The sequence below is a fragment of the Chamaea fasciata genome, unplaced genomic scaffold (assembly GCF_029207755.1).
Source record: "Chamaea fasciata isolate MVZ Bird 193981 ecotype frontalis unplaced genomic scaffold, bChaFas1.0.hap1 SCAF_3, whole genome shotgun sequence".
Taxonomy (NCBI): Eukaryota; Metazoa; Chordata; class Aves; order Passeriformes; family Sylviidae; genus Chamaea; species Chamaea fasciata.
Genome location: NW_027094088.1, coordinates 78,953,192 through 79,025,280, shown reverse-complemented (window position 1 = coordinate 79,025,280; position 72,089 = coordinate 78,953,192). Strand labels below are relative to the sequence as shown.

General features: G+C 40.5%; 1 long non-coding RNA gene across 3 annotated transcripts; it reads left to right on the top strand.

Moving 5' to 3' along the window:
- Positions 1 to 31,565: 31,565 nt before the first annotated feature.
- LOC136287148 (uncharacterized) lies at positions 31,566 to 63,227 on the top strand. 3 transcript variants are annotated; one of them, XR_010720081.1, is made up of 4 exons: positions 31,566 to 31,764; positions 33,479 to 33,598; positions 58,808 to 60,125; positions 60,230 to 63,227. It is a non-coding gene; the product is annotated as an uncharacterized lncRNA (long non-coding RNA). The 3 variants fall into 3 exon arrangements; XR_010720082.1 differs by having other exon boundaries at positions 31,569 to 31,742; positions 58,808 to 63,227; XR_010720080.1 differs by having other exon boundaries at positions 31,570 to 31,764; positions 58,808 to 63,227.
- The last annotated feature ends 8,862 nt before the right edge of the window (positions 63,228 to 72,089 follow it).

Below are 72,089 nucleotides of genomic sequence, written 5' to 3'. Positions count from 1 at the left end.
GTACAAAGTCAGCTTTTACTGACTATACTTGGTTTAGTGCCATAGTATAATCAGTTTATTTGGCTAAAATTAACAGTAAAGCGTAACTAAGCTTTACGCAAGAAAAACCCTCAAACCCACTCCACTTGGTTACCTAAAAGAAGCAACAAAGTTGGTGTATTAAGGCAAACAAACTAGTTCATAATTTTAAATTAAATCAGCTAGTTTTCCCTCTGTTTACATAGGTAATTCTCTGTGCTGTCTCTAGGAGAAAATAATTGTAACTATTTTATTGTGCAACAGAAGCGTTCATTATTTTGAACTACTGCAGCAGCGTGCCCAAAAATACTTAAGGAAAATTTCAGTCTGAGTCTTTGTTAGTGGTTGGGAACAGCATTTTCTCTTAGTGTTTAATCTCTTCTATGTTATTCCACATAAACAGCATGTTACTGGAAGATAATATGTTTTATTTAATTGCTATATAATTGCTACTTATCTTACTGGCTTTTCTCATCCTTAAGTGATGAGAAGAAGAAAAGATTCAGGTGAGATGAAAGCATTGAAGTGACAAGAGGGAAGAAGAGCAACCTGCTATTTAATGTTCTTCTCATAGCTGTATGACCCAGCCATTTATTGCTATCACTTGCAATCACTTCATTAATTAATGAGGCATAGGGAAAATAATGCTTTTCTGTCATATTTTTATAGCCTTGGCAAATTAAGTGTCAAATCCATTTTTAAACAGGAAATATATCTTCATGTTCCTTAACAAGAGGCTGCCTCTGGCTCTTAGAGAATACAAGGCTGCAGAGCTATTTGATTATTTTTACCAGAACTGTTCTTAGTATTGCCATCTTTCAGAGCCTTTCTTACAATTATATCATATTTCTTACAATATCTTAAAATCACACTCTACAGAATCAGGAAAAACAACACATACTTACTTTGTTCTTTTTAAAATGAAATTCCATGTGAACTATTGTAACAAAATAGAAGTTGTAAAACTGCATTCCAGTATCTGGAATTGAATCTGGATATGATAAGTACAGAACTCTGGGTAAGAAAGAGGCACTCTGTTTGAAGTGGATATTTCTCAGACATTTCTTCAACTGCTTGGAATGTTTCACTTGATAAAGTAAGAAAATCAAATAGGCATACAAATTATTTTACTGATTTTATTCACAATAAAACAGATACATTTTTTAAAATTTAATTTTAAAATGTAGGAAGATGTGACTACCTTAGCTACAGTGCCAATATGTTAATTTTAATAGATGTAATTATGCATCAGGTCTTCTCTTACGATGGTGCATAAGTCTTTCCTTCTATGAAATTTGCATAGATGCAGGTATTTTTCAAATCTTTTATTGTAGAATTTTGTTTCCATCTTGTCTTGTTCTTAAAAGTTAGCAGGTTTTGTGCGTGTCTTGCTCTCAGCAGCTCAGTTTTTCTCATGCAGGGAGAGGTCAAACTGCACTTTCTGTAGTGTTTTAACTTTACAGTTAAGTAGAACTTATCATCTCCTAGAAAGAGATCATCTTGTTCTTCCCTCCTCCCCTGTCACTACTATAGGCTGCTACAAGCAATTACCTGGTGCAATAGAAAGCATTTTTAAATTTTTCTTCTGCTTTAGTTTTCTAGCAAATCAGCCACCTGAGCTGACTTAGAATGTGACCATCTAACCACTAGGTTTAACAGACAGGAAGTGGTGGGAACAAAACCTCTGGGCTGGGTAATTGTTGGGCAGGGTGATGTCCCCTGACACCAGCTAATACTCAGGCTGCTATAAATGCGATATGAAACCTCATGCTTGATCCCTCCAAAATGCAGTGTACCCCATATTAAGTTATCCCTAAATGCAAGGATTCAGTCAATTAAAATAAAAAATATTTGAAGTTTAAGAAGTCTATTGTTCTACTGCTTGCTGATATTTACTCTCATACTGTGAAGAAGCAATTATCTCTGTCTAAATACAAATAAATTAAAGAAAAAAATTCTATTCAGAGCAGTAAGACTTATGATTGGTCCTACTAATGGGCAACACAATTGTGATGCTCTTCCCTAAGATATATAAGATGTGTTCAGTGTTTGAAGGTGGAAGTCTCTATTTGTAAACAACAGAAAGAGGCAGGCAGCGCAGTTAATCCTGTAATCATGTTAATATTCATTAAAACCCAAATAAGCCATTTCAACTGTGCAAGTAATTTGTTAACTTTAAGAGAAAGTAAACTAATATTGATAACTTCTTAGGAGGGAACTCATAGCATTGCAAATTTTTACCAGGTACACAAGCACATATTCCCTGTCCTTATATTCTTGACGGGAGCGGGTAACAGACCTCCTGATACCAGAGAGACTGGATCCTGCTGTTATGGAAGTGTTCATACAAGGTAGCTTCTGCTGAAGGCCCTCCTATGATCTAACCTCCTTTTCCTGGTTGTGCTCTCTTGGATATTCACCAAAACTCAATGGAGCTCACCCAGGCTCTCAGGGCAACAGAGGGAAAGACCTGAGCATTTCAGAACTTGCAGGCTCCCTCTCTGTGCTCAAGAGCAGAGAGCAGAGTAAGACAAGGCCATCCTGGTTTTTGGTCCTCATTTTGACATGCTATGTAGGGAAGGTATGGGACAAGGCTGCCACTCCTTGTCAGCACTGGGAACGTGCAGCTAAATAGGCAGACAAGATTTCTTCATGCACCTCATGTGACATGAAGCAATTGCGCTGCCAGAGGTAATGAGCATGCATTGTTTGTAAACACAGGGCCTTTGCAGATCAGAGAAATTGTGGTCTGAAGCTTGGCGTGAATCCTCTGGTGCTCCTTAATCTCCAATTGCTGTCTGAGTCTCAGGGTGTACTCCCATCAGCATCCTTTGCAATCCCTAAGCTAGGCTCTCTTGGGGACCAGGAATGGATGATCAGGATGTTCTCTATTCCTTCTCGAAAAAGCAGTGCTGGGCCAGTTTTCAGAGCCACCAGTGATCACATCTGCGTGCATCCCTCCAGGCAATAGCAGTTGACTCATCCTCCTCCAGAGGAACTTCTAGGTGGAAGCCTGTGGTGGTGTTGTGCAAGACACAAAAAGGTCTGGCCACTACCTGTTCTCGGATGAGGCAAGCAACCCACTGCCCACGGGCAGCCTGGTGCTGTGTAGGGGAACTTAGGATGCCAGATGGGTCTGAAGAAGCTGCTGAGTGGCCCTGGTAGCTGCATGCACAGTGAAAACCATTAATATTTGCTGTAATGCAGGTGACTATTCCCACAGGAGTTGTCACAGTTGCCAGAATTACCATGTGACCCTGGCTGGTGCCAGTTGCCCTGTTAAGTGATATCTTTCATTTCTCTTGAAGATTCTGCAGTTTATTGGCAGATTTGAGCAGTTTCTATGGACTGCAAGTGGAAGTTTGTGACACAGCTTGATTGTAGGGTATGTCTTATTACATGCAAGTAAGGGATAAACTAAGATAGGTTTAGCATAATTAATACATATTATACTAGGAGCGTCACAGAGTTTGAAAACCTTACCCAGCCTACCAGACTGGTTGTAGGCAGAAGCAGACTAAGGGGTTATCCCCATCCTCTCCTTTGGGGAATCATGTGGATCCAGCTCCATGTGTCCCTCTCCTGCTGTCGCCCTACTTTGAGTTACCACAGACCTTGCTAGCATCTGCAGTAACTTGATCTTACTTTATACCTACATTTCTGCAACAAAGGCACGATTGCCTTGCAGGCACTGGGAGGGAACATCAGGTAAAGAGGGAGCCCGTGGCTCTTGCCCATGTTTCTCCACACCCTGCATGGGACGGGGCTGAGGGCCTGTGCAAATCCAGGGATTGCTGAAGGTTGCAGCAGAAGAGCTGGTGAAGGAGAAATGTACTGCACGATACTGCATGACAAAACAAGAGACTGCAACCTTGTTTGAACTAGTAAGCAATCGGTTTTGCAATGCTGAACAGATAGTTACACCTGACCTATAGCCAGTCTGGAGATGCTTGATACAGGAGCGGATGAATTTTCCCCACTTTCTGATTTCGAATGGGATGACCATTACGATCGTTCCTCTGTAAACACAAGAGGGCACTCCCGCCTCACTCCTCAATGCTGTGTAGCACACGGAAGTTTTTAATGTAACAACAGATCTGCAGCTAATCCGTTGTACATGCTTTGATACCACAACACTATGCATTTATAAGCATTTATAGTTCATGCACTTACAGGTCATATTTAAGAAATGTGGTCTTGGTTTGATGCTTTCCCTAAATTAGAATGTATGGAGAAGGGATTGAATGTAATCCTTATCTCAATGCAGTAAAAACAAAATTCATATGTCCTTTTAACCGTAATCAAACTGAAACTGGGGGACTGTAGACTACTTGTTGGGATTTTAAGTACATTATCTCATGGAAACAGAGATTACTTGTTTTGTCTACAGTGAAAAAATCTCCAAGAGAAGCTACAGGGAGGGGTAATGAGATTTAAAGTTGTTCCACTTGCCAACACTCGTGTCTTGAAGTAGAATGTCAATGACCCATTCATATAAGCTTTTCTTGCCCACTCATTTTTGTCTGCCTAGTGTGCTAGGCTATCAATGCTTTGCACACTCTAGTCACTTACACAAGAAAAAATGTATTTTAAGTTTATTCAAGGGCCTCTTGGCTGTAGGGGTCAGAGGCTCACTTGATCACTCAGAAAAATTTTTACAACTTTTAATATTGTTCAACACAGTAAAAGAAAAGCTTGGCTTGTAAAGGAGAACTTTCTGTCCATTTTGAAATACAAATGAAATCCACAAATAATTACCCTTTAATGTAAATATGTAAATATATATTTTTACAAACCCCAAAGTCCACTGTACTAGTTATCTCAGTTTAACTGCTCGCAGTTCCTTCATTTGGACAGAGTTATTTAGTATTTTCTAAAGCTTTTCCATGGAGAAACAAATTTTAACTCCACATTTAGCCTCTTCACGTTCTTTTTACAGGGTGTATCTCCATGCTATTTTCTGTAAATGGGATGCACTTTTCATTGTCCCTTGATGGTCCCCTCACTGTGAGGGGAGCCTCTGCTTCTCATATAAGACAGAAAATGTCTGGCAGTGGAATAAGGAGTGAGGTGGGAGGAGAGAGGCCTGGCAGTGCCCTGTGGGAAATGGCAGATTTGTATACATGAGCCTTGTCCAGATACCAGCTTGTTGATCTTTCCCTGCGCTTCTTACCCCTTCTTCTTACCTTCTTGCCTCTTTTGGTCATTATGAGCTTCACCACCAATTTCTTAAACAACTCTTCCTTTGGCCAGGAGGTCTGATGTCTCTCTTTCAGAACATTTTTGATTTGAGATGCTGAAAGGAAGAAACAGAAGAAGGATCAGCACTATCCCCTACAGCACTCTGGGGAAAAAATTGAGGTACTAGAAGTGTAAAGTACTAGAATAAGAATTATGTAGAGTGCTGGCATTAAAGGCATGTGAGTATGGGCTATGGAGATTTGCATTGCATTTTATCTTCATGACACTACTTCTTTATTTTATGGCCCAGCAGACCCATAAGCTCATGCCTGACTGCTTCATAAAGTAGACTGTTAAGTATGGTTTGAAAAGATTAAAAGCAGACAAAGTGTTTGTAAAGTAACTTCATAGAAAAATAATTGAGTCTAACTGAATTGTCAGTTACCATTTGCTTCTTCAAAGAAATCTGGTTTAAAAAAATGTACATTTTGCCTGAATTAAATGAAGCTGTGACAGATCCTTTTAGGTTAATGTGCTCATTTCATTTTCAAGCATGATCTTCTCCTCAGAAATAGTAAATGATTTGTAAGTATGGATGTTTCTGAAATGACGGCCATAAAAGTTGACTTTTAGCTATGTTAATGAACTATATTGAAGAGGCTGGTAGCTCTACAGAAGGCCTCTTCTGCCAGCACCAGGAAATTGCTCCCCCAAGGAGGGTTAATAGTGATTATTAAAACAGAACAAATCGATTTGAAATGCTGGTGACTCTCTCATAGGTTTTTTTTGTTTCCTCTAAATGATCCTATTCATATGCATGGCAAAGTTGGGACAGGAGGAGGAACTTGACAAAAGTAGTATAATTTGAAAATATATAGTTACTATGAATTTGGCTATGAGACATTATTGTAATTAATTATGCAATTTGTTATTGATAATTATTTATTTTCTATCTCTATTTATTTTTTGATTGAATTATGAGGCCTGTACATCCCTTCCTCCATTGCAGACAAACCCATTTCCCAGTCCTTTCTCCTGTCTTACAGCGACATGAGATGCTCTGGCCAGAAATGTGTTGGTGCAGTGGTTGATTGATGGCTCTTACAACCACAAATGCTGTGTAGAAGCTTTTCTACCCTGTCTTTGAGCTGTATATGGAAAACTTTGCATTTTGTGCAGGCAGCTCCTGGTGCACAGGGCATGCTGCAATGCACAGAGAGAATTCTGTGGCACTGGAGACAGCATGGGGATGTGCTGAGGCTAGTGCTGTCTGGGGAGAGACAGTCTTGCCAATGTAGGCTCAGTATCCTCCATTTGTCAACTATGCTTTAGCAATAAAGAGTTAAACTTCTCAGTATGATAAGACTTAATTTTTGGATGTGTTTAAACAGTGCAGGAAACAATTGCCAAGGAGAGAACTTGTGAAAGGCCTTACGCCAAAAATGTTTGTTTAAATCACATTCACAAGTACAATGACAAAAATGGTTTGCTGATAGCATTGGCAGATGGTAATTTAAAAACATCCTGAAGGTAGATTCTAAGAGGGATAAGTCAATATGTCCTGAATCTTATCCATGCTTGAAAACATGAGTCAAATTTAATTACAGACTCTTGGGTGACTGCCTGGTCGGAGAAACCTACCACAGTTAGTGATGGAGCAACTGCCCTCATGGAAACCATCCAGCAGGAAAAAGAAGACTGAGATGGATTGTTTTGAAACAATCTACAAATAATGTGGAGTATTAGTGTACTTGACTGGCTGTACAGAAATGCAAGGAGTGATGCAAGGAGGAAAATCAGCAAGAAGAATTATGTGGTAGATCATGAAGCAATGTCTGTAGACATAATCTGGCACAACAGTCCTTGTTAATGAAATAAAAACTTGCTTCATGTATTTGTGTGGTATGAGAATGGGACAGAAAGATAAGACACAGAAGTGTTCCAGTTTGCAATTATAATAACTCAGCATCCACTGACATTAGAAGTCCTTCAACTGACTTTACCAGACCTTTAGTCAAGACTTATATCACTGAGAAATACCAGAATCGTGACAACAGAATAATTTTGGTGAGTATCTTAAAAATAAGACACAATGCTCTAGCCATTTGCAGCCAGTGATCACCAGCAAAGGAAAGTCTCTGAAAAGCTCCTGAAATTCCAAACAAAGCATCCCCAAAATGCTGCTGAGCAGAAATTTCTCTTGAAAAGTAGGACTGTGCAATGTCATGGGTGCCAAAGCATTAATTTCAGAAACAAAAATATGAAAGCGCTTGCGTTGCTAAGTTGTATATTGCTGCAGTGACCACAAAGCTGTGCATTGTCTCAGTGTCTCTTTGTGAAGCTGCAGTTTAAGAGCGAGGCTACAGTTTAAAATAATCTGGCCGCAACATCAAGGATGTACAATTTTGAGGCCTCTATACTGTTATTCTAATGAGAGATCAAATTGTTTAGTGGGATATTTAAACTTTGACTTCTAGTATTCATGGGCACGATCCATGGTACATCCAGCATCCTCATGCAGTGCTCCAGAGATAAAGCAAACCGAGACCCCCAACACTGCAGTTTGGGCTATGATGGCTAGTGAGCAGGTAATAGCGGCTCAGAGTTATTTATTAACATGCCTAGACATGAGACAATTATTAATCCGAGTGGGTAATTTCTGTTTTGGCAAAACAATGGTAACCAGGGCACTATGAGAAGGAAAGGGTTGAGTCATCTGGGGGCAGAAACAGTCACAAGTTTGCAAACATTTTGCCATTTTAACTGAACATTTTTAATGACTTTTTGAATGCCTGAATCAAAACAGAAAACCTGTATTTTCCAACCCCTAATGCCAAAGAACTTAGTAGTGTAGTGTTATTCAAAACGCCCCCTCCACCTCCTCTTTACTTCCTTAGATCTGTTCAAGGCACTGAGGATTCCCATAGGAATTCAAAAGTTCAGAGGTGCTGTGTTTGTGTTCACGGAGTGTGAAGGCAATGAAGATGAGCCCATTCTGTGGTCCTGCAGGAGCTTATTCATTTCCTGAGCACTGACTAGGAGACCAGAAACCTGCCCTTTCTCTCTGTCTGTAAATTGAAACACTATTCAAAGAACTCAAATAGTGAATTTTTAGAAGGTAGAATTGCAAGTACATGAACAAAATTATTTTTAATAGTTCTCCCATCTCTCATAAATTCATTGTCATTAATCTCAGTGAATCTGTGCTGATTAACACTGAATGCAAATCTGATTCTCTTTCATTCTGCCTCTCAGGAAGGAATTCCCTGTGGAGACACACTGGCCTGCCCTAGAAGCCTCTGTGTGGCAGCAGACAAGTGGTGATCCCATTGCAATTGTTCCCTAAATGGTGGGAGTTGCTGGGTAAGATATCAGCAGGCATGGAGCAAGTTACTTCCAGAGAAGAAGTTAAATGCATGTGACTTGATCTGTTCACTAGAGAAGGAGCATTGGTTTTTTTCCCCAGAGGAAGTGGGATAAAAAAAAACGGGATTCAGAATGTACAGATCTAGGAATGAGAGCCTTGTCCTTGCAGCACAGGATTGCTGTCCTCGGATAGCAGACCATGATCTTTGTATTGAATTTGCAAGGCAGAACGACTGTGGTTTGTTAGGCTTGCTCTGTCTGAACTTTTCTTGACATGTTTGTAGCTTGGTTTCACTTGGTCTAGCTGTGACAGCAGTTTCTCTGACTGACCAGGTGTCTGTGGTTAATTTCTTTCGCTTTTGTGTGTCTTTCTGTTGTACAACCATGGTTCTGTATAGATATTTTAGCGGACAGTTTTTCTATATGTGGAATGAGATATTTATGGCTTTAACACAGTGATGTAGTGTAGAGAAATACAGCCCTGGAGTGATAGCATCAGCCTTGAGAAATGGAAAAATGGGACACAGCACAGAAGAATGCAGGCAAGGGATGATAAGAGATAGGGCCCAGTCCTGGCACTGGAGACCCACGGCTATGAACAGTTTTACGGCTGCCAGGTAAGGAAATGCAGATCTGGACAAAACTGGTTGCAGGGGTAACAAAGAACATAAATAAGTAGATTTTTTTTTGCTGTGAAATGTATGTCTGAGGTGCAGGGAGTCTCTCACTGTACTCTGGACATCATCAGTGCAGAGCCACCCTAGAAATGATAGGACAGCTACACAGCCCACCTCCATGGACCTTCAGTCAGAAAAGTGGAGTAAACAGACCTCTGCAAGGAGGCAGCCCAGTTTTCCTGGGACTCACAGGTGGTACAGTCTTAGAGGAAAAATCTCAATGTCTCAAGGTCACTTCACACTTTACTGCAAAGATGCAAAAATAAGGGCACACTACCAGTAGCCCTGGCATAACAGAGTGGATGTAGCATAGGATTTATGCTTCTGTCACCAGAAGAACACAGCTGAGAAGCATGAAAGTTGAGAAGAATTCACTTAGTATCTCACACTTATTCTGTGTAAGCTAAGTGTATGCATAGGTTTTCAAGCTATAAGGTATTAAGTTTCTTATATGTTTCTATAGACTGCTTACAAAAATACTCTGCAAACATCTCCTCTTAACAGTCCTTTAACATATGTTTCAAAGGTGTTTCTGTAAATGAATATTCTGTTATTGCTCTTCCTGATTTTCCTCAGTGAAGGGGAAAGATGATGAAGTGTGCTTTATCTCTGACAACAGATTTACTCTACGCATCTAAAAATGTCCAGTACCCATGAGCTATTGCTGCTGGCTGGTTTGTTAGTCTGTGTGATTTACAGCAGACCCACTGTACTAGAATAACAAATGTGTGTTGTCCCTTTCAAGACATGTTCTCACACTGTTGATGAACAGTCTCACTGGATTGGACCATCATCCAAGAAAAAGGCATGATACATACAACAAACCTCAGATCTTGATTTCTCATTTAATTGTGTTTCATGTTGGTCTAAGACTGTCCTCTCACTGTAGTATTACCCTTAAATGGATGTCAGGTAAAGGCTGGTATATAATTTGTGTAGGTGATTTTCTTTTCACAGATATGTTATTGTCTTGCCTAGTAGTGCAGCTGTAGAAAAAGGGAAACAGGTGACCTCATCCCTGATAAGTAACAGCTGTGTTAATTAACCAATGCAGCCTCATTCCTGATGAGTTACAGTTATATCCAATAAGGATAAGTGAGATAAAAGAAGGGGTTATCTGGTAAGGGGTGGAAAATTATGATGGAGGAGGGAATCTTGAGGACCATGAAGCAGGATTCTGGGGAGGGGATGATTGCTGCAAGGTCAGTCAGGGTCTGCAGTTAGAGTCTGTTGTTGGAGCCTGCAGTCATAGTCTAGCTAGGTAAAATCCTGCATTCAGAGCCTGCAAGCCAATACCTGCAGTCATAGTTTAGCAGGAAATAACCAACAGTTGGAAGCTGCATGGGAAACCTTCAGGAGGAGCTTGCTGCAGCCAGAGTCAGTCGGAGTTAACATAGCTAAGCCATGAAGAGGAATAAATCAGGACCTGTTTTATGCTGTGTTTAACAAGAAGTCTGTGCCTCAGCTCATTTTTACCCTCTAATAAGAGGGCTGCTACAACATGGAGCAATTTGTATTTGTTTCCACCAGGCAGACAAACTTACTCTTGTGCTTGCCTCAATACAAGGGAGGGCCTGTGGTACTGTAATTCAGAGACTTCTTCCAAAGGATGAGAAATAGCTGTTGATGGAAAGCTCCATGGCTCAGGAATCAAGCTCTCTACCCGTAGTCCCTAAATGAGACCAATGCAGCTCTTTAGTGCTTAGAGCTGTTGGGGGTTTTGGTGTACATTAGTCCTGCAGTTTCATGGACTAAAGGCAGTCTAATTACAGAATGCTATCGTCCCAGCAATCAGTACATGTTCCCATCACTGCTCTTGTATTGGCTCAAGCTGTGCTTCAGGTGGTCATTCCTCAACTTAGACTTCAGTAAGATTAGTTCCCAGTCAGATCAGCAAGCAAACCAAGCTCAGCCCCAGGTGGTGAAGGCTGAACCTGATGTGGCAGAGGTTCATGGGTGACACAAGGGCACCCATTTGATTACCTAGTTGTGGTCATGGTGCTACATCAACAGACAGATGTGTCTCTTACATCTGTATTTTCAAGGCTGACAGAAAATGACAAAGGCTAGACTCAAAGGATGAGATTCTTCATCACAGCCAGTGGGATGGTTGAAGCCTTATTTTTCTGCAAATTTCTACCTCACAAAGCCTGTTCCCTCTCTTTACAGTAACTCAAGATCCCCTATGTTTGCTCCCAAAATTTCACTTTTAACACTTTGTGAATGCAATGGCACTCTTTTGGTTACTTAGTTGAGAGAATTTATAGAATGCTAAATATTAATGCATTAAATGATCTCTGAGTAGCTGGTGAGAGCATGGAAGATGGCAGTGAATTGCTCTGCTAAGACTGCTTCCACTCTAGCCCACTGAAAGAACCTGCAGCATCTCATGCAGTATTTTGAAATCTCTCTCTGAGAAAGATTTTGAAGGGTGGTAGAATGGTAGGCACCAACAAATATCATCTTAAAAGGAGAAGGTTGGATGAAATGTCACAAATACAGCTCAGCTCCATTTTTGTAATATGATACTCTTATTCAAATCAGCTTGAAAGCTTTCCAGCAAAGTCATGAGTTAGCCTAAATTGATTGCATTTTTACTATACATGTTTTACAGTAGCTGACATTGATTTGATATTATGGTTCTATTTTAGTGCTTTGTAAAATGAATGCCTTAACTCATTTTTCTCATCCCCACACTAATACAGTGTCCCTATCTATAATCTGTAGAGGCAGCAGAGACATACTATATACAATTCTAAAAATGCACCCATCAAATTACTATGCAGTTCTCGTCCATCATAAAAATATGACGTGAGGTAGGTCGTATAATAGGTCTTCCACACCAGATTTATGGGTTTGCATTCTTGTTACATTTCTCTTTCTGTACTGTTTGTATCCCCTCAATCTTTTGTAAATACTTAGATAAAAGTTATGCAGATGTCAACTGCCTTTTGATACCATGGGTCTCAAGACTGAAGTCATTACAGAAAGAAGTTTATTTCAGAAAGCACCATGGGCTCTAGAGTTATACTTGGAATTCTTGTTCTAGGATGGAACATTTATCTTCTCACATAGATGTGGGAGGGGGGCAAATTAGAACAGGTCTATTCCCAAATAGAGGGACAACATAAATTAGCTGCAACTAATCCCAATCTGCAGGCATCAAGGGAAAAGTCTGGGAAAAGGATGTTTTATCTTTTGTGAATAATGACCAGGATGGCAAACACTTAAGCAAACCAGACATACATAGGGCCCTAAGGGGTTGCACCCATGAATACTGAGGGAGCTGACTGATTTGTGCACAGAGAAAGAATTACTGTAATTAACTTTGTAACTTTAATTTTTAATGGACAAAACGGATGATACTCATAAAATTTAGATCAGTGTAATTCCAGTTCATTTCCCTTGCCTATACAAAGCACATCCAATCCACTCGTTGTGGTTTTCCTGGAACACCAGGCTTTCAGCTTGTTATGTTAAGGTACAGTGAAAGAGGAATCACCTTACCTGAATATGGAAATTTACAGCAATTTGGAAAGTGCATCAGATTACCCTGCCTTGGGGCCAGCAATATCCATCAGAGGGGTAGGGCAGGTGCCTGGGAAAGGTATCAGTGTGAACCACGTAATTTCTCATGTTGCTGTGTCTTATCAGAGACCTTGGGTTCTACAGCTTCCTCTCATTTTTCAGTCTTATCATTTGCAATCTACAGTAATGTTGCCACTGTTATTTTGGTAAAGTAGCCATGGTTCATACATCTTTGCAGGTATAGAGACCAAAATTTGTTTTCTATCTTATTTTTTTAACATAATACTACATTAAAGGATTAACAGATTTCCTGACTGCATATAATAATTTATGAGTAAGGCATTGTTTCAGCTTATGTGACAATATACCTCTTTCTGGTTTCCCAAAAAAAGGAGACATATAACATCTCTGATATAAATTCATAGTGGTAAACGTTCAATAGTTATGAATTTTCCCCCAGGTGCCCCCAAGCAGATTTCTTGGTGTTTTCTACTTCCATTCACCCCAGTACTTGCTCTTATATGTTGTATTCCCACTCCATTGGTGTTGCAGAAGGCTAAAATGCTTTGAATTGCTATTTATCTTTTTAAATTAAACCAGACGGCCCTTATCACACATTTTACCCCTAAGATATATAATACTATTTATTTCCTTTTGACATGGGTAGGCAGGCTTATTAAGAGTGAAAATATCCAGGTAATGGATATAGCCATTTTTTCAAATTTAAAGACAACTTTCTATAAAATGGAAAAATTAAAGGAATCTATAAAATTCCTGTTGTAAGAACAAAGGGCTGCAACAACTAGGGTTTGGGTTTTTTTTTTCCCCTAGGGATTCTTTTTGCAAAACCCTATCAATTGAGCACGGTGAGAAATAGTTTTGAAAAGCTCAGGACTGAATGGGTGTGAAGCAACAGTGTCAACTCTGATCAGTAGAAATCCATTTCTAATCAAAAAAACTCATCCTGCTCTCCTTCAGGCAAATTACAAATAGAGAGTGCAGCTCTCTGTCTAAAAAACAGAACTCCACCTCTGATCTGTGAAGATCTACCTCCTCATCTTGAAACTGCAACACGGTTTCATTTTGTATTACAGGATTTTGCGCTCTTGAGGCAAAATGGAACAAAGGGCAATTGTACAATCAGATTTCTCTCCTGATGTATTGAAAGAACAGCATGGCATTACTGTGGTAGTTTTGCTGCTTTAAAAAAAATTGCTACAATTGGTCTCCAGGTCTTCATTCTCTTGCCTCTGTGTTGTCTCCTCTAGAGGGCAATTTAACACAAGCTATACATTTACGACACTTTTAGGCTGGTAAGTGCTAAGAGAGGTTGAAGAATTTATTTCCATTTAAAAAGCCTGAACAAGCTAAAACTGGTCTGTATGGCTGCCGGTCCATGAAAGATTTGCAGGGGGCTGCTTAGACTGTTAGGAGTTCAGAAAGGTGTCTGTGCTCCGAGGGTCACATTGGCCTTTTCCAGTCCTGTAGAAGGTCAAACACAGGTTTTTCAATGTTCTCATTTTCCAAAAGAGAGTCCCTTCAACACAGGCTTGGGGACATCATCTGCCCTTTTTTTTTTTTCTGTATTACTTCCACCTGCTTCCTTGAAACTTGAAAAATAAAAAAAATGCATGAACAAGGAATTGATACTCATGCTGCTGCTGCCCAACTATCTGCATGAGGGTCTTGAGGGCAACCTGAGCTCATGGCTGGGCCACTGGGCAGGTGCTCCAGATGCTCAGGGAGTCATTTCTCTTTGTCGAGGTTGCCACCTGCCTGCCCTTGGGAAGCTGTGTCATCTCTGTGCCTCAGTTTCCATGAGCAAAAAGAGGAAAACAAACAGCTGCACCTGATTAAAAGTGTTTCATAGGGCTCACCAGGTTTCTTGAAAGAGAGGTTCTGTGGAGACCATTGTCATGGGCCCTACAAGCGCAGGAGATGCCAATCCTCTTAAATAGAAGAAAATCTATAAATATCAGACAAGTTGATGACCCTGCTCTCAGAAACATTTTGCAGAAGAAGTATTTTAATAGCCTTGTAGTGTCACAACATTAACTTGGTTCAGCCCTGTTTTTCTTGCCTTTTTAAGCATAAGTGTTTGTATTTCCATACTCTTTAACCTAAAGTGCCTTGTATGTTTGAAGGGGTAATATACTTTTTTAACAGATAAAAGATGTAAAAATAGGGGATGGAGATCTGCTTCTTTCATTGTCTGAGCATAACTGCTATAGACTTCTACCTATCTTGCTTGTGCCTAGAATAAATCTCAGCAATAGCAATGCTAATCAGTAATTGATCAAGAGACCTTTGATTTGTAAGAATTGTAAAATGCAGCTGGGAAAAATGAGAAGAAAGACAAAGTGCCTTGCTTAAAACAGAAAAACTTAAAGTCTAAGGAGTTTCTTCAATGTTGGTTTGTATTGGAGAGTGATGCCTTTCAGAGGTTTACTGAATTACTAGTGCAGGTCATACAGGAACTTCAAACTCAGGAGTACTAGGACCTAAATCTGTCTGTCACAGAGGCCTCTTAATATAGCATCATTTTCTGTGAGGTGGCTCCAAGAACAGTAGACTGGAGCTCATCAGGCAGAGGACATGGTGGATGTGAAGAAAAAATGCAGTGTCTTGAGCTAATCTTTAATTTTTTGTGCTGTGATCGAAGTCTCCAGTGCAATTAAAATAGACTGGGATTTGTTTAATTTATAATAGCTACCTTAATCTGCATAAATCTGTCCTCTTCAGGGCTGTTCCTTTTGGTTACTCTGGTTCTTCTAACTGCTATATGAGGATCAAGTCAGATTTCTATAATTTGATGAACTTCCATGACACAGGTAGTTACTGTGGCTTTTTCGAAATGTTTTTGAAGCCCTACTTTTAGAATATATTGTAATAATACAAGAGTGATTTTTTAAAAGCCCTCACTTCTCATGCAGTCAGTCATTGTCAGCGTCACAGGAAAGTTTTTTTGTCACTGAAATAGGAATTGACCAAACTGACTGGGAAACTGGCACTTGGGAACAATGCCAGCTTCCAAAACGTGGGCACAGCATCATGAATTATGAAGATATTTTTTGACTTTGAGCTCTTTGGCTTTTAATTAAATACCTCATATCAGGAATAACCAGTTTACAGGAGCTGTTGTATTAAAATCAAACTACCAATCTGTGTAATTTGCTATATTGGATTGGATGTCTGATCTAGCTTTGGCATCAGTGGATACTTGATGCTGCAGTAGGAGAGAGGTCTTCAGTAATGCTGATTGAATATAGTTCTTTATTTTGGAAATTGATTTTTCCCTGGTCTTAATGTATGACTACACCCTTGAAAGAGGAAGCTGGATTTTTTCCTTTTGTTTGAATTCCTCTACCTAAAAGCCTGGCAGATACTCTGATCCTGAAAATTCTCCATTGCACTCATGTGGAAATTGATGGGAGTTGCTTGGCATGTCAGTTTTGCCAAAACTCATGGCTGGTTAATTTTACATATAATGTTTTGGGTTTTCCACATCAATTTGCCATGAAGTATTAGGATTTCTCTTCTCTCAAATTACTCTAAAGCTGCACTATAAACTTGGGTTCAATGTCAAATACGTACCAAAATACATAGTTAGCCACAGCCTTGCCTGTCTGAATGCAAATGTTGCATGATGTTAATAGTATGAATTTCCGTTTGAATATCAGCGGAAAGCACTGTGAGTTTCACAATGTGTCAGTTTGCAAACGTTGCTATGCTAAATGAAACTGGGCTCTTTTTTTTTTTTTTTTTTTTTGGTGGAACATAGCAAGGATTCAAAGTTGCAGAGCTGATTTTATCTAACAATAGACTTGTATTCTTAGAAATAAAACTGGGTTAATTTTAAGTCTGACTCAATAAAAGTGTCCAGACTTTTGCACAGCAGACAATCTGTGCAGTAACATTGCAAGCTTTTAAAGATATTGCAATGCTTGCGGTCTTCTGCAAACCCTTACTAGGTTTTATGAGACACCTTTCTCTCAAATTAGCTGCTCTGGCACGTGCCTGGCTTCAATACACCAGTCTGTTGATTCATAGATGGGGAAACATAAAACCTCCTGTCAGTGTGTACTCTGCAGCTCTTCTCGGGGGCATTGCTTGGGGTGTCTGGGTCACAGATTCTTTGCATTTTTGTTTAAAATGAGTAGGGGAAAAAAGATCATTGCATTGATGTCCTTGAAGAAAAACTACTGACATATTTTTATGTGAGCACTTGTGTGAAGCAACACAATTCTACTGAATTTAAATTAGTTTAATAATTAGCAATTTAATTGGAGCATTTTAACAGTAATATACTCCATAAATGCTTGTAGCATTCTAACAGGGTTATGTGCCATAAATGCTTTATTTTATGTTTCATTACTTTATAACTTGTAAAATACCAGAATTCCAGGACTTGGAGTTAAAAATTGTCAGCTCAGTGTGTGTGTGCCCTATTGTATATATGACATCCATGATTTACCCAAAATAATACAGCATACATTTGCATGTATGCTGCCTGGCCTATAACTGTCTTATCCCTTAATTAAATAATGGCAGTTTTTCCCAGTTCTCTAAATAAATTGATACATACTTTCTGAAGTACCCTGACTCATGTCTGTGTCCAGCACTATTTGCACATCTAAAAATAGAATACTTCTACAATGTGGCTTTTGAGACAACATATCTATTTATCATAACTGAGAATCCCTTGATTTTTCTGCTGCAAAGCCAGAAATCAAATCTGAAAGTGTCAATTCAAGAATTTGTTGCTATTCACTGAAGCACTCTGGTCTGTCTTTTGCTTAAAGCAGGACTAATTTTGGAGGCAGAATAACCTGAAGCTGATTCCACCTTTAAACTGAGCAACAATGTTAGCTACAATTTTATGAATTCACACTCTATTATACTTTTCTATACAAAATTACCCTTGACCTCAGATCAAGAAATGAGATGGATAAGCAAAATATTTAAGTGCTGTGCTGCATTAGTGCCTTGAAAGCACAGCCACTGCTAACATAACACCATTGACCTCAGTAGGGCACTTTATTTGTCAGATGAGCCAAACTATGTGGGCTACTTTGGGTATTCCTTGGATGTAGAGAGGAAAGATGCCAGTTTTCAATATCCTATCATGTGCTGTCATTTTCAGATACTCTATCATTGCCTGACAAAAATAGCTCCTACAGTTTGGTATCTCTGAAACATGAATGCAGAACCTGCAAGTTGATGAAATAGCCTGACTGTGAAGACACGACATGTTGAAAGTAAGTGGGAATGCAAAAACAAATATCCTCAAAGCAGTTCTTGGTGGACTATGGAGATTTTCATCTTCCTTGAACTAAATGCCTAGCACCTGAAATGATGTGGATGTGCCTTTCATTTTTCGGGTTCTCAAAGTAAACAGCTGATTTAAACCTTCTGATCCTGACTGCTGCTGCTGGTGTTTTGTCCCAGCAGAAAAAAGCTACCATGCAGAACAATCTCTTCCCATGTTGCCAGGAGCACTTTGAAGGAGGGGACCAAGGCTGTGGGGCTCAGTTGGAAGCAATGCTGCCAACCTGAATGGCATGAATTGTTGGGAAGAGCAATGTGGTGATGCATAAACATGGATCAATGCAACTTTTGTCAGGGCAGGAATGTAAGGTCCTGAATATATGTGTGTAAATATATATGTACATATGTGCATGTATATATATGAGGCTAAGAGCTTGCACTGTGAGATAAAGTGTCTGGAAGCACCACCAGTTAGCCAAGCTTCCAGACCTTAGCTTTCTTCCCTGTGCAGCATCAGCTTGTGTTCAGTGCTTTTGGACAGTTTCAGTCAACATATCTTTGACGTGGGGAGGGGGAAATAATTCTGCAAACAGCAGATGATTACTTTTCTTTGAAAAACTCTGATGCCTTTATAATTTGAGGTTAAGGTATCACATCTGCTAAAGAGCACCCTTTATGCCAGGTGGGAACTTTGCATTTTCCCATTAATATGTGTTCAACTTTGATTAAGTTTTCACCATTTGCTTCTGCTTATTAAATGTTAATCAAAGCTTAGACTTCCATAAATCTGTGCTGTTTCCAAGCAATGCAGATGCCTTGCCTCATTCCCCTTTAGACCCCCAAAGAGTGATGGAAAATGGGAGGAGGGCTGCCTTTCCTGCATCTTTACAGATCCCCAGGTGTTTTTTTCCTGTAGTGTGCATAGAGAAGCTACCTTCTTTGAATCCAGACTCAAGAAACTCACTTGGCTATCGGGAAAAGGGAGAAAAGGCAATTAGCAGGAATGATTTCAGAGGCAGAAAGTCTGTGATTGGGATTTGAAGAAGAGAAGAGAGAGAGGAACCAGGGACCGGTAATGAAAAACAGGAAAGAGAAAAAGAGATGGATCTTAAGTATGTAGATTGTGGAGAGTGGAACTTAATGCTGGAAGGAAACAGCACTCTCTGAGGGTATTGAAACCTGGGGCAATTCAGTGGCAAGTAATGATGCCTAATTTAGCTGTCTACATGTAGAACTTTACACAAAGAACAGATTTTTAAGTGTTCATTATAGTCGACCTCACAGATTGCCCTTCTGTCACAGCAACTTGGACCACATACCAGGCACTCACACAGCTTCCAATGCCTGTGAGAGGGACAGCTGAACTTACCCCTGGTTGGGATAGTCTTGAGTCAGCTTGTTAAATTCCTCTAAAGAAGTTCATGATGTAGCTACTTCTACCTGCAGAAAATGGCTCTAGGGGTCCTCTCTAATCCATCATGCCTGAATTCTTGAACTAAAGTATTAAAAAAAAAAATCTTTAATTGTAAATAACTCTTCATTATCTTTATATAGTTGCTGGTAGGAAATACTTTTGCCCTCTGTCTTGATCAGTGTATTTATCTTTACATCTGACACATAGCTTTCCAATACATCCTTGTGGTATGTCATAAAAATGGGATAGGTGTTTGTGTTGTGTCATGATGGTAAAAGGACAAGGAAGAGAGAATTAATTTTTACAGATTCCTGTTCTGTGGACAGTCAACAAAAATTTCTGTCCCACATGTACAAAACTAAGTAAAGTATTTAGTAACAGCAACTAGAAATTTATGCTATAGCATGTAGTGTGTTTATGTAAGAACATATAATCTACAGACATTTAAAAGAATATCTAATTTCCTTAATGATTCCTCTATGTTAGCATATACAAACCCCTGGCTATTAGTGAAATCAAGTGTGATACAACTATTGTTGTTTTTGGATACTAACTTGTATCTAAACTGAATTTAATTTTTCTTCATTACTTTATCACAGGGGTGTTTTTGTAGCTTTTCTTAATAGGAAAAAAGCAGATACTGATCTAATGTGGGTGTCCATATAGATTTGTAGTTCAAAGGTTATCAGAGCTGTACCTAAATTACCAACATAATTTGGAGTCAGTCATCTGGGTATCTGGCTGTTTGCTGTTTGAACAGGTAATTCTAAATTTGAGATCTTTCTGAAACAAGGAATTTATTTGAGATGCTCACTGTCAAGTTAAGTGCTAAGCTTTGGGAAGGCATCATTGTCTGAATTCCCTGAGATTTCTCGTGCTTACTGTTGCTACAGAAACAGTGGATGATTTCATTACCCAGGCTGTGTTTCGGATTGAACACTTCAACAGCACTTGGTGTGTTCTAGGAAAATACAATGTTTCTTGACAATTTTCTGGGGGAAAAATGTTACATGGCTTTTATTACATGTCAGTGTTTGTATGCTACCTGTGTTCATCATGGCAGAAGGAATGACTGGAGGGTAATGAATAGGGAAATACTTTGATACCAACTTTGACATGCAAGTTTTTTTGGTCCTTTTGGGACCTTGTCTTGATCATTCATTTCTACGCAGGCAGCCTAGAAATGCTTTCAAGTCCAAATCTCAAGAAATGCTTAGTGCAGTGAAAGGAGAGGATACCATCTGTACAAGGAGGCTGGTCTTGTCATGGATATGTATTAGAATATTTCTGTCCTGCCCTATGCTAGATATGTCAGCTAGATATGTCCCCTAGGACACATACAGGGGATCCTTGGCCAAGGCATTGAGGGGAGAGGTGGAACAAAATGCAGAAAGATCATTTTGTGGAATAAGCCAGGAAATAAATGAGGAGCTGCCAGAGAAGTTCCACAGCTCATTCTCAGTGCAAATCTTTCTTTGCTGAATTCATCCCAAGTTTTCAGCTCTTCAGTTAGAAATACAGCTGCTCTGCAGCCACATCCTCTTTGCTGCTTGAGATCTTAAAGGTGCCCATCATACCCTCTTCAGTCATCTCTTCTCCAAGCAGAAGGATCTGCATGTGTTCAGTTTTCTTATACAGAAGGACAATCATCCCTTGATCATTCCCTGTTCATGTTTTCAGTTGAGTAAAGCAACACAAATTACAATAAAGAAGACATGGATGCAGAAAGACTTTCACAGTGTCTTTGCTTTGTTCTTTGTTCCTTTTCTAACAGTCATTGACGCCTAATTTATACCAAAACTGTTTGTGGATATGATGTTTTAATAATACCCACTATAACTGTGATATTTTCTTTATAAGAGATTGCAGTCAAGTAAGAGCCTATCCCTTTGATTGTGAAGCTGGGTTTGTTTAAAATACTCTAAATACATTTACTGAATTTTACCTGCCCATTTTTATCATTCTACAAGGTTCTTCTACAGTTTTTTAACTATCCTGAAAGCTTACCTTCAGCAAATGCTTTAATTTTCCCGTTCATCCTCTTCTCAAGATCATTTAGGGAGATATTGAACAGCACAAGCCAGAGCAGAGATCCCTGTGGTGCTTCATTTAGAATCGCTCTCACTATGAAAATTGCTCATTTCAACCACATTCCCTCTCTTTAACCAGTTCTTCATTTATGTGATGGTGTTTCTTCTTATCCAATAGCAATTTTGTTTACTTGAGTCAACAAACAGTTATTAGGGAGAAATGTGTTAGCTAATTATTAAATCATTTTACATTCATTTCTGTCTCTGGATGTTGCCAACATTTTTCATTTTCAGAAGCATTCATCTGCCTCTCACTGCCTCGTTAGTGCTTTTTCAGTTCTCACTTTCAGATGCCGTATATTCATAGGCCTTAAAATGATCCTCATAAATCTTTGGAGTTGTTGGGAGCCAGACACAATTCTCTCTTCATCAAGCTATTAATAGCAGTGAAAGACATACACTGTCCATCTTGCAGATATTTCTGCCTTTTTACCGCTAGAATCTCTTGGTCTTTTCATCAATATAGAGACATATAAGTGGATTTACTTTCACCGAAGTCTCAGAACTGCTCTTGGTTTCTCAGTTCCAAATTTGCTACCCCCCTTACAGTATTTGATGCAGATTGCATCACATATTCCATTTGCCATATTCCAAAGATTAATATCCAGTGGTTACCACTGAGACTGACCCATAACCTCATCCAGAAGTAAGGGATTTTAAGTACCTGTCTCTGATTTAATTTAACTAAGATTAGATTTCACACATACATACCATTTTAATATCCTCTTTTAAAAAATCAGATGCATAGTTAACCCCAACTGGTTTAATATGGATTTCAAATATCTCTAAGATAGAGCAGCTGAATCTGGGAGGAGGGGGATGAGGAGGAGGTCACTACTTCCCTGGGGAGCAGTGGGACATGTTTATGGAGGGAACAACCCAAGACAAGAATTCTTTCAAGAAAAGGAAAATAAAGAAGTGCAGAGGCTAAGGCTGTGACAGATGCAAGGATACCTGGGCCTATAGAGCCAAGGGGCCATTCCTGGTTAGGCAATTTGGATATAGATACCCTAAGTCCAGGAAGTGGAAGATCATTTTGCCTTGTGGATGTGATCTGTACTCTACCAATTATCTTCGAGAGCACGAGGTCCCTGCCTGCCCTATTTAATGCTCCAGCTGTTGCCTGTCTCACTGGTGACAGAACAAGAAAATGCCTCAATTTGGGCAGTTTTCTGCAATTCAGAAAATCCCTGAACTGACTTTAAAAAACCCCCTGGAGACACAGAGGTTTGCCCTGCAAAGACATAGTGGATGGGAGAAAGAATGTTTTATAACCTTTTTTACTTCTATTCAGCCGGATTTAGGACTATAGTTTTTTTCTGAAGAGGAAGTTGAGAATATGCATTTAAACTCCAATGAAACATGTTTTTCCTAAGTTTAAAGTCTTTATACTCTCATTTGGAGAGTTTATTTTGGAAATGTATTCTTCAAAGCTCTGTCTAGCTTGCTCTCCTGATGCAAGAAATTATGCATCCATTTAAACATCTGAGTTTCTCTCTGCAGCATGGCTTTCTTCAAAATCAGCTTGGTCTGTGTTTGCAGCTTCTGTTTCAATGAGAGCATTTCAAGCTCTCATTTTCTTAGTCTAGATTTTAATTAATTGAGCTCTGAGTATTTTTACACCAATGTGGGATATGCTGTTTTTCACTACTTATGCAGATATGCACTGTTCTGCATCATAATTGTTTTGATATGAATATGAATTACACAGCAATTGACCTTGGGCTCTGCTTAGTCTGTGCTGACTGTCAGAGGACTGCTTTGTCCTCTGCATAAATAGCAAATCACATCACTTTTTATCTGAGTCTTTGTACAAAAATATGCTTTCCCTGGGGACCCATTTACATTGATCCAATAGTCACTATAATTTTCACTTTTCTGTGCTCCTTACATGCCCTTTGCTCTCCTCATAGGTTGTACAGTGACCTCCAGTGCCTTTCAGCTTGCTCCTTATATGTTATCTGCACACCTTCTACTTTCTGTGCCATGCTATTGCCTGAAAATTTGGTAGCTCTGAAACCTTTTTTTTATAACTCTTCTCTCCCAGAGCTGCTGGCTCAGTGGATTTCACTTGTTGCAGGGAGCAATTTGAAGGTGTGTGATTTAGAGACATGGAATGAGACTGAAAGTAGAGAGCTAAGGGATGTACACTGGCCTTAGGTGTCATCTGTGCCCCCCTGAAATGCAACTGCTGTTGCAGCCCAAAGGTGACACCAAAGGAGAATGACAACCTTTCCAAAGTGACCCTTGGAGCTGGTCCAGTGAGTGCTGATATCACACATAGGATGTGTGTTTAGGACACTCCTTGGAGGTGCTGAGTGTTCTACTGGGAGGCCAAAGTGGGCCATGGCACCTCACACTGTGTGTTACTGATGCAGGGAGATGGTGACTCCCAACCACCTTACACCAGAAGTGTAGTGTGGAACTCCCCAAACCACCAACACGAGCAACAAAAGGAGACACAGAGGCAACCAGCAGCTGTGAGGGGAAGCAAAGGAGCAATCCATAGCATCCCAGCTAGAGCTAAGCATGTTCACTCCTCCGCTGGCTCACAGCTGCCTGGCCAGCCATGCCACTGTCTCGTAGGTGCCAGGTGGTTTACTGCTGTTTGTGTGGCAAGCCCAAGTCCCAAACAGATGGATGCTTATGACCTAGACCATACTATTGCAGCAAGGCTGGTCACTTGAAAGACTTTGTCAGGACATGGACAAGTGCAGTGCACAGAAGGAAGCTGCAGCTGAAGGGATATTATAGCCAAATAGGAAGAAGCTGCTTCCCCATCTATTTCATCTCTCCTGTGGTTTGCAGGGGCTGCTTTCTATGATAGCAGCAGATAAACTCTTCAGAGTCAGTCCAGCATAAATCCCTTCTGAGCTGAGCTGAGTTGTTGACAAGTTTGTGATCAGAGCTGAGATTAGCCTGCTGTGACCGTGTGTGTGTTGTGCTTTTGCTTTGCTTTGGTTGGAATTATGTGACCCCAAAGCAAAATTTTGTGGATGAAATGCCATGCCCTGCTGAAACCTTGTAGATTCATGTTTATTCATTTAAAATTTGTCTTCTCGAAAGTAATTTTCTTCTAAAATTGTTAATGTATCCTGATAGCTGTTGGAAATTTAATGCTGTCATTTTCCTTGGCTTGCTGTAGAGGGTTGTGTGTCACCTATAATTTATACAATATGGTGCTTAAAATATGGTGTTTTCTTATTACAGGGAGCTTGGAGAAACAACATGGCTGAGAAAATTAGCTGTAGATAGCCTCTAGAGATTTATGCATCTCAAGGATTTTGCGATCTCCTTTTGATGAGAATCATTAATAATGTTGCTTGTGTAGTTATACCTCCAGCTCTGCCTGGCAATCCTGAACTGTGATATCAGAGAGAAGTTGCAGTGCTCAGAGCCTAGTGTTGCTGGAAAAGTCAATCAATCCCATCCTGCACAGACAAGGCTGCTCAAAGAGTCCACTGTCATTGCAGTTTGGCTGGTGAAATGTGGGAAAGAAAGCACTGGCAGGGACTGTAGTTGAAAGATACTCCAGTGTGGTTTAATTTGTTCCAGGCACTGCTTTTTCCAAAGAGTTCCAATTTAACCACATCTATGCTAGCTGCTGCACCTGGAGGGACTTTGGTGCTCTGTCTCCAGGAAAACAGTATATGTTTATAACTCGTACCAGTAAAGCATGAAGTAAATTCAACGAAGATTTTTACCAGCAACAATACCATCCAAAAATATGGAAGTCCTCTTTAGAAAAACAAGGAAATATGAGTCACTTGGTAAACAACAAAAAATAAAAGTCCAAGTTAAGCAGAATTCATGAAAAATCAAACAAAAAAAAACAGGAGAAATTGAAAAAAAAATATTTTTTAAAGATATGGTGTCTAAATGACCAGGCTAAGAAAACATTTGCCTTTACATCTACCAAATTTAAAGTTTTTTGACTCTATTACTTCCCAAATGCTTCCAAGAAAAGTGGGATCTGCTGTGGTTGCTTTAAGCTACTGGATGTCTCAGAGGGACAAGGCCACATTTCTAGAGAAGTTGTTCACTAGAGGACACACAGACTCATAGAATCACAGAATATGCTGAGTTGGAAGGGACCCATCAGGATCATTGAGTCCAACTCCTGCCCCTGCACAGGACACCCAAAGGGTCACACCATGTGCCCAAGAGCATTTCCCAAATGCTTCTGGAACTCTGTCAGGCTTGGTTCTGTGACCACTTCCTTGAGGATCCTATTCCAGTGCCCAACCATCCTCTGGATGAAAAAGTTTCTTGTGATATTCAACCTAAACCTCCCCTGACACAACTTCAGGCCTTTAAGGTCCTTTCCAACCCAAACCATTCTATGACTATGATTGCTAACAAACAGCTCTTCTGAGAGCAGGATGTTTGCATTTAGCTCATAATGAAAGTAAAATATGCAGAAGTTTCAAGCAAATTAAGCAATTAAAATTGCAAACCAATAAAACTATTTTAACAGTATGTTATTGCATAGAGAAAAGCCAATACTTATTATATTGTTATAACACTAACTCAACCAGACACAATAGGAAACAGCCACTTAACTCTGGAGTCAGCAACAGTAAATCATTGGTGTTTTCAGCTTAAGGCAAATAGGAGAACTGAGATGAAAGCTCTAGTATTCAGAGTGGACTAGTCAGGAGAACAAGAAGAAACATGTTGATAGGACAAACTGAGGGCATGGCAAGGCTTGGGACACTCCATTGTGCAATTCACATGAGCAACTTCTGTAATATTGCATTAATATTGCAACAGACAGTGTAAAGGTACTGAACTGAATCACATAACCCTGGTCAAAGTTAGAAGAAAGCTGTCTTCCAGACACATGGTCAAGTCTTGCTGCTCCCTGATGTGGCTCTGGCTTCCTTCACTACACTTTGTTGTGTATTGTGGGAGCCTGCAGCACACAGAGAGGACAAGCTGCCTGAAGATCAGCTGTCCCTCACACAGAAGTTGCCACATCTCCCCAGTTAAACATGCTCTCTCCAGAGGGAGTAGCATATATATGTGGCACATGGATGTTTTACAATTGCAACTTGAGTGTTTGTTTCTTAGGGAAGTATGTAGGAAGGGGCTGAAGGTTCTTTTGATATTCAAAGCACAAATCAAATCACCCTCACAGGCTGGAGGCTGCATCAGAGACCTTGGAAATTTGGAAGGGTACACATGCATATGCAGACAAACAATTTTTGCTTGAATTTTTGTCAGCATATCCCAAGCACAGAGCACAGACTAGGCCTGTACCATATACCTGGGAAGCATCATAAGCTGTGAAGCACCATAAGCTGTGAAGACTGCAGTATGAGGAACCTCTGCAGTTCCTCAGAGGGATTCTGCACAGTGAAGGAGACTGTCATGATGCGATCTTCTAGCCACAGAGCACCTGAATGTGTGCACTGAGCTTCTGTAAGGTCCCTACAGTTTAAAGTCCTTTGTAAAATAGTTTTTAAGTGCCTAGACCTTCTCCACTCCACTGTTTTTGAAGAAAGGAATTGTGGAAGGATGGGGTGCCATGCTTAAAGTTCCAGAAAAATCATTGTCTAGCTCCACATAACCTGGGTAAATGGATGAGACGTCATCCTGTAGTGATATTTCATATGCATGTTGTATTCAATGATCATGAACCCGGTTTATAAGTGATGCAAAAGACCTCCCAAATCCCAAGAAGTTTGTGTTAGAAATTCCAGTTATACCAACCAGAAGTTATGACGCTTTCTCTACAGCTTTCACCCGTTCCTGGTAACTTGGCTATCTCAGGGTACTTGGCAGTGTGTTGGAGATCATAGACCGGCAGGAGATCACAGACCGGGGTTGTGCAACATTTTTAACCAGTGGTGAGGAAATAGGTTGTGGCTAATTGGTGTGCAGAAAGGACTGAAGGGTTCAGTGAGTGACTGAGGCATTGCCTTCAGAAAAGTTAATCTGTTCCAATCCATCAAAAAGCAGCAAAACAACTGAAGTATAAAATGACCAGGCGAGGAATTAATTTGCTTGAATGCATGGAAGAATTTGTGCCTATGTGATGTATTTAGATATCAGCTCAAGGATTTACAACATACATAATTAACTGGTGTAGCAGAGAGGTGAATCTTAAATGGCCTCACAGTATCAATAAAACATACTGGAAATAATCGATGAATTTTCCTAGATCAGGCTAGTATATAATTTCATCATCTTCCTTCTGAAATCTATGTTTTTAAACCAAGGAGCTGATCCAACCCCCTGCCTTTATGGGAATGCTCATACTGACTTCAGTGGACTTTGGGTCAGGCTTCTGATGAATATCACATAAGTTTTTAATGTCCTGAAAGGTTTTAAAACACATAAACCTTAGGGGTTTTTCAGTTAAGTAATTATATACCTTAATTTTTCATGGAAAAATTAATGGAAATCCACAACAGAGATTTGGAGTAATATACAAAAAAAACTCATGCAAAGATCTACTTGTTTCAGTCTAAAATAAGTACTGAGGCTAATAATTAGTAAGAAAAATCAGTTAGTTTTCTTTATCGCTTGCCAACAACTAGATTCTGACTGCATGGAAATTTTCTTTCTTCTGCCTTAATGGCAAGAGAACTTTACCAGTTTGTTCATAGTCGAGATTATCTGAACGCTGTTGTGCCCCAAAGTGAAATGAAATAACATGTCAGGAGTTTCAAATTGCCAGCTGTTGTGAAGCTGCAGTTGAAACATAAAGAAATCCTGGGATTAGAAAACATCCCCCCTCTCTCTGTCTCTCTTTTTTTTTTAATTTAAAGAAATCACATCAATCAGGAAGAACAGAAAATTCTTTCAATGGGCTTTTTGTCATCTGATAGTGAATTACTGAAACAGCTGGTTTGAAGGATGCCATTTATTATGTGCTGCTTTGAACTGATACGCCACTCACAGTTGCTTCTGTCCTATGCTCATGCTTCATACAGAGCAGGAACCTGCTAGTGCTAAACATCCCGATCTCACATTGTTATTAAAATAACATCTGGAATAGACGTGGCCCTTTATGTTTTAAGTTTTTGTGTTGTTATGGACATATTTCCCCATAAAGACAAGCATAACTAACATATCAAAAGATATTTGTTTTGACGAGAGCAACATTTTGCAACTTAAAATGATATAGGCCAAAATTTATCATCGCATATAGCAGATATAGCAGTTCTCTCCCATAATTTATTGGCATGGGTTCCAACAAGGGCAGTTTTGCCCTGCTTGGAAAGCAGTCTTTTTATGTGAGCAGAATACAGATCATCTCTTTGCTCTTTACTTTATTTTCTACATATTTTCAGTGCTTCCTGTAGTCAGCAGAATGACTAAAATTGCTGGAAACTCCCCCCAAACTCCCAAACTCCCATATATATCCAAGAATTTGTGTTATAAAACTTAGCAATAATTTTTTGTAGCATTGTGCTGCCATGGAACAGCCAAGGAAATTGATTCAGTGGGAGAGCCATGACTCCTTTCTGCTCAGTTTGATCTGCTCAGACATTATAAATCTTTTCCAAATACTGAACATTAGCTGATGAGGAAGGGATTTCTGGTTTGGGGTCATAAGCCTTCAAGTAGCGCTGTGCACTGAATTGCTAGGATGCTATCACAGTATTTGCTCTGCAGCATTCACTGAGATCACATGGATCTAACTGAGCTCCTCAATGGACTCCTTCACTGTCTGTGCTACAGCTGGTCTATTGCTAAACTGTCCTTCCACACTGTAAGCCTCTGTGCAAGGTAAACATTTCTTCCACTCAGCTTAAGAAAGGCTTGTTTAAAATACCATTCTCAAAGTCCTAGCTGTTCTCTTTATAAGCAAATAAAACTATTGTTTCAACAGGTATTTCATATTAGGAAAAGTCAATAAAAGAATTTGGGAAAATATGATTGACATACTGACAATTATTCTCCTGCGTATCTGTAAACACACACTAAGAAAAATCCATTGTAGGTTGCTTGAGACAGCTTTTGGTGTAGAATTTTACCTCAAAATAAGAGTAACAAAGGAAGATAGTGTGATCTGCTCATGATCTCAGATAGTTCTGTATGATCCATGTGTTTTGGATGTATATGCCTGCATTTTGCCATTAATTAGCAGTGTCCGGGAATGCACATTTCATATGTATGGGTCATGGAAAGGTGATCACATTGCCAAGTGCCACGTATTATTTACCAGTATTTTTGTAGATGGATTTGTCAGGTCAGAAGAACACAAAGTGTATGGCACAGTCTTTTATCTTTATAAAATACATTACTGTATATAGCAAGGTAGTTACTTTCCAGAACAATGAGGAATGTACAGAAACATTGCAATAATAGTGGTTGAGAAAGGGCATCACTTTATCACTTTGTTTTCCCCCATCCTTTACACACCTTGAGATTTTTATCTCCCTATATAACTACTCCTTTAGTCTTATTTACTGAAAAGGTCTGACAAGGTCTAGGGCAGTGAAGTCAAATTTGGAGTTGTTTTGAGCCCATTTTACTTGTTGAAGTTTATTACTGTGTCTAAATTTAGAAAGGGATGTCCCTATGATGGGCCTTCTGAGTGTCCTGTGACAGAAGACATAGTAGTAACCCATAAAATATTTCACAATAATGCATACTTGAGAGTACAGAGTTGTAAGAATTGGATGTTTACAAATCAGTGCTTTGAAAATGCTCACCTCCTGTTTTTTTTCTGTGGTGTAAACATGATTTCAGGTTTTGGACGTGAACAATTCTTTCTTTAAAAGCACAGAATATTTCTTTAACTCTTGAAGAGAACTTTGCATATTCATAGAAGCTCTTTAAAATGCTTCGGGGAGCTGGCAACTCCCAGGAGATAGAGGTCAATCACAAATGTGGGTCTGTACATGCTTGTAGTGTCTGCTGATCTCAACAGCACAGGAAAGAAATGCTGCCTGGGTGGAAATGACAACAGATACCTGCAATTCTAAAGTATTCCTATGTCCAAACTTCTTATTGAAGCTCCAGGATTTCATATGGTTAAAGAACGTCCCTAAGGTCAGCTTGGGTTGGTAGTCTGAAGAACGCAAAATTAATTCCTTTCCATGACAATCGTGACCATGTGAGTTCTGGGGACGGTCTTGACCACAGTGTTCATGAGAGGATACAGTTCAGGTTCCTGAGAAGACGGAGTAAAGCAGGTAGGAAGATCACAGTCCTGGATATCGGAAGAGCAGGCTGTGGCTTATTCACAGATCTGCTTGGAGAAATCCAATGGGATACAGCCCCAGAGAGAAGAGAGGTTTGGGAAAGCTGTTTGCTTTTCAAGGATCCCCTTATTTAAGCTGAAGACAGAAGGTCTGCACAGATGAACGAGCAGGTCCTGACAAAATTCAGGCATAAAAATGAAGCATACAAGAGGTGGAACCAGGCACAGGGGATCCAGGAGGAATGTGTTGTGAAGGGTTGGGCTTAGAAAAACCGAAGTCCATCTGGAGCTGAATCTGCTGAGGTATGTAAGGGGCATCAGAAAAGGCTTCTACAGGTACTTAGGAAGCAAAAGAAAGACTGGGGAAAATGTGGGACAGCTGCTTAATAGTCCAGGGAATCTGGTGATAAAGAACATGGAAAAGGCCAAAGTACCAAGTGCCTTCTTCACCTACATTTTTACTGATAAACTAATGACTATATACTAATATACTTCATATACTAATGATCTTGAAACATTCTAAGTCCCTCAGATATGGGAGAAAATCTGGAATGAGGTTCAGCTGTCATTAATTTGTGTCATGTATCTAATTCTTTATTCATACTACACACAGTTATTTCAGCCTGTAAACTCTTCTAGGCAAGGAATTGTGTTCATTAATTTGCCTTCAGAAAGATGTTATGTGTTTTATGCTGAACAGTGTCTCTGGAGGTATTCTTAAAATAAGTTACATTAAATGGCTTTGCACTTTGGGAAAGCATACTCCCTATTAACAATCCCTGCCTGATTCTTAATTTAGTTTCTTTTTCTGGTTTATCTGCACATGTGCAGATAACCAAGCTGTAAACTCCCAGTAGATTTCAGAGGCCAGACTAGTTTGCTGCGTGCAGTAATCCACAAACACCACGCCATGCAGTTCAGTCTGCTACACCAACCCCTTCTGACTCCAGGAAAACTTGACAACCAACAGGACATCCCCAAGGAGAAAAGCATGGGAGTCAGGATCTTTCTCACTGCTTCCAAGAACAGGGATTAAAAATGTAGGGTTTTTTTCCTCCATGGGTAAGTGAATAAATCAGGTTGTTTTTTCTTCCTTTTGCTGATCCATGGCTTTACATGTGTGTATCTAATTAAGGAGAATCCATGCTGAAATAAAATTGCCGTGGCAGTAATCTTTTAATTCTAGGAAAAAATAAAACCTCCAGGGCAAAAAAAAAGTGGTAATTAAGAAAATAACTTTTAACATTTGCAGATTATGCTGACTCAGGAGTGAGAGAGGTTTGCCTTGAAGTGGTTTCCCTCTGTCCCAAGGCTTCCTGCTGCCTTTTAAGCCTTTTGTTTGAAAGCCTCTTACACTGCAGTTTTGCTTTCACCTGCCCTCTGTGTTCTCCCTTTGTTTTTTAGGTTTGTTTGGGGTTTTTTGGGGGGAGGGGAGATTTTTTGGGTGGGTTTGTTTGTTTGGGGTTTTTTGTGGGTTTTTTTGTGCTTGCTGACATTTCTTGGAAACAACTCTCGCCTTTCTGTCTGTTTTTGGCATTTTTGCAATGTGCTCCTGCCTCCCTCCTCCCCCTTGTCCTTCTATCCCTCCTGTGTCTTGTCCCACTGCAGTTGTTGGTTTTCTCCCCAGCACTTCATACTTCTTCCTTTTGTTTGGTCTCTGTGGCAGGATTGAAAGTAGTTGCTGAAAGAACAGCAGAAGGACATAGATTTCAGCCGAACAGAATTGGCCTTGCAAGGAACCATGCAGAAAAAAACCCAATATTAAGTTGTGTTTGGACACAATGGCCTAAAAAATAAATTTTCCACAGGTTTATGAAGAGTGGCATCTTTTTGAAATATTTTTAAGTGAAGGGCCCCCCAGCATGTTAGTATAGATAATATCATTATCAATATATATATATGATAATGTTGTTCCAAGCTCTGCATATATGAGGGGTTAAAAACTGTTGATTTCAGAAAAGTAGGAAAAACAGATTGGAAAGGATCAAGAAAGGAAAGAAGATGTTCTTTCCCCGAGTAAATTACCATATTGCAAGAAGGTGATGTTGTGGCACTAACTCCAGAAGTCTTGTTCTCAGAGCACAGTGGGGTTTAGAGATCCCTGCTGCTACTGGAAGATAGGAAGAAAAAGCTGTATTTCACCAAGGGAAGCTCTTGGCAAAGTTCAGCATAGCTGTAGATATGTATTTGTTAAAGGTGGAAACACATTTTATTTGAATTCTATTTTTTGCTACAAGTGCTGGGCTCAGTCCAGAGCAATGCTGTCTCTTGCTAGTGAGGTAGCAATGTTGACTCAGAGCAGAACCTGGCCCCAAGTATTTTCATATTTTTTTGTTGTCTTTCTTCATAACTGAGTAAATTTTATGTAGAAGTAGTCAAATGTGAAATCAGTCATTGTGTTGGGCAAGATGAGAAATATTTCAAAAAAGTAGTAAGTCCTTGCAAACTGTTTATATTGCCAAGCAATTGTTTTTGTACATGTTAAACTACTCCAAATCATCAGGTATTTTTCTGGAGGAATGAGTATCTTGGAAGTAGTAATGACCTCCCAAAGTCATTTCACTCTTGCAAATGAGCATGTGTTAGAACATAACAATTAGAATTTTATTTTCTGTCTTTGGCTATGAAAGATGAAAAGCATTTTCTTCTCCTGCCCTTCCTCCTCTTGTACTCAGGCATTAGCTCATTGGCAGCTGATTAGGATTGTTCCTCAGCAGTCAACAAGCTGCAAGTTTCAATTCAACACCATGATTAACCAGTCACTGCTTCCTTGTAGGAGTCGTGTATGCTGCTGGCCCGGGGGATCCTGCTGTGCTGGGGTTGTGTCTGGCCTGAAAACTTTGCCTTTGAGGAGCTGGTATCATCTTCAAGGTAGAGGGAGGAGACAGGCTGGAGGGTAAGACATCCTTGTTCTCTGTGACTGGCTTTATGGGCTGCCACTCCTGCTTTCTTGTGCTTTGTGAAGACCAGTCTGAAAACTGCTGTCTGGTTTCCACCAGCAAAATACTGGACCACCACGTTGACAAACAGAGGCAGTTAGCACAACACATCAGTGGGTATCAAACCCTGAGACACTATAATAAAGGGAAAGTGCTGTTTTTCAAAAGAATTCTCTGTATATTAGATAACTGATAGTATTCATCAAGACTGACTCATCAGCCAGTGGTAAGTCAGGGATAACATTTGAAAGTCTTTCTATTCCAGATGTGATCATATCCTCCAGATTATTTAAAAGGCTAATAAATCCAAAACAAGTCCCAAAAAAGGCTGACACTCATCCCAGCAAGACTATCTTCTATTTTCCATTTATGTCAATGTGCATGGTCTGCAGGTGGTTCTCAGCAGAGAAAGAGAAGTTGAGTGGATTGTGCATGCCTGTTCTGCAGCACATATGCTGCCATCCATCCAGGTGGGAAGTCTTCTCTCCTGTGCCAGGCAAATGTCCATGCTTGGAGCTGGGCATGTAAAGCAAGATATGCTGAGCTTCTTAGCTTCTGAGCTTATGTGTTCAGTCTTTCTTATAATAAATGAACTCTATTAAAAAGTTGGTGCTTGGCTTTTAAAAAAGTAATACCTCATTTCTGTAGATACTATGGTAGTTTCTGGGTGCAAATATTAGTGCAACCATCCATTCTCCAGCAGATATTACTGCAATGTCAGTGCCAGTGTTATGTGATGAATTGCCATGGGTTGTTAGTGGCTCGCTTTTTTCTGCAGGATTGGTTGAGCTGACAGATTTCAGTAAATATCAGCCTTATACTAAATTTTGATCTCTTAACTAGAGCCTGTAGAACTGTTTTGCTAATCTTGTAAGTTATGTGAAGGAATATACTATGGAATGACATTAGTGAGTACTTGAAAGACTCTCCTGCTAAATAATATCCGTTATCACTGAAATAAAGGTATTTATGCTCCATCTGGGTCACTAATTTTGTTTTGCCACAAAGCAGGCATTTGCTTAGGATGGGAAGAAAAATTTGGAAGATTAATTGGTGCGTACATGAAGTTTTACAGTTGTTATTTACATGTAATGCAATCAGTAATAAAGCATTTGTGTCTCCTGATGTTTATTAAAACACTTATCTTATTTGCATAGAAATGGCTAAACAAAAAATTAAACACTCCTTGGAAGCAGAGTGGCTGAAGCTAAACTTTTCTCATTATTTTGGAAACAGATGTGTGATCATGTTTTAGCCCCAATGAAAGTTAGTGCAATTTACCTGCCAGTCTTTCCTGGGATAAGCATAGCTGATAATCTTCTTCTTCGTATCAGAGTCCAAGGCTTGGACTTATTCCAAAGAAATATTACTCCTTCAAACACTCATTCTTCCTATCCAATACTTCTTATCTCACAAATTTGCTTTAAAACTGTTAAGATGACAACTTTCTGACAAGGTATTTTTCCTTCCAGTTGAATTATTTCAGAGAATTCCATCATACTGAGCAAAAAAATATTATTTCCAGTTAAATAATGGATACGGAGACTGTGCCAAGCAATCCGTTGAGATTAGGAGGTCTCTGGTCTGACAACAGAGCTCAGTGGCTAGTGTTATTAATTTCTCTGGGTTGTAAAATTGCTTATTTTTGCCGTCCAAATAGAAGAACCCAGGGTTTTAAATAGTTGTAATAAATAAGAAACTTGTATATAATTTAAAATGTGAGTTATATAAAAATAGATTTAGTGTCAATGAAGTGTTAGAAATATCAGGTCAAAGGGTCTGCTGCCAAGAATTGACAGTCTCTCTGACTTCCATAGAGTTACTCTAGCAGTGTATTTGCACAGTGATTAATCTCTAAGAAATGCCAAAAGCAGAAAACAAACTGTTGTTTCTTGCACGTGGAACACTAAAGCCTGAACAGGAATATGAACAGTTTAGGGATCATAATGCAGAAAATTCTGTTAGGAAGAAAAGGAATAAGGTAGGCTGGAGAATTGATGGGAGGAAATGCTGGAATGACAACTGACAGAAAAAATTATTTCTCTAAACTAATTTTTGCTGTCTCCTGCAATAGTTTCAGATTGAGTCTGGGAACAGTGGAAAGGAATTTGGAACCTGAGTAAATAATTGCACAGAGGGAGAGTAAGCAGCAACTAAGAAAAGAGATCACTGACAGGGAAAAAAGAGATTTCTTGTAGGTTTATGGTGAATTTAAATGTTTGCTAAAGAATAATGTGCAGAGAACTGAAGCACAAAGATAAAGGACAAACCTCACCTCTCCAAGGTGACAAAGAAATCAGCTGGTAATAATGCATAAATGCAAGGCCACTGCTGAAACTAAATCCTGATGCATAAATAACAGTTCACATGCTTCTGTGCTTTGTTTGACTTGGCTCCTGAACCTTTGCATCAGTAAGTGTGATGATTTATGCAGAAGAAAAAAATTCTCAAAAGACAGACTCTGGTCCTCACAGCCATGAGATGCTGGGCCACATTGAACAATGGTTATTTTGTCAAGAGTGCAGAGACCTCAGCTGCATGGTGTCCTGGTTTTGGCTAGTGTGGAGTTAATTTTCTTCACAGTGGCTGGTGTGGGGCTGTGTTTTGGATTTGTGCTGAACACAGACTTGATAATACAGAGATGTTTTTGTTATTGCTGGGCAGGGCTTACACAGAGCCAAGGCCTTTTCTGATTTTTGTACTGCCAGGCTGGGAAAGGGGCTGGGGGTGCTTGGGAGACTGGGACGAGACGCAGCTAGGCCAGATGACCCAAACTGACCAAAGGTATATTCCAGACCATGCTCAGTGCATAAAGTGGGAGGAAGAAGGAGTAAGCGGACATCTGGCGTGATGCCATTTGTCTTCCCAAGTCACCATTACATGTGATGAGGCCCTTCTCTCTTGAGTATGGCTGAACTCCCACCTGCCCATGGGAGGCAGGAAATTCATTCCTTGTTTTACTTTGCTTGACTCAGTGCCTTTTGCTTTCCCTATTAAACTGTCTTTTCTCAGCTTGTGCATTTTTTACCTTTTACTCTTCTGATTCTCTCCCTAATCCTACAGGTAGGGGAGTGAATGAGTGGCTGAATGGGGCTTGGCTGCTGGCTGAGGTTGAACCATGGCAGATGGTGCTAATGCAATTAAGAACTTGGCCCATGACAACCTGGGTTCATTGCTGTAAATGAGCACTTCCTCTTCAAGGTTTCCCTGTTTCACTTTTGTCTCTGATGACCTCAAGTGCACATCCCAGTCTGGTCCAAGATGTCCTCCCTCTGTCCTGGCCCACTGCTGCACCTTCCTGTACCCATTGTCTTGTCTGAAAATGGTAGCTGGACTCAAGTTTTGTCTGATTTTCAGAAACATATATCATTCCTCAAATGTAAGATGTACTTCAAATGTGCATTAGGAGTCATTGAGCTAAATCTTTGTGGTATGGATAAGGTATGAAGTGTCTTGAGTGCTTGAGACACCTTAAGCAAACAGTGGCAAGAAATATATAAATGGATGTTGATTTCTCAAGAAGCAGTTTAATTCTTCTGGCTAGTTTCAGGTTATGCAGGCTAGAAAGTGGTGGTATGGATTCATGATAACTCAGCTCCTGCCTTTAAAAGCAAGACATATGCTAAGAGACCACCTCAATAAACTAACTGTGCAGTCCTGCTTCTTTGAACAGTTGTTCTGGGGTCAGCAGTGTCCTTGTGTTGGTGTGGTGGAGAGAAGCTTTTAACCATTGGATGGCTCTGATGCAGTAGGATTTTAGCTTTTATATTTTTCAAATCCTGTACTGCTTTAGGGTATAACTCTAAAACTCCATAGCTTGTCAGCTACTGTTCTCCCATTTTATTCAGACAAAACAATCCCTCTAGGCCCATAACTCAAGGACACTCTATTGCCCCAGGCCTCAAAAAGTATAACCAAAAGTGAGTTGGCAGGGAGCAAACTGGGAGTATATGACTTCATTACCAGAAGCTGTAATTGGAGGATTAACCCCTGATATGTAAATGGACCATCTTGCAGCAGCCCTCTTATTAGAGAGTAAAAATGAGCCAAGGCACAGACTTCTTGTTAAACACAGCATAAAAAGGGTCCTGGTTTATCCCTCTTCATGGCTTAGTCATCTTATCTCCAACTATTCACTGACACTGGCTGCAGCAAGCTCCTACTGTAGGTTTCTCTTGCAGGCTCTGACTGCTGGTTATTTCCTGCTAAACCACAACTGCATGCGTTAGTTTGCAGACTCTGAAGGCAGGCTTTCACCTAGCTAGACTACGGCTACAGGTTCTAACAACAGGCTCTAACTGCAGACCAGACTAACCTTGCAGAAGCGATTCTCTCTCTCCAGGATCCTGCTTCACAAGTCTTTCCTCCATGCTCCTGAAAGCTCCTCCTCCATGATGATCCTCCTCTTACCAGCTCACCCCCTTTTATGTCTCACTCATCCTAATTGGAGATAGCTGTTACTCATCTGGGGCAAGGCTGTATTGGTTAATTCTCATAGCTGTTACTTATCAGGGGTGAGCCCACCTGTATTCTCTTCTCCTACAGGACCAAACTTAAAACTGTCTGAAAAACTCATCATTATTGTCTATCTTGGGTGTAGCCCCTTTTTGGAGGCTTTTGACTGCTCAAGGTGTACCTATTGAAGGCCTTTAATAAATACCTGCTTTATTCTCTTATTGTTGTCTAGCCTCTGTTCTAGGTAGCCACTCCAAGGGATCAGCTCATGTTAAGTGCTGTATGCAAAAATGAAATGTCAAAATACTCCAGGAACCTGAGCCTGTGTTAACCGTAATGAGTGAACAATGCCAGTGTGCCATGTCATACATCCCAGCAGAAGAATTGGGGAATCTTGCAAGTGCTCATGGTTTTAGAGGGAAGATATGTACTGCCTGCATGGCTGGGAAGACAGACAGAAGTAGTCCTCAGGGCCTGCTTAGAGGTTGTTTTTAGGAGAATGCTCACAGATATCTTGAGATTCCAAGGACAAAATAATTAAAGAAAAACAGAAAAATAAAATGCAATAGGAAAACACTGGGTAGTCTCATTAAAGGCACAAATACCATTGTTTGAGAGCAGAAATAGGTGATAAAACATGACAGCTGGGGCTTGTTCAATGCATGAACTTTTGTCAGGGCTGTAAAATTAATCAGATTCCTTAGAGTAACATGACTCACCCTGGTTCTTCGAAATCACCTTTGATTGTTTGCCTGGCTATGACAGCCAAGCACTGCTTTGTTGGGAAGCAGGTTTCTAGGACAGAGACCTCTCTCAGACAGAACTAGGGTAACCTCTGAGGCCTGGTAGGCAACACTGGCCATGGGCAGCTATTACTGGCCTGTGATCTACTCAGGTGTAATGGCAGTGATGGTCATGAGACACATCTGACCAAGGGGCCATCTTCAAAGCAAACCAAATGGTCATAAGTCACTGAACCTCCAACCACTGCCTTTCCCAGCTTGGCCAGAGCTCTCCTGCTTCCACTGGAGGCTTAGCTGCCTTCTACAGTGCCACTTAGAGCCCTTTGAGTAGTCCACTTCTTGGATTTCCTTTCTTCTCACTCATAAATAGATGTGTTTTCCACTTACTCTGGCTTTACAGTCATCTTCCCTATCTTACCTATAACCTTTAGCCCAGGAGCACATAACTGAAGTGACTGGGCCAAACAGCTGAGAAGTCTATATTATCTGCAATTATTGTTCGACATAACAGAGGACAATTTAAATATGTTTTCACTTTTGCTTACATTAATGATTTGGCGGTTGGAGGAAAAAGTCATGCTTGTCTCCATGCAGTGATCTATCATTTTATTCATAATTATCCCTTGGAGTAACTGTAAATAATGAGAAAACAAAATTTTCAGGAAAATATTAGTATTTTTTTTTTGCATACAAATTTCACTCATAAATGTAGTTTTCCCTTCCTCTGGCTTTATAATACACTATTCCCGACAAGATTCAGCACAGGAATGCATAACCCAGGTGACCAGACCAAGCATCTGAGAACTCACGTGGTTTTGATATCTCTAATGAGAATGGAAAAGCTCTGCATGTCCTCACTCATGCTGTTGTAAGCAAGAGCAACCATTTAAGATGTTAAATATTCTGTACTAGTGCACATTTTGTAAAGCTTGAGCAGGGAATTTGTGGTTATTTCTGCTCAAAGGGTGCTGCAATGTTTTAAGGAATCTGTTCCAAAGACATTAGTTCTTAGAAAGGGAGGCTTAGGAACAAGTCTAAATCCTGCTAAGTATGATGAAGGGGTCTTTTGTGATCAGAGACAGAATTTCCCCAGGGAATTTGCAGTAAATGTAAAGAAATTGACTTCACTTAGACTAATTTGTGCATATTCCTACTACATCGAAGAAAACATAAAGAGAAATTGCACTGAATCTGTGTTTGAATGTTCTCTGCATTCAGTCAAGAGCCTTTCCTTCCAATTGTGCTTAAGATGTTGTTATTTATAACTCTCTGAATTAGGAGTTTGCTTTTTATATTTGTAGGAAAAGTTACTCTATAATGATAGCCTGTAACTGATTGACTAGTAATCCCCTGTAGTTGATTAATTTCTAATGAAAAATACAATTTCTCTGTTTTCATTTTGTTCTCTGCAAATTTTATGATCTGTTGAACAAACAGCATTCCAAAAGGATCTGTGATAATTGATGCTATGCAAATAGTTTTGATTGATTTTGTTAAAATAATATGATTGGGTTTTATTATCTGTCTCACTAAGCCTGACATTCACTTATCTGAAAATTAAATATCTGCATCTGAGTTGATATGATGCATATACAGGAGTATTTAGGATCTGTGCAATGATGCAGTTCTAAAGCAAATCTCACCCTTGTGTCTGTTGTCAGCTCAGTTCTTGGTGTGGTTGTTCTGTTTAACTGAATTCCTTTAAGAGGAAATTGAGCCAAAACCTCTGTTCCAGGTGTGCATCAAATGTCCTTCTATCTCTAGAAAGGTGTGGAGAGTGTGATGGATAACTGGCTAGCTGCAAAAGGTCACGCAGACATGAGAGAGTTTTGCTGAGCACACAGGAACTCTCATGAAAACCAGCAAGGCAGTAAGCTTCTATGTCCTTGAGCACAGCTGCTATACAATAACAAGACCTTGTAGCTGAAAGATAAGAGGGAGAAGCCTGGTTAAACTAAAACTTACTCAAACAATGTAACTACAAAGGAATGTAGAAAGAGGCGTAGCTGACTTTTAGTCTGAGCACCCATCCTAAGCTTAACTTTTGCAATATGTATGAGCTGATTATAGAAGATATAAATGTGTGTATGCTACCTGAAATAAACGAGATTTGCTGACCATGATAGCATGAGGCTCTTCTCCTGCGGCTCCGGTTAACCCAACAAAAGGCACAGTGATCTAAATGAATCCTTCAAGCAATTTTGAAATGTGCTTGTGGTGGAATAGCTGCCCTAGGTAGGATAGCTGGTCTAGGGGAGCCAGACTACATCAAGTCCAAACCAAACCCCATATGGATATGGAGTAGACATTGGGACTTCAGCACCATCTGCTTTGCTCTTCTGCTGTGTCAAAGCAGATGCTAAACCAAAAATGGCTTTAGTTTCCCACTATAGTCAACAGAGAGAAACAGGCCAAGCAACAGGTCTTTCTTAGACAACACTTGGCTTAGAGTATCAGAGCTACCTGTTTCCCTCCATTATTAAGGGATTATACAATGGCTCAGACATCAGTCTTTTAAACACCTAATTTAATGCAGTTTAATCCCATTACCTTGAATTTTTGCTCATAGCTCACTACTGAGATGTTCTCAGATGGTTCCATCATCCAGCTACGTAGGACGGCTTTGATTGTGAAGAGAGGATTGCACATGCTGTGTTTTTCAGTGCCCTTCTTTTCATTCTTCCCTTATTCCTCTGTGGTTCCTGCTCAAATGCAGGTTTGGAAGGAAATGGAGGAGTTGATCTGAGCTTGACCCTGCTGAAATCAACAGCAGAGTTGCCCTTGGTTCACCTGGTGCAGCTCTGCCTGATTTAGCTTGTCTTCCAAAGTCCTTGGTACTTCTGTAAATCAGATCCCAGGCACCACAAGCTGGTGATAGCTACTGAGAAGTGAGGTTGTATGACTTACTTGGCACTTCTGGGCAAGAGCAGGAAGGATGGGATAGGGGCACCAGTCAGCATCCAGCATAGCCTTGCCACAGTGATATCCTTCACCCTTGTCCCGTTATTCTGTCTGGGTCTGTGATTCCTGCTCAGGACTAAAACTGTCTGTCAGATAAGGGTCCCATGGGAAACTGGTGTATGAACACATCCTGAGAGACCACCATGGGATGTATTATATACCAATGACCTTAGTCTTGGCAGATCCTAAATTCTCTTCGTTTGGCTTCCCAACCTTAAATGTGCTCTTTAACTTACTTCTGTTACCTTGAGTTTTTTAGGCTCATAAACCCCCACATGTATTCACAGAAATCAGTCCTGTGGCATAGTCCTGATACTTCAGCTGGCCTTACAGCCTCATTGAGCCCATCTTGAGCCTAACTCATAGACTCAATTGTCCCTGCAGCTCCTTCAATCCATTCTGTCTTTAAATTTTGCATTATACAACCTATCCAATCCAATATCACACTGCAGACCTTTCTCAACCCAGCATCACATACAAAATATATTTTTTGGTTGATTTTTCTATGCAAATTAGCAGTTGACTTCCAAGAATTATTATGCATGCTTTATGTCTTGATTTAATAAATTTGTGCAAGTGGAAAGCCTAGGAGGGAGAGACAAAGGCATCATTGCATGGGTGCTTTGAGTTCTTTTACTGGCAATTTATTAGACTAATTGGGCATCACTAGCAGAGTGATTAGCTAAAATGAGAACCATTGTTTTATTTATTTAGAATTTACAAGTATTAGCATGACAACACTTGAGCTGCTGGCTGCTGGTTTTTTTTTTTTCCCTTTTGATATTTTCAGGTTCTTTACTATTTATTGTACCACAACAAACTGCAGTAGAAGATGTGTTTGCAAAGCTTTCTGTTAAAACTATGAAGTTCCCCATCAATGTCATTTCCAACAAGCATGAAAATATTTCCAACATCTTTCAATAATTGTCCACAGAGTAAATGAGCAACTGAGTCATGTATAACAAATTGTCCTAAATCATCTAAGAGTTAGTGCTCTAAATCCAGGAAAAGTTGAAATTCAGCATGAGCTTTCAGAAAAGCTTTACAGCACAGGGCAGCCTGAGTCCTGATGATTTCTGTGCTGGCAGAAGTGGGAAGCGCCTGTCTGCAATTTGAAGGTGTTCTCTATGCCAGCCCTTTTGCAGCCTGTCAGTAATTAGCAGCCCGTGGGTGTGTAGACCTGGGAAGAGTAATGTCAAGGCCTCTAATTTTCTTGAGGAGTGCACCCTGCTAAGCTATGCTGAGCCACAATAAGTGCTTGTCTGCTTATTAGCAACTTTGAGATCACAAAAAATGCACAGACATGCCCTATTTTTCTTTAACCAAGTGTGAGCCTCTTCACATTCTTCTGTCACAGAAAACATGTTGGTGTCAGCACATCAGTCACTGGACTCCCTGCAGAAAAGCCACAGCATCTGATTTTCCAGCTGCACCTGGGTGCTATCACGCTGCTCTTGCTTCACCCCAGCTCCAAGCACACCCTCTGCAAATAACAAACTGGCTCAGGGACCTCACCCTGGCTGGATCTCTGCCCTCAGAGAGTCCACAGGCAGAGACAGTAAAGATTTTGGATGAGACTCATCTTCCTCGCTGGTCTAAGCATCCTTGGCATCCTCAGGGGGCAATGGCTGTGCATAAATTCTCCCTGCCAGACAGGCATGCCCTGCCCGAGCTAAGGAAACTGCTGTTTTCTTTTACATGTATGCTTTGTTTCTCAAAGGGAGAGCTATGTCTCTTTTTTCGTATTTATTTTTGTGTAGTTTGTCTGTCAGTCTTCCCTCCAAACTTGTGATTATGTCAGACAGCTTCAGCCAAATTTAAAGAGGGCTTCTATTCATTCTGGATCTGCTCTTCACCACCTGCTATTTTCATCTGCTGCCACCTGATTCTTGTATCAGAAGAGACAGTGAACTGTCACTGCCTGTGTACTTTTCTCTGTGTTTTTTTCCTCCCAGAACATCTGTGTATAAACTGCAGTCTGCAGAAAAAATAGAATGCCAAAGAATTGTCAAAATAAAGTAAGACTCTTAAACTCCCACATTCTAAATTTTGGCACAGATTTGTTTGGTTTAAACATGGCTTGGACTGAGTACCTGGTAAGTGTTTTAAGCAGCCACTGCATGGCATGCTGTGTACTGTTGTTTTCAGATTGCAGAGCTGCTGTTCATGAACAAGTAATTTCTGGCAAGATTACATAAAATTACAATTCTGCCAGTCTAATTCTCACTACTCAGTGCTAAAGTGAACAATACAAAAATAGCATGTACCTGAAAACAAAAGAGTCAAACCTCCCCGTGCTCAAAATCCAAAATAAGATGATTGTATTTCAAAAATATGTATTAAAACGGGTTGTTAAGAGTGGAAAGACAAGGAGGGAAAAGCTGGGTTTGGCTAGTGCTGATGAAAGAATTAGGGCCCCCTGTAACTAGAAACTGAGAGTCCTTGCAGGCAGAACGCTGTAGGGATGAGAAATTTGTTTTTAGGGAATACAGAAAGGCACCTGAGCCATTTACGCCAGGTGATGGTCACATCCTTAATTAATTTTGAAATAGGTACTGGAAGTTTACATTAGAAGAAATGGACAGCACTTTCATAGCATGCAACTGAAGTTAGGACAAATAATCTGACCTGCAATACTTCATGTGTCATCCATACCTTTATCCATGACTTTCCAGTGAGCTGTTACACACTGATGTACTATGGGTTTGAGCCTGAAGTGGAACAGGATGAGATTTTTAGCGACTGATTTTCAGAGCACCAAGAACACTTCACTGGGGCTGATTTTTATTAATGCTGGTAAGGAAAGTTTTAAATTATTGACTTCCATTAAAACCAATATCAACAGCTATTATTAGCTAGTTCTGTATAAATATATATGTGTCACTAAAGCTTACTCTGCATATGAATATCTCTTGTCTCCATGAAAGACAATTCTCAGTGACACAATGTACTTTGGCTTGCTTTTTTCCCCTTCTGTCTCCCCTGACAAATGCGTGTGAGTGTGAGGAAGGAAAAGCATGAAACTCATTCCAGAACACATTTGTCAGTCATCCTTGTAGTGCTAGTGATTTAGATTTGTAACTTAAAGCTGGTAGCATTAGTATATAATTAGCTCTGAAATACTGGAAAATTAAAAGATTGATTTGGAAACACTGAAGGGAAAAAAGTGTCTGTTCTGGAGTCTAGTCTGGACCAAGTGCACTTTCTTGACCAAGTGCATCTTCAATTTTTCTCATTTACAAACTGTAAAACAGGGCCTAGAGTGCAGAAGCAAAGGTCATCTTTTATCTCATAACCCCCAATCTAATAATGGGACACAAATGATTAGGTGACAAAAATCACCCTTAAAATGAAGCTGTGTAGAATGAGCCTGGGTGAATGGTAACAGGTATCAGTCTATTAATAGTCTGTATTTAGTGCAACAGAAAATGGCTTTAAACTAACTAAAAAAATATATTCATTTGAGACCAGGTTTTCCCTGTACTTCCACCATAATCATCTCAGGACCATGTTGTGGCTGTTTTCTCCTTCTACTGTATTATCCACACCGTAGCATCCTGGACCCCTACCTCTGGACAAGCCTCCCCCAAGTCCACAGCATCCCTGCAGTTCTTCCCTTTTTTTCATAGATCTGCCACAGTATTTTTAGCCTCTTCCCAGCTTCCACTTCCACTGCAATGCACTGTTTTCCTCACTGCCTGATTTTTACTCATCTTTTGACCTGAAAATCAGGGAGCTGGCAGCACAGACTGTAAATGACATGAACTGATGTGGATGGTGATTTTCTGACCTACACTTCTGCTGCTGCCAGGCATAAGAGAGGATGGCTGAAGTCACCCTGTCTCTGTGGAGGAGCTGATGCAAAACTTACAGCAATTCCTTTGAGATCTATAATGGGATGGACCAAGGATTGAAAAAAATTGCTAAAGGGCACTGGCAGGGACTGATAACCTGGACAGCAGCAAGATTCTCATCTTTTTGTGAAGTGTTTCCACTTTTTCCTCTTTACCCCTCACCCTACTATAGTCCCAAATATTCTTAGATGCGACTGGTGGCTGTGCAGGATGTGAGATTTCATTCCAAGTGTTTAGTGGTGTTGGCTTTACAGAATCTGTTGTGTCCTTGACAGAGGACATCTCTCCAGGCCTCAGAGTATCTCATATAAGATGAAAAACCCACTGTGGAAACCAGAAAAAGTATCATGATAATATATGTACTGATGAGCCAGGATGTGTACTGAGACCTCTCCAGTTCCATCACGTGGCAAGAACCTTCTATCACTGCTGCTCCTGGCTGAGCTCAGGTAAAAATACCCTAGAAGCTAAATTGCACTTGAAGGCAGGGATCATCTTTTCAGTCTGTGTTCACACAAAACCTGCCAGAGGGCACTGATTCATCTTTGGGCTTCCTGTGAAGTACAGTCATATAGACATAATAATATCCTTACCTGGTTCTGCCCTGCAGCCTGTTCTGTACAAAGTAACATAACTTTGCATTACAGCAGAGTAATGCAAGCAATGTAATAATTTGTCCTCCAATTTCTGTTGTAATATATAAGCCAATGTGTGAGGTCAGGCATTTTACACAAAAGTGAGATTAGAAGAATGACTAGAGATGAACAAACAATAGCAATGGTGCGTTGTCCAATGCTACCTTTCTTTCCAGCATGACACTTATCCTTCCATTGTCAGTACTCGTACTTGTTTGTATGCAAATCAATCCATGAGGCACAGCGAAAGGTGAAGGTGGGTAGACAGGGGAGCCTCCTTCTCATCCAAACTGCTATTTGTTCCTCCATTTAGCAGGCTTCACTTTAGACACATAATTTTTAAAGCAAACCTGTGAATAACTGTCTAGACACTCGGAAACCAAACAAGATGGACATATGGCCAGCCCATTTGCACAGTGGAGTGCTCTTATTTAATTATACTACTATTTCCCTATTGGGTTTCTGGTACTTTAAAAATGCCTCTCTGCATGTTGCAACATTTTCGCTGTGCTGTGGAAATTAAGGGTTGTGAATTCATTTGCATCTTTACAAGAGAAAGAAGTGCTAAAATAAGGCTGAACCTCATCCTGTGCCCAAAATAACTACCGAATTCCCTTTCTGGTCCACGCATCCACATTTTTTGCCTGAGTTGATGAGCCTTTTCCATTGTAGGATGCCGTTTGTTTCAGATATGTTTGCTTTTTAACAAGAGTTTTGGTTTCAGCTTGTACTGGCACCCATCTGGGTTACCTGCTGTGTGGACCACCAGCTGCTTGATGTACAGTGGCCTCTTGGTCAGAATCACTAAACTCTGTCCCTTCCCAAGTATATGACTCAAACGAGGTGTTTGATAGTTGTAAAGCTCTCCAAAAGTATAAGCAGTTTCAAATTCCATCGTAGTCCCAATGCAAACAATGGTGTTACAGTGAGCAACCTCTCTCCAGTCCACCTCCAAAAGTTGCCAAGCAAGTAAAATTAAATTAAAGCTGAATCCCACCTCTCTCAAAACTAGCAAACCTCATGCACTCCCTTTCACCCCTGATACAGGGAAAAGCGTGTGCTGGTGCCATTGCAGCTATCAGATGTGCCTGAGTCAGGCAAGGGAAGAATTCCAAAGGGAAGTCTTTGGGGTCTTCCCTGTGTCCTTCTACCAGTTCTCTATCAGATTCTGCCCTCAGATTATCTGCCTCCAGCTCCCACTGGAAAATGTCAGAAAGATTTATGGGCAAGTAGCCAAGGGCAGAATTTGGCAGTGATAATGAAAAAGCTCCCAATTAGTGTCAGATAAAGATGACAGACTCGATCTGTCTTTGAGAAAGCTGAAGCCTTTTGTGTGCTATGTCGTTTTTTAGCTGTGCTCTCAGGTCCCTTTCACTCGCCTTCACGTACATCAGCTGTGATAAAATGAAATCGCTGAGGCAAAGCAATTACACTGAAAAGTGCTTGTTCTGGCTTGGCCCTCTCCTGTTATGTTAGTGAGGGCTGGACTTGCTCCTGACAGAGATGAATGTGTTCTGTCTCTATCTCTCCTTCCCAGGAAATAAAAGTGAAATATGAAACAGATTCAAGGAAATAAGATCACAAAGCTTGCCTTGTCTGCTTTTCTGCCCATGAAGTCTGGGCTAGTCAAAATTTTTATGACCCAGTTGGCTTTCACAGTTCTTTCAGTTCTGTTTATGGTCAAGATTGTCACACTGACAGAGGAAATGCCACATTCTCCAGAAGGAGTGTGGGGGAAGACAGCTCCTTTGTGATGATGATGAGTTCTCTTCAGAGTGTTCTCATACAGAACTGCTGCCTGAACAGTGGGAACATTCCTTGCACTCTGCTCAGCGTGGGTGAGGCTACACTTGGAGAACAGTGCCTGCTTCTGAGCTCCCCAGTTGTGGTGGTGCTTCCTCCCCTGCCCTCGGGACTGCTTTTAATTGCTGGAGTTGCTGTTAGGAATTTGGCATTTGTGTCATGAGTTGGGCAGTGAAGCATCCCTTAACCACACCGGAAACTCTTGCATGGCTGGTGAAAGCAGCACTGACCATACCAGGAACTCCTGGTGCCTGGCTGAGGTGAAGGATGGGAGCAGGGATGTTCCTTCATCCCTGACAGCCTTGAAACATTCCCTACCTCAATCATAGCTTGAGTGGAACAGTACCATTGTTGGTGGAGTTTTGGAAACTCCAATAATTACTGACCTGGGTTGTGGCCAGCATGGAAACTCACTGATGACTGAAGCAAGCCATCTCACAACCCTATAATGAGTGGTCCTGAGTGAGGTCCTTTGAGCTCTCCTGGGTGTCAATGGGTTGTTGAACCAGCCCCTCTGAGAGGGACACTCCTGGAGCTCATGAACTCCCACGTGTGTGATAGTTGTAGAACTGTTGCTGAAAGCTGAGGATGGGGTCTCTGCTGATACCCCCAACCCCTTGAGGCTCAACCCTTGCCTGTTAAGAAATGCCAAGGCATTTGACACATTTCGCTGACACACAGGGGGAATTTTAAACAAGCACGTTTGTACATATAGATATGTATATATGAATCTCTTTGTCTGTGTGCCTGTGTGTGTGAAATGACTTGAACACCCTATGGCAACTATAGCATAAATTTTGCCATCTCAGATCTGTAACTAAGTCACTGTTGTAAGTGTAGTAAATTCTACAGAATCACTTGATAAATGCTAAATTAGCCAATGATTAAGTGCTGCTAAACCCTGTAGACATAAATTGTTGACCAGGTCTGAGACTGGTAAGATTGGACTCACTCACACCCAGACCATGTCAAGGGTTTAGAAAGCGGGGGGTCCTCTCTGAAGCGAGGGGTCCTGTCATGAACCTCCTGTCCCAGAATGAGGGTGTCCCTTACCCTACTCACCTTTATCCTTTGCATCCCCAGTCTCTGGGCAGATCATTATAAAGTGATTCCAAGCCTATTTTCCTTTGTATGATTTTTCTGTGTACTAAGTAATAGAGTGAAATCTTGCCAGAGAACTTGGTTGTATTTCCCACTAATTTGTATTAAAATCTGCTTTTGACAACACCTTTGATGGTTGACTCTTTAAGCAACTTAAGCCGCTCATTTGTGACAATGGGGTGTAGTCATCAGGATCCTAAACTAGGGTTCGTAACACCTGTGCTTGAGTTACATACATAGATAAGGAAACTGTGTGACCTTGGGAGACTTTTTCACAAGTCCCACCAGTTAACATCTTCCTTTGTGTCTCATACCCGTTTTCCTGCTATATTCACCCACCCCGGGTCCCATACAACCCCTTTCTTATGTAATTGTTCTGTCCTTTTCAGTAAGTATCCTTGTACTACCCTGTTCACTGATGGTTCAAATCCCAGCCCAGGAAATCATTAGTTACCTGCTTCTCAAAAGTCAGGATTGATCCTACTAAAGGCAGCAGCAATTTTCCTGCTGGTAGTGTGAAAGTTTGGGTTCATCCCAAAAATTCCAGCATGATCACAATTCTGAAGTTATTGCTGTTATATTGTGTTTTGGTACTTTTGATCCACTTTCAGAAGCTTAGATCTGAAGGCTTCCCCTGTGAGGACCTGCAATGTGGCAGAAAATGCACCTAAACTAGGGGACAGATTTCCACTGGTTGTGCTCAGCCTCGGTCACTACAAAACAAACCCCTCCATCTCTGAGGCAGGTTTTTCCTTCTCTCCCTTCCCAGAGGTGTGCTTTGTTTTACAGATATATTTGTCAACTAAACCTACAGTGTTACCTTAATCTGTTCTCTGGTTAAACAAAATGCAGCATGGTCTGACCATGGTTGTTCACTTATTTCAATCTATTTTGATACTTAATCCACAATTCCATCTTGTCTATAAACCTTGTTCCCTCCCCATGCCTCTTTGCTTTGTAAAAGAACAGTTTTCTACATTGAATTATTTACTTTCATGAGATTTTCCAAGTGACTTGGCACAGACACTTTTCAAATCACTTGGGATATAAGTGTCTGCATCACATTTGTTCTGTCTCTTCTTCCCATTATGTGCAAGCTACCAGGCACAGACCTTGTAAATACCACATTCTCTCAGCCTCTCTTGAAATTTAATCACAGTCCTTTAAAGAAGCATTAATGTTCATACATTGGAAAAAATCTATCTCAGTACTGAAATCCGCAGGCACAGTTTGTGTTTTATATCTGTGATTTCAAGGTTTTGCTGCACATGGCCTTGAAAAGTCTTGCAGTTGGCTGGTAGCAGTAGCCATGCTGAGCTGTTGATCCTGCATTTCGTATATTTCTTTACACCATAGTCTTTCTTTGAAAAAAGAACCCACAAAGTCTTTTTTATTCTCTTTTCACCTCCTGCCTCTAATATTTTCAGCCCATGGCATGCACAGAACCTGACACTTCTCTGTTTGCTGGTGCTCCCCTAAATTCACTGTGCAACTATAAATGTGGTTGCCAGCCTCCCAATCTCTTGTGTCCCTATCAGGTTTGGTCCCTCATCTGGGAAAGGTATCTTTTGACATCAGTCACTCTGGTCTGTGAGCTTGCATCTTTGAATGCCTCCAGCATGGAGGGGGTGAGTGGCAACTGGGTGTGGGAGTGAGCAGTGGCTGTGCTGCCAGACACCTTCTCTGCCTCTGCCTTCCAACATGCTCTGCTGGTGGCCAAGGCACATGCTCTGATGGATTGAGGGGACTTAAATCTGTCTCTGGCAGGTGTTCTAGTGAAGTGGAAGTCCTCAACTTCCCTCTTGGAATTTTCTGTTAAAAAATTAGAGCAAAAAAGGGTGTGATCACTCTTGATGCATTACAATTCCTGGCAAAATAAGCTCCAAATGCTCTAAATTCATGTCAAAATATGTTCTCTTAGTGACTTTTATGAGCACGAGACACAGTCAAAGGAAAAACCAAAACACAGCACAACAAAATTCCCTGGGGGAAAAGCCGAGTGTGTCAGAAATCTCTAAGGAGACAGTTATTATCCACCTGGGAATGTTTGCATTTTCCTCTGGCTTAGATTGCTCTGCCACTCAGAGGGGAGCATGGCCCCCCAGCTGGAAAATGGGGTGGAAATGGGATGGTGGGATGGGATACCATTCCCTTTGTACCCCAAAGAGCTGCCCGTGCCCTGATGTGGTGTCAATGCTGGGCTGACCACGGGGCAGTTGACAACTCCCCAGTCCTTGGCCCCTGACTGGGTTTCCCAGTCTTTTCCTGCTCTCCCTGCTGGCACAGGTACTGAAGTGTGCCATACTCCCCCAGGATCCTTCCCCACTTTTTTTTTTTTTCCCAGCAACTGTCTGAAGTTAATCAGTTCATCTTCTGCCCATCACAGTTCACTCTTCCATGGTACTTATCAGGTGGTGGGAGGATTTGTTATGGCTGTTAGTGATACTCTGATAAAAGCAATCTCATTCAGTAGGAGGAAGCCCTGTAAGATCTAATTATGATTTTGTAAGGAATAGATGGGATGGCATCTCACTGGTAGGATGTGCCCTGATGTCAGAAAGCATAATGTAATCATAGATTCATAAAAAGAGATTTCCATTCAGGATTACTAGGACCCTAAACGATGAGTATTTTACCTGTAGCAGAGAATGTGCAAATAGGATTTTCAGTTAACAGCAGTGTTTTCCAACTGACATTGTGTACAAGCTTTTTTTTTTTTTTTTCCTTTTAGTGTGGGCTTTAATACAGGCATAGAAATAGTAAATCAAAAACAAACAAACACAAACAATTATGGAAACTAATTAGGACTATATTTAGTGTGAAAAATAACTATGGTTATTTTATTTGTATTCCATGCCAGAGAAATCTGGTGCCCTGCACTACCAGTGACTTCTGATTTCTTCACTTGACAGGGATACTCTGCTCACAGGTAGTACACTTATTTAAGTCATACCATTAAAAAAAGTCTAAGTTGAATAAAATAAGCCAAATCTACTTGTTTAGAATTAAAGTGGTCTGATTTGCAGCTTCATCTGCAAATTAGGCATGTATAAACCAGGATAAAATGTTTTTAAAGGCACTCACAGGCCAGACCTGTCTTGGCAGTCTACGAGTATCTCAAAGGAAGGGGTGTAATGTACATGAAAGGTCACCACTGCCTCAACAAACTTGGAGGGCAGTGCCTCTAAATGTTAGGAGAATACAAACAATATTCTGAGCTGCAGTGTGTTGCCCTTCTCTGCAAGCAGGGAGATGCCCCGCTCAACAGAGCCTACAAAGTTGTCTGCTCAGAGCTAGTGTCAAGCTTGAACTTAATCCTTTTGGTTCCTGCAGGACTTTTCCTGTGGTCTCAATGAAGCATGAGACCTTCTGAAATCAGATATACATATTTAGAAACCTTTGTAAGAAACCCTAAGTGAGTGGCTTGCATGATGCCCTCAGGGAGGCAATGAATGCAAGATTTCATATTGGCTAAAATACATTTGCATACAACTCTCTGGAGAAGTCTGCTGCTTGGAGATGTGATGTTGCTATTGCTTTCACAGCTCTGCACTACCACACACCATAATTATCTTTGCAGAGAGCATCACTTCCTAATGGCCCCACAGAACACCCTCAGCAGCAGGAAGGTCAGACATGCCTGTTAACTTCCAGAGGAAAGGGAGGGGAGCTAGACGGTGAATGAAGACTGCCAGGACTAAAGTAACATCCAGCCCTCATGCTGGGCAGAAATAGTGGGTGGGAAATGTCTTCCAGTGGAAAATGTTAGTCTGACAACATTAAAAGTGCTCTGGGCATGGGCAGATAGTCAGGTGGAGAGGGCAGCTCTCCTAGATTTCTGCGTACCTTGTTCCATCTGTTCTGTCAGGATCCCCCTGGATTGCACCTCAAAGATTGTGGGCAGAGCTGAGTGCACAGAGTTAACTGCTGCTGCTGACAGCTTGATTCTGATAATAATAACAGCTCAACTGGTAAAATGATTTCTAATGAATACTGGATGTGATCTTTTTCTTTTCCAACTCTAATTTCAATCAGAAAAATGGTCATTTCCCCCATATTTTTATTGCTCAGGATATGGCAGAGTGAGGTAGAAAAGATAAGGCCTTTAAAGGTACAAAAATCTAAATTAATAGGAAACTGTGCATTAATTTTAATTATTGTCAAAGAATTAAGAAAAGCATCTTGCCTCTCCCTATCAACATTTAAACAATAAAGATAAATACTGTAATAATTATTTTCCTTACACAAGTGCTAAAGATAATAATTAAGATGGTTTGAACATCACTGGAGACACTTTGGGAAATCAGCTGGGAGGGAAGGTACAGCTGTTCAGATACCACCTCCTTTGGCAAGGAAGTCAGTACAAATCTCTTATAGACCATCATGTTGTTTATATTAGTTGAATGAACTTTGATAAATACTAACTTACAGAAGGTGGCCGCAGCAGAACTGGTACCTGTTGCTTGCTGAGCTTTGCTATAATGAAGGAAGCTTCTTGAAGAGTAGATAGAATAGCCAGGAAGAGACGGCTTTGCTGATCAGATTTTGAGGCACAAGGAGATTTAACATCATGGTCATTCATCCCATTTATATATATACCAATTAACAAATGTGCATAAAATGTCCTGCTACAAAATTGGGTATTACCTCATTATTCTGTCGATATTAAATTGATCCCTTGCCTGTTAAAAGGTCTTGTTTTTTCAGTATATCTGGGGCTGTTCTTTGTGGTGGGTAGAATTTGGAAAAGCCTTGAGGGCTTATAGCACAGACGCAAAGAGAACTTATCACTGAGAAGGTAGCAGACATGACTGAATGAGACAGCAGCACTCTTGATCTAACAGAGGAGTGACTTGTAAAAGGTCATTGCAAGGATCAGTGGTAGAGCCAGAAAACAGATCCCAATCTTCAGGGCCTGAAGATAATTAAAGCCACACATAAATTAACCTTGCCTAATAGTAACTGAAGTGACTAGCTGCCTTTACTCCACCACTGAGCAAATGAAGGGAAATGTAGAAATGTAGACTGAAAACACGGTAAAAGACAAAGCTATCCAGTTTGTGGAAATTCATGAGAGTATGTGTAAGACTGGGGCTGAATGAAACTCTGCTTGCAGGTTTGAATCAGCAGTTCGAACCCTCCAACCTTATTTCTGAATTCTCCTTTTTTGAGATACATTCTCCGGGTGTCATTTCCAAATAACTAGAATAAATTAATTGGGGAACAAGCCAAAGATTTAAACTGCAGTGAGAAAAGCCCTCTGCTCATTATAAAGAGCAGGTGTCTTTATCACTGAATGCTATGTCCAAATGAATATAATGTCATCCCTAACACAGTAATGATCCAACCTGTAGACCCATAAAAAAGGGATTGGCATTAAATTTAGAGAGCAAGTGAGCTTGTCATGGCCAGCCAGTGGTGTAGCCAGGCACAGGCTGAGAGGAAGGGCTGGGGGTCTGCAGTGCTCTTGGCAATCTGCTTTCGGTAGAACTGTGGTACTGTCTGCAGTGTATGGGATCAGACACAGAAGAAAACATAGGCTCGATGCAGATGTGAACCAGCCCTTCATCTCCCAAATAATGCAATGCATGGGTTCATCAGCAGGTGTCACTACGCTATCGGCTGCTAAAGTGTCACTCCATGGCTGTGAAATCATTTTGAGCCTGCACGAGTGGTTGTTTTGCTGTGCGCTCCAGGGGTTTTTGCTGAATAGGGAACATTCCTGGATGGATCTTCCTTTCCTTCTCTTTTAACGGACTTATCAAAGAAGGTACCTTTCTACTTGCTACTGAAACATTGCCCTCAAAATGTCTCCCTGGGATTTAATGATTTGCTTGAGACTTCTATCAAGCCTTTGGTTGCTCGAGACAAAATGTTAGTAGATAGTATGTGATTCAGAGCCCCAAAGCCTGTGATAATTAATTCTCCTTGTTGTCTGAAGTTGGCATGCTGTGTACTAGCTATTACAATATTAGCAGTGTGAGCACAGTGGCAGTGAGTGAAAAGATGCATCTGATGTCTCACTGTGAGCTCTCTATTACCAGGGAGCTCCCTGTTGTTACAGCAAAAGTGTTAGAGAGGAAGATGAGTTACAAAGGATCAGGTAGAAACGTTGTCCAAAAGATGTTCTGAAGACTGATTCCTACCACGGCTTTAAGAGGTCCTGCAGGATAATGCGTGGATTAACACTGAGTTACCTCTTCCTTTAAAGGGAGCCAGCTGAAGATGGTTTGTGGATAGTGGACATTTAGATTTTCTGAATAGCCAAGCCAATTCACAGATGGAGCATTAGCATAAAGCGCTTTCTATTCGAGCCTGTGCTTGGTTTTGCTAAAAGGGCTGTGCTTTTCAAAGTCCAATGAGTCAGAGTGAAAGACCTCAAGGGCACAAATTCCCAAAGTGAGCAGGTGGAGACAGGGAAACAAAGGGATTGAGATCAAAGTTAAGAATAAAGAGAGTGGCTCTTGGATAACTGGGTGATTTTGTTTGTGTATCTCATTTGGTAGACTGAAAGAAAAATTGCCTTACACATGGTTTTTACTATTTTATTCAATGCCAAATTCAGTAAATACCTAAATTGCACCAGAAAGTGGCCCTTTATTTTTAGTACAGGTTTAATATCTAATGGGAAGAAAAGATGTAAAGCAAAGCTCCTGAACCTGCTGGTTTCTGGAAAGAGGCAACTTTTTTAAAATCGTCTATATTTCAGTTAAATAAAATCCAACTTGCAAATTGCCATCTGTTGTCATTAGCAGTATTTGCCACTTACTCTCCACATTCATTCAAATCCCACTTTTAGGGACTGGCACTTCCAACATCTCTTTCAATCCTGCTTCTTTGCCAAATATTGACTCCTTTAGACTCAAACTGCTTTCAACATCGATTTTTGTGGGTGGTGAATCTCGGCACAGATTTCAATGAATTTGTACATTACAACCACTGACCACACATGGTTTTAAAAATAATAGCAACAACAAAATGTGCAACAATGACCTCTCATCATGATGCAATAACTTGTGTGAGTCTTATATGGCTCTCCCTGAATCAGGTTATATGCATACAAGGAAACATTTCTAAAAGTGTTACCTGGAAGTGTCTTTAGAAGCTTTCACTTAGCATTTCATTATAGGCCAACATCCTTCTGTGTCATTACTTGTACCTCGCGTATTAGTTTTGCAAGGTTTTAATTTACACTAGGGAAAGTTTACTTTGTTGTATCAATACATATAGAGTCTTGATGCAGGATAGCATAATCCTTTTATTTGTAGCTGTTTTCAGTACAGGTGGTAAGGCATGCCTAGGTATTTAAGGACTGTTGTCAACAATTTATTTTAAGACTAGGAATTCTGAGACTTTTGATAAAAATATTCAATCCTGGCTTGTTTCCTTTTTGTTTGTTTGTTTGTCCCAGAAGCTGACTATTCCCACTTATAAAAACAAATCTAAATGCTGTGAAAACTGTGAAACAGCATTGACTAGTTTATCCTTTCCTTCCCAATGTGACTTGTAGTACTATTTATCATTGAGCACTGCTGAATGAGTTTTACCTCCCTGCTCTCTAGTTGGCACTGGTCTCTTTCATTCAGAGAGCAAATTTACTCATGCCCATTTTGAGTATTGGAGCTGGACTATGACAAGCTTGAAATTCTAAATACAGGCAGTTGAAAAGGAATCAGTAATGAATGCTTCTACTCTTAAAACAGTAAAGGATTAAATGCCAATACCTTCTTATCTGTCCACAGAACACCTCTGTCCTTAAAGCTTGCTCCTGTTCTCTTTCTGCATGTTGCTCGTGGGGAGTTCAGTGCTTTTTCAAACATTTATTTGCATCTTTTTGGTAAAAGACAATCTTCTGGTTAACTTTTGGATGCAGATTTTGTTCTTCCCTTATTTATTACACTTGCATTTAAATTATCTACAGCATTTTAGTAAGACTACAGTAAACCCATTTGCCGCAGGAAGATCTGCCTGCTGAGCTCTTCAAAGACGCAATGGTGCATATGACACTTGCTTGGTAAAGTTTGCCAGCTCTCCAAAATCACATTATATTTGCCATGTTTCATTCTTTAAGGTTTTGTAAAGGACTAACCGTCTGCTTGCCTGATACACTTGCAATGATTCCTGCTAGCCTTCATGGTCAGGTCTCTTCAGAAAAATCAGATGCTGAAGTACTGGAAATTTCAAGATCATCAAAAACTCATCTGCTGCTTCTCAAATGCATTGGTTTCTACCACTGATAGCAAAAGTCCCAAAGAAGCACTCTCTCACAATTTCTGTAGCCTCCTTCTCAAGGTCAAGAGCTTGAAAGCAAGTTTGGAGTTTGATTTTAATATAGGGTGTGCATGTCATTCAACTTCAAGGTCTCAACACAGTCATATCTTCTTGATGGGATTTTTAAAGCCTCTTGAACAGCGGCCATTTTCTGAAATTCAAAGTTATATTATCATACCTGCCATGGCTCTTAGGTTGAAATGGTCACCTCACTCCTCTTGGCTGGGGTGTATATAGAAAGTCAGACTGCCTGGAAGCTCCAGACATTGCTACCTCTGAAGGAAGGAGATTCAGTGAGATGTCAAAGGGATCACAGCTGCACAGACCTTTGTACCTGGACTGACACAGTCGCAGATCATCTCTTATGGGGATGTCTACATCAGTAGGATCTTTATAAAAAACTTGTTTTTATTTTAGTGGTTATATTAGAGCATACCTCTGTGTATATCTGTCCATACTCAGATGTATACAACAGATAAAATACACATGCAATCACAGACAAGGGACTGGAGTCACCCTCTGCTTGTTTGCAGCTGGAACCAAGAGATCTCAGGAATGAAAGTTAAAAGGGCCAGGGGAAAACTTTATTCATTTCCTTTTGCAAAGTTTAAAATGTTTCTGGAGGCAATGGAAAAGACAAACCATCAGCCTTGTATCATCCTCTGTTGGGTAGCAGAGGGGACTGACAAGATTGCTTGCAACTAAAGAGCTGGCAGCAGCAGCACGTCTTAAAGCAGAGGATAAAAATGACATAGAGCTGTGGGAGAGAAGTGAGGAGGTTCGCACATGCAGTGAAAATGACACAAATGTACATGGATGGTGATTTTGGCAGGGGTGTATGTAGTGGGTTGAAAGAGAGTTAAGGTGCCCAAGGTGCTAATACAGCTGTATAGCACCTCTGTCATGGTAGCCACAAACATATCACTCTTGAGAGCTGTGGTTCTTCTTGTCTAATACTTTACTCAACCCCAAGTATCAGGGCTAAGCTTGCCCCTAAGCTTCATTCTGTGCTCAGTGGATAAGGGAGCAATTTCAGAGGGCAATTCACGTAGTTTCCCTTGACTCAGACTTTTGAGGTGGGTTGCATTCCTATTTCCTGGTAATTGTTTATCCCCATTAGATATCAAAATAGCCATTGCAGTCACTTGGTGACCTGAGACAGCTGGAGTTATGTGGACTGAGCCCTGTTCTTAGAACATATGTAAAAATGCACATTGATCCATGGGGACTCACAGTTTTGGCTACAGCAACTGGGATATTAATGTCTGGATATTAAACTGCATTTCATCAGCTGTTATTTTTAGTCTGACTCCTATTTTTCTCCTTCATATTTTAATTTGCAGGAACTGCCATGGAGCATGAATCAACTCAAAGCACATGAAGAGTGAAGGAAGAGTGGAAGAAGAGTCTACAATAATTCCTCCCATATAAAGTTGTTCAATGGATCGAGTAAGGACAAATAGTTCCTGTAAAAAGGACAAGAAGGCTTTTGGAGTATTATAGTGGTATTATGTTAAGTAACATGCTTGGAAAATGTGTGATTCACTTCTATTTTCATGCAATTAGTTTGTTGCCCTCTTTTAGTGTGTCCCACATACCCCAAAACCCGGCTGAAAGCCTCACCCAGTTTTCAGCTATGAACACCTGAGAGAGGTAAAGGTGAGTTTTTTTCACATTGTGCTTTGTGATACTTCAGTAAGCAGCCTTCAACTGTTTGCCAACACTTTCAAAGCCATCTTTAGGCAGTGATTCCTCCATAAGCACAATGAAAGCAGATTATTTCCCTTTAGATCAGTAGAGTCCCATATAGACAGAGAAATTTTGGTGGGATCGTGTGTATGCCGTGTGATTTGTGTCTAATGCTTTGCTGTCTTTGGGCTTTCAAAGCTGACTGTGAGAGCTGACAGTATGCTGCTGTTTTGGAATTCACCATCAAACGAATAAAGAAACCTTAGTCTACTCCCATAGTTAAAAACACTAAAGTTTTCTCTCGCCATCTCCATCTTTTCACAGAATATCTCATTTTTTTTTTCTTATCATTTCTCAGCGTATCCTAGAGTTCCTGTATGATTTTGTTTTTTCAGAAGCATTTTAAATGTCTCCAAAATCATTAATTACAGTGATCTGAGCCTTGAAGAATAATTTCACTCAGAAGCTCCCCTAAATCCTTCCTATTAGGGAATAGGGGTTCCACTTCAATGGAGAGAAAGCGAAGTTTCTAGGCGGTGCCAGTGTGAAATTAATATCAGAAAACCTCCTAGACCATTCTTTTCCCAATGGAAATACTATCCACCTGTCTTGTTCTGTCTGGTCAATCTTGCTTTATCTCTTGTAAGGAAAATGGTATTTCATTCAGATGGAAAATCACTCCTGACACCAAACACTGCATTGGAATTGAGGAGCTAGATCCAGAGCTTTGTATTTCATCCATAAATCCTATTGCTTATGCTGCATGTTAGTTTCTTCCATGGCATGGGTTGTAGAGGATTTTGCACCGCCTAACATAAAAACATCACCTCAGCCTTGATCTGGTATACATTGAAAGTCTGACCACATTTTAAAAATTCTGGTAATTTGGGACCCGATAAAACTGGGAATATCTGATAAAAGCTACTCCCAGATTTTCTTTGTGGATGGACCTTTCATCACTACCCCCGCAAGGTAAGCTTTGAGGGCAATTATCTATGCTTGTGGGGTGTCCCTCTCCCAAACCTGTTGACTGTCCCAGAGTTGTGCTGTGTGTTCATGAAGGCTTTCCCCTGCAGGTGTGCACAGACTGCCACCAGTGCCCATGGCAGGTGAGAGGCAATCCTGTATTAGGTGACATCCCGCATTTGAAATTGCCTGAAGACAGGGATCATTTCGACTTTCTCAGGGGAGGGATATTAAATTTCAAGTGTCCTCAGGCTGCCTGGACCTGGCAGACCTTCAAGCTCACTTTTAATATTGGACACAGACTTTGCCGTCATCATTTTTTTTTTTTACAGCTGGTATCTCGAACTGCAATGAGCTATTATCTCCTCTCACATTGGCTATATTTGAAGGAAAATGTCTTTTACCACGTTTTTATATTTGCTTATCTGTGACTACATTGTGTGCATTTGTAGAGCAAAAGACATTAAATGAGTAGACGTCATGAGTCATAACACAGTCCATCACAATACTTTTTTCTCTGAAATTATTTGGGTATGAGACAAATACTATTTTTACACTCTCCCTGCAAAAAACTGATGCAGTGTAACTCAATAAATTTTTTGCCATGCATCAGTAGGTTGGAAAGCACAAAATATTTACTTTCAATTGGACCCTGTTATTACTGTATTGAGCAAAATGGAGAAATGTGCAAATGAAATTATCTGACTCCTTCATGCTTTCTTGTTTATAGTAGACAAGGTTATTGCTTCACAGATTTCTGCTGACTAAAATGCCAAAGCTGTCATGATATTTCCAGGAAAATTATTATGTAAAGATTAAAAGACCCATGAGATAAAAATACAAAGGGAAAAACAGTAAAAGCTGAAAGGGAGAAGAACCAGAAGGAAATAGAGGATGGAAATGAAGAGGAGCAAGGAGATACCTAAGGAGTTCTGTCTCAGGCATAACTTCACACCAAATGATTCCCATGTTGCCTGCAGGAATTTCACAGCCACCAGAACATCCAAAGAGGAGCTCCTCTTGCCATCAAGCAGTGCAGGGGATGTCTCTGAGCCCCAGCAGTGAGAGTCAAGGAGGAGGAGTTGTTTTGTCCTTCTGAGCAAAGGCTGTCTCTGGACTCTTCCTACAGACATCTTGGCATAAGTGGGTAAAATGCAGCCTTGTGAGTTAGGAACTGCACAAGCAATAGGAGACTGATAGTTCAATAAAAAGCTCTCTTTGCATGTTCTGCATCATGCAGCGTTTCATCTTGCTCAGCAATAAGACATTTGATCTAGTTAGAAAGTGCCTCTGCATTCAGTTTCTTGTCACAACAACTTGACCACGAAGTTTCTATTTAAAAGAATAATCTATCTTGGTTTAGTATGCATTTGCAGAAAGCTTCTAGACAAATGAGTAATAAAAATACAATACGATTATAAGCAAACACAGACAAATTCCTCTTTAAATCAGTCCACATTTAGTTGCAGAAAAAGGTAAGGAGTACTTGGTGAAAGTTAAAGTACATCTTCCAAAGAGATCTGCAACTTCAGATGAACAATATCAAGTTGTGTGGATTTTAATGGAGTTTAAACAAACATTTGTGAAAATCCAAGCTGCAGGCCTTTCCCTGGAGTGAGTGATAATATAAAAGAGCAAATAGGCATTCTGCCACTCCAGTGTTTCAGCAGTCCAACTTCTTCTTCAAAGCCATTTAAATTCTGGCTAGCTGTAGTGAGTACATCAAGGAAAACTGAACTTGAAACAAAGTCCCTGACATCCAGTAACACCATGTTACAGATCTTCTTGTCATTTCCCAATGTGGTCTTGCACAAAAAGGTGACACAACACAGTCTTTCTTTCTGGCAGCCTTAGGAAGGTTTCAGCAGCCATCTACAGTTCTAAGTATTACCTTTGTATCAGCAAGAAAAGAGCAGAGAAGCAGCTTAGAAGCAGTTTTATTCATCCGGGCTGCTGTCACTAAATGATATCTCCTTGTTGCTGGTAATAGCATCACTTGTCAAGGAACATTACCATGTAGTTTGTCTTGCTATTTTTGTTTCAGAGCCGGTGGCTGGAAAGCAAAGTAACTTAACAAATGTTCCCAAATCTTTTCCCATTTGGGTATTTCTGTTTTTCGGCACGTGCATAAGGGGATCAAAATGCAACCTGAATTAGGGTCCTTTACTGTCCAGAACCTTTCATTGACAAACAAACCAGTCCTTTACTTAAAAAGATACAGCATCAGTGAGATGTAACAATCTTTATCAAAAGTGAGAAACTGAAACTTGCCTCATATCAAGCCTGATTTGAAAATTTCAGTTGTAAGTCTTTGTCCACAATCAATTTGGGTGCAAAAACGTATCATCTAAGACTTGATTAGACCATGGTGCTAAAAACACCAAGGTCACAGGTTCCATCCCAGTATGGGCCATTCACTTAACAGCTGGACTTGATGATTCTTGTGAGTCCCTTCCAATTTGGAATGTTATGTGAAATTCCTTACTTCTGTGACGGGAATTCACAGGCACAGATCAGCCTAACTGTTGCAGCAGCAGCAGCTCCCTTTTCCTGTGTTGCTCACAGCATTACACTCATTGACAATCATTCTTATCTGTCCTATTGCTACATGGTGGGAGGTAGAGCAGTGAAAATATGTATCCACAGGGAAATAAAAGAAAGTAGGATTTCTCTAAAGATTTCTCAGTAAGTCTGAATCCAATTTAGCTTGCTGGGCGTGCTGCAGATGGAGTATGTGATTTGCAAATCTCTCAAGCAGGAGCCTATTTGTTACTTTATTTGACCATTTTACCTGCAATTTTGTTCATAAACTTGTCTGTATCTTGTAAATGGGGTCTGTTTGTCAACTCAGATCTTCCCTGGTGCTTGGTGCACTTTTATTGCCTGCTTTGCACTGCTCTTTGGAGCCTTGCCTGCAGTGCCATCATAGGCATTTGCACCCCTTCCTCACTCAGAGCTGAGCATGAGATGCTCCACTACATCTGAAAGCAGATATTGCCTGTGAGATTTTACATAATTTTCAGTTTCACTAGATTACCCTGTGATGTGATTTGGTAAACTCACTGCAAATACAAGATGTGTGGCTTTAGGGCTCAGCAGCGAGTTCTTTCCCCACTGTGTTTTCTGCTTAGCTGTGATCTGACAATAAATGTAATTCTATTGCTTTTATGGGCTGGTACACTATAATCTCAAAACATTGTGGGCCACAGAGATGATCTGCCCCTCAAACTGGGTGGATGGTTGTAGAAAAGCCCCTTTGAACTTTAGCCTTTCATACCCCTATAGGCAGAAGTCAGGTATGAAACATTGAACTGCATTCACTTGTACTGCTGTCAACAAAGAGAAATTACCAGGTGGTGACCATGTTCTTCACAAAAGACATTTCAGCATTTCTATGTAGTGATGCTGATTAAAGGTAGGATAGGTATTCCCAGAAAACAGCCTGAAGAGGATGTGTTTGCCTGCTGCTGGAATTACCTCTCCTGCAGCTGTCTCAAAAGATACCATAAAAATTCCTCAGCAAGCAGGAACAGAAGGAAGATGTGCTGATGTTACTGAGAAGAGCAGATTTTCACAGAGATGGTCTCAGCAGAAGCAGCAGTTTCTGGAATGGCCTTGGAGGATATCTCTTGTGTGAGGGCTAGAAAAGATGTCCCCAGAAGTGGCTCTGCTCTATGCATGTCCATGGGACCAGGGCTCAGTGCTTGGCATGGACCTTAGGATCTCAGCGCTCAACTTAGGATAAAATAAGAGCCAATGTTGAAGGATGGTTCAAAAAGTTGCCGGACATGGTCCTTTTTAATACAAAAATTGATCTTACTTCTTAAACAAATTGCTGACATCATCACCTGCTGGGACATACAGTTATTCCTGCCCGAGGGCTCTGCTGCCCAGAGATAGCACAACAGTGTTCTCAGCTCTCCTTATGTTGTCATGAAGCTTGAACAGCATGCAGCATTTCTCCCAAGGTCTCAGTTCACCCAGTCTTATGATTATGGGGTCAAATTGTGGTCACACAATTAACTTCTCCACCTCCAAGGTGTGACTAAGAGGAGTTATGTGACAAGCAATGGGTTGCAGAGAACTGCTTATTAACATGTGCTGTGAAGGCAAAGAAGAGAGAGAAAAATAATCAAACATTTTTTACCTTGAAATTTTTTTAAGGATTGCCTCTTCTTTTGAGGGGTTTGGATCATGTCTTGGAGCTGGCAATCTTCTCTGGAGGTCTTGGTGCTTTTTTCCAACTCAGTCACTGTTAGCTCTCATTCTTGGTTCAATAAATGATCTGCTTGGAGTGTACAAGGATGCAGGTGAGCTGCACAGTTCAAAAGGAATCCTTTGGGCCATTCTTTTTTTTCCAAGGACATTGCCATATTTGTGCTTCAGATCCTGATTTTCTCATAGTGCTTCTTGAAATTTGATTCAAATGTATGAACAAGATGTGAAGGTAAGGTTTCAAAGCTGGGGGTTCACACAGGGAAAGACGCCTTGGCACCACATACCAGGGTCTGCAGACTTTGCTGAACCTTCTGACAGGAGGCTCACTCACTCTTTTTTCTTCCCCCCTGGGTGTGCCCTTTCCCTGCATCAAGTAGGGATGCTCTTCCACAGTTGTTACTCTGCTGTCTGCTGACTCATCTGCTGCCCCTGGATGATGGGAAACAGTTTTCTTGTCTTCTACCATGACCTCCAGATGTTCAGAGCTTTTCATCTGATATTAGCAGAAGGATTTTTTTGATAGTTTTACTACAGCCCTGTTTCCATGCAGCATTCCCTTGAATCTTGGTTTGTCAGATGATGCTGCTTCACTAAGACTGGACAATTTACTTTTGACCAAGCACAGCTAATCCTTGAACAGCCAGATATTAATGAGAGGAGCCTTGAGCTACATCTGGCAATGTAATTTTTCCTGCGCAGCCGGACAGCATAGATAAGTTTGGAATTTCTCCCTATGAAGATTTTGAACTTTGACCAGAGGGGAGTGGGTGCTGCAGCCACAAGGACAACCGAACAGAAGGAAGCTTTTGCATCAACTCAGATACCTCTTTGAGGTTGGGATCAGAGACATAAGCTTGAAAGAAAGAACTTCATAATAACTGGAACCAAGCCTTCCTGACGTAGTAGCCTAATACATACTGTGTAATTTTACATCTGAGTTTTTTGTATGCCTTAGGTAGGCTAGGACCAAATGAAAAGGAAGTTTGTACTTTGTGTTGCCTGGCTGGACATGAATGATGAAACTGCTAAATCAGGTCTGGCCTGACAGGAGGGATTTCTGTTTTCTTAATGAGCTAATTATATTTTTTCTTCCAAGTCATTTGCATTATTACATGACTAGATGTTCAATACTCTCTAACACATGGCCAGAATTGCACTGTGAGCTGGGAAAATGGCCATATTCTCATTGTCCATCTTAATTTGGGAAGCAGACAAATTACAGTTTGGCAAACTAAAGTTATATGCAAATGTTAATAAGCACCTCTGCACAAAATGAAGATAAACAGAAGCAGAAAACATCTTGCACGTCCCGTCATATATTTCAGAGCAGCTTTCATTCCTAGACACTTGCTCACACTAGCCATTCATGTAAACAATAGCCAGTATTTATGCAATTTCTGCAGAATTCTTTTGGTAGTAGAAGACTTTCAGTAGTGAAGCCTGCCTTCTGGAGACTAATGCACTTCCAGAAGAGGTTTGGTACATGCCTTGGCAAGGGTGCAAAGCAGCACTGGTTCCCCACCAGCACCCTGGATGAGGCCACTTGATTCAGAGAAGCAAAGAAGAGGCTCTGCTTTGATGTATACAAACTTTGAAGTGCCACTTGCCCTTTGGGTTTTTTGATCCTGACCCACACTGGTTTTAAATAAAGATGTAGTCTTGCTGCTTTTGAATCTGGAAGATTTGCACCAGAAAAGCCTGCCCAAATCTTCCCTGATTGAAGAGATCTAAACTGCATCTTCTGAGAGGAGCATGGAGTCATGTTTGCAGCTTTTCTTCCATTAGCCTGAACAATGTTAACGTCCCTATTGTGGGGCTTGTAAGCCCTTGTGAGTCAGTCTGGGATACCTTTAGGGGATGACCAGGATGACTCAATGTAGATGTCATTAAATGTAATCCAGACTTAGCCCTCAGCAGGTCTGGTCTCTAGAACTAGGTTAAATTAGAACCTGCCAAAGCCACTGATATCAACAGTGCTAAACCTTAGGAAAACAGGACAAAACAGTGTCAGAAAATGCTCTCCTTATTCTGTGTGTGTGTGAGGGAACCCATACCCTTCTCTTTGTTTATTTAAAAAAGCACAAATTATACACATACTTGTCTGCAAAGGGAGCTAGGTGACTTAAAAGTAGATTCTCCCGTTAAGTGGACAGATAATTCTTCTATTGCAGCAATCATTTTAATAGGATGAACACACACAGACACTGCTTGTTACAGAGGGGTGTAATTTCTGAGATCACCATGAGTTGGTGTTAAAGGTCATAATGGGTAATGTGTAGCCTTTCACACACTGCAATAAATTGCCAAGGAGCCTGCAAGTTTTTCTTGGCAGACCAGTCTCAATTATTAGAGAATTCAGCAATAGAAAGCATCAGGGAATGGCAGGCTTTATTTTTTCATGCAGAGTGTTTATGCTTTTTATAGTAGCTAATCCATCAGGCTAGTTTCATTGCTCAGGCAGGAATGCAGGCAGCAGAGTATTTCAGGAGGGCAAGCAGCAGTCCCATAGAGCAGGATCTTGTAGACTACATTTTTGAAGGGAAGCTTTCAATTTTCTCCACACTTTTGCTGGATGTGTGCAAACCCCTTTAGCCTGTCATGCAGCTAATCCAAGTCCAGTGAATCCAAAAGAGAAGTTCCCCTTGATTTCAGCGAGCTTTGGACCAGGCTTTATGAGTCACTGTTCATTCATGAAAAGGACTTGTTACCAAAATAAATGTCATTGGTGGGATGGATGGTTGTGTACTGTGTTGATGGGCTCCATTACTCCTAAATACTTCTACAGCTGTTCTAAGCTGTAATGTATGCCACTTTTCCACCCAGGGTTGCTAGAAGGAAGACCTGGGCTGAAGAAGCATAGGTACCAAAACTATGTCCGTGGACATGTTCCAGGTGAAACCAGGGCTAAGAAAACTGTCCTGACATGATCTGCCCCCAATATCAAATCAGGATGAAAATGCCACCTATTGAATCTGTTTCTCCCACATGCATTTTTCAAAATACTTTTCAATTCAGGAGATTTGATAACACTAATTCTTAAAGCAGCAGTATATCAGATACAAAGGGAAGTAGGACTTTGTTTCTAGCATTGACGAAGTATCAATCTCTGCCAAGCTTCACAGGGTGTTGTTTTACTCCTCACTGCCTGTACTGGACTGTTCCCTGCCTGACTCCTTGCTGCTATGTGTGGTGTTATAAGATGAGAACCAGAAAGCAGATAACTCTTAGCTGAAAGTACTTGTTCCAAAAGATAGCAAACTTTTAGAGTATTTTTATTTGTATGAGCTTCTTGATCCACTTAAACTTCATTCTGATAAAATATTAGAGGGGGTGCGATACCATTAGCAGTCTTTATGCACAGACAAATGGTAGTTTTTGTGCAATTTTTTTGGCTACCATAAGCACAATAAGCAGGAACAGAAAGAAAAAAAATTCCACAGACTACCCTCACAAGGAAACACTTTAAACAGATGAACATCTTCCTAGAATCTGAAGGACATCCAACAGTTTACCACTCACCCTGACTACTATACCTTTCACCCCAGATCCTATGCCATTTAGATCTGCAAATTCACACTTGAGCGTTAAAAGAAGATGAGGTTTTATTAATCGCTGACTGCCTGGTCTTGCTCTGACTGACACCTCACTGTCAGGGGTTACAGACCAGTGTGGAGCAGAGGTGGATTTCCAGTGCTCTGGAAATGCTGGTTGACATCTCATTGTTGGAAGTTTCAGTGGAAGAGGCTCTCAGTGAATCCACCACTGTCGAGTGGGAGCTGAGTGGCTGGGCAGAAGCTGAGCAAAAAGGGATCTGGGGGCCCTGGTGGACATGAGCCAGCAGTGTGCTGGGCTGGGAAAGCATTACCAGTAGTTCAAGGGAAGTGTGTCTTCCCCTCTGCTCAGCACTGGGGGGACATATCCAGACTACTGGATTCCATTTCAGGCTTCCCAGTACAGGAAAGACATGGGCATGCTGGGCTGAGCCAACCAACCAACCATTAGAAGAGATGGTATGGAGAACATGGTGCCAAACTCTTCTTGGGAGTGCAGTGGACATGGCTACAACAAGACACAAGAGACAAAAGCTGGAACTGGAGAAATTATCATTAGATACTAAGGGAAAATCATTTGTTGCGAGGCTGGTCAAACAGACAAGTAGACTGCAATAGCTGAGAGATGTTGTTGAATTTTCATATTCAGAGTTTTTGAAGCTCCGCTGAGCAACCTCCCCTCACTAGTCCACTTTTACATAGGGGTCACAGCAGCTGTCCTCTGGAGGCCCCTATGAGCCTCTGTGGATCTGTGACAATGAGCTGCTGAATACATCTTGTTAAACACTGCTGCCAGTCTCCTTGTCTTCACATCTTGAAAAGCCTTGGCAGCAGAAGAGGCCACGGCAGCTGTCATCAGGAGAAAGAACAGCTCCCTCCAAGGGCCAGGCCTGCCAAGTGACACTGGCACAAACTTCTGACAGTAGCTGAGGGAAAACTGGGGAGGTAGTAGACTAGAAAATCATGAACAAATGCTCAGGATCAGAAGTCATTGTAATGGAAACAGAGAAAATCTGCAAACTTTTCCCAAGAAGTTTCTTTTCTGAGTAGTTTCTAAGTTTCAGGTGAATCCACCTTTTGCACTGTATATTCATATGCCGCCATGCAGAAAGAGTGGCAGCAAAGACACCATCACTTGTCTATGTTCCTGTTCTACATAGAGGAGCTGAACTGTGGGCAAAGCAGTCTGGAGGTGTGGAAGCATTTCTGCTTGTATTTATGGTTCTGCTATAACACAGATGTTTAAAAACATTCCACTTGGCTAAAGATATTTTTTATTCACAAGTGAAAGGAAATACTTTACTATTATATCTTTTACTGACTTTTGCCCAGAGAAGATATAAATTGTTTGAAGATATAAGTAGCTTGAAGAACAAGTAGATAGAGAAGTCCTGATACTGACCTGGTGTCCTTGCTTCCTTCACTCCTTCCATCCTGTTCATCTCTGAGTCAACACCATAGCAACAAGGAAAATTATCTGAGAAGCAACAGCCTTAAAAAGGAAAAGCATTTAAAAGTTAGCTCTTCAAGAAGAGTTTCTTTCAAAATGTTGGTTTGAACTGAGGTACAGTAGTATGAATTGTAGAAAAAAAAAAGAAATCATCTTAGGGATGGGAAAATGCTCTGCTCAGCAAATGTGCCTTACTTTGTTTTTTGTCAAAATACATCAGCAGTGATTGCAAAAGAATCTGAGGAATGAATGCAAGCATTGCAAAAGGACATACATAAGTCAGGAACTGAAATCATCTACACACATATAAAACTGGCATGAGACAGCAGGTCATATTCATTTCAGTGCCCTGGAAGGGGCATGCAGTTTTTTCACCTCTAATTATGCATCATGTTTTTGACTGAGATTTCTCCTTCCTTCAGCTGCACTTGTTAAAAGCGTTTATGCACATGCTAAGCTCCATGTGTGAATAATGCTCTGTTCACTTAACAAAGCCACTAATGACTTAATCTCCTTAAGACTCTTATTAATTCTTAGGACACTTACTTCCTACTGTGGGAAGTACCGTGACAAGCAAGATTACAACACAGTGGACAAAACTCCCTGGTGCAAAGTATTGGAGATGGAAAGACTTCTGAAGAAAGCCTCTGTCATACTACATCAATTATCTGAGCCTGTAATATTGAGACTCAGTTTTACTTTCATGTCACTGACACACAGCTTATAGGTATGCACCCATGTAGAAAAGATATGACAATAAATGTCATCACAGGAAACCACATGCAAAATTCTTTCATCTAGTTGGAAACATGAAAGGAAAATTATGGGAACATCACTTTCAGCCAGAAAGGTGTTCAGCTCAGAAACCTGCTGAGGAAATTTGTCTTGATCATGGGGTTGAAAAAAGGAAGCTGTCAGGCTCCTGAGATGCCTGGTACTCTTCTCTGTTCAAAATAAACTGCTGACTCTAATGACTGTCCTTTCAGAGATGGTCTATTTTAAGACAGTGGAGTTACACCAGAAGGAGTGATCACTGGAATGACAGCATGCAGTGAAGCAAGGCAAGCCAGGATGGGGGATGAATCATCTGCAAAGGGATTCCTTTCATGCTCATGCTTTAGAACTGGACTTCACATTAAATCTTGTGAAACCTGGGGAATGAGAAGAAAGAACTGACAGCCAGAGGCTCAACAGTTGCATTTGTGGTGCTGAGATGAGGAGGCCCTGTGACATGATCTGGAGGAGATTTAGCCTTCCTACAGAGCCATGTGTGCTTGATTTTTCTGTCTGCTATTGAGTATCTACTTTAGTGCATTACTGAACTAGATTATTAAATGTAAAGCTATGTTCTCTCTCCAGGGAGCCTGTGGTGAAATGCTGGGTGTTTCAGTGGCAGGGAATTGCACCCTGTTTTGTCTCCTGTGTATTAGTGAGCAACCTCTGACTCTGTGCAGGACCTTACAAATCACTTTTTGTCCCAGTCTAAGTCCAAAGTACCCATGTGGCTCTTCTGGAGCATGAAGGAGCCCTGAAATTCTTTCCTTTAGCGCATTTCTAGTGGTGGTGGGTTTTCCCACACCCTCACAGAGCATTTCTGGGACAGTTAGTAAGCATTTGCCAGTTTTGCATGGGTTCCCTCAGTCGTTCTTCATTGCTTGGGCCATGTCCCACAGTGTAGTACAACTGCTTTCTGCCATTATAATGTTCATATAGGATTTATTTTTGTTCCTGAGTACACTGTCACAGCTATTCATGAAATAGAGCAAGTAATGTATAAGCCTAAACAATAATAAATGTAATCTATCTCTTGACATGTATAACAATATAACTAGAAAAACAGTATTTCTTTGTGCATAGGGTTCACTTTTTCAAAGAGAATTTGACTGGGTTAAAAGACAATTGATAGTTAGACCTGCATGACCAGCTAGGAATCAGCATACAGAGCTGCTGTGAGTGCTTCTTTGCTACATTTTTTATAGCTCCTTCCTAAAGTATATGGCTCCTTCCCAAACAACACTGGGACTTGAGGAGTAAGGTGCAGATTATCCCCTTTATGAAATGCATGAAGAAGTGAGAATTGCAGGTTTGTTGGCACTCTTGGTGACACAAAATTCATTATAAATACAAATATGTGGTAAGATCTGGTCTTTGAGAAAAGGTGATGCCTTTTCAGTGGTTCCACAAGCACTAAAGTTTCTCAGAGTTATCTCAATCAGTCAAACCTCCAACAACTTGTAAGAGCCATGATTACAAGTGGGATTATCTCACCTTTGCTGGGTCCTTCCCCCTGCTGAACACTCACTCTATGCAATGACAGAGAGCTGCTAGAAACTAGTCCTTGGCACTGAAGTTAAGATACAAAACGTGTACTCTAGGGAAATAAAAAATATGTTATTTATATTATAGTATTTATAGTATGAATTGTAATAATATGTAATATATACACATAAATATATAATTGTACATTGTATACATTTGTCCTGTTTAAACAAACACTTAACTGCAGTTATATCTTGCTTCAGTAAATAGAAAATAAGCACTGAAAGCATTTGCACAAAATGGAGAACTGCAGGCAATACATAAAATCTCTTATCTCCCTTTCAAGAAAATTACAAGGGGTAAAAGCAACACAGGTCAAAATGAAGGACCAGTCCCAGGGAAATATTCACTTGATCTATAAACAGACAAGTGTCCTTTGAACAAGTCATATATCCTTTCTGTAGGAATGCTTAGAGAATTGTTTTGGTTGAA